The sequence below is a fragment of the Pseudophryne corroboree genome, chromosome 11 (genome assembly GCF_028390025.1).
Source record: "Pseudophryne corroboree isolate aPseCor3 chromosome 11, aPseCor3.hap2, whole genome shotgun sequence".
Lineage (NCBI taxonomy): Eukaryota > Metazoa > Chordata > Amphibia > Anura > Myobatrachidae > Pseudophryne > Pseudophryne corroboree.
The window spans coordinates 188,113,827-188,185,915 of NC_086454.1; the positions used below are offsets into that span (position 1 = coordinate 188,113,827).

At 44.5% G+C, this 72,089-nt stretch overlaps 1 long non-coding RNA gene across 2 annotated transcripts; it reads left to right on the forward strand.

Moving 5' to 3' along the window:
* The first annotated feature begins 26,284 nt into the window (after positions 1-26,284).
* Positions 26,285-54,987, forward strand: LOC134970093 (uncharacterized). Of its 2 annotated transcripts, none has more exons than XR_010189654.1 (3): positions 26,285-26,406; positions 43,971-44,097; positions 54,281-54,987. It is a non-coding gene; the product is annotated as an uncharacterized LOC134970093 (long non-coding RNA). The 2 variants fall into 2 exon arrangements; XR_010189655.1 differs by lacking the exon at positions 26,285-26,406 and adding an exon at positions 36,546-36,626.
* The last annotated feature ends 17,102 nt before the right edge of the window (positions 54,988-72,089 follow it).

Consider the following 72,089-nt stretch of genomic DNA (forward strand, 5'->3'; position numbering starts at 1 on the left):
TGGCCTCACTGCAATGGGCGTGTCCTTGCAGGAAAAGACAGTTACACCAACACTATAGTGCCCCTGTTACCATATTATGCCCCGGACACCATATTAAGCCCCACACAGTCATGCCCCTGGAACCATATTATGCCTCTCATAATAATGCCTTTTACAGTGATGCCCCACATAGTAATGTCCCTGGCATCATTTTATGCCTCTCATATTAATGCCCCTTACAGTAATGCTACACACAGTATTGCCCCTTACAATTATGCCCCACACACTGGCTGCTCATTGTCAGGGGTTTGGTGCTGCCACTGCTGCTGCGGTCCCGGCACTGCTATGCTGTTTCAGTTTAGGCAGCGCGGAAGGGAGGGCTTGGGTTAGGCACCCGCTAGGGTTAGGCACCACTGGGGAGCGTTAGGGTTAGGCACCCACAGGGAAGGGTTAGGGTAGGGGGCAGGGGACAGTTAGGGTACTTTCTGGGGGGCTGTTGGGATCCTGATGGACAGGATGATACCATCGGTATTCTGACCGTTGGCATCCCGTCCATCGGTATATCATACCGAATCCGCCCGTAGCAATATATACGTTTCTATCATTAAACAAGTGCTTTCTGTGAAATGATATCTAGAAACTAGTTGCTTTGGGCTGTTTTCTTTAGAGGGCTCCATACATCTCCGGCTAATTTTTAGAGCTATTAAAATAATATATATCACAAAAATGTTAACTAAAACATTTGTTTAATAATAAACATGTTATATATAAAATATATAATTTACATACAATACAATACAAATGCATTCGGCAGCTCCGCACGTGCAGGCCGGTGTCTGCACGTGCGCACTGCAATCAAGGATGGGGTTATTGCGGTCACATCACTTAACGATACAACATAAATAACCCCCTAAATTGTGTGTCTGTTGCTGATGAGGCCTTTGCACTGCATGAGCATGTTATGAAGCCGTATGGGCAAAGGGGGCTAAGGAGAAGCGTATCTTCAATGATCAGATTTCTAGGGCATGTGGAGAACGCATTTGGTAACCTCAGCAACTGCTTCAGGATATTCCACACATCCATAAACCTACGTGTGGACAAGATTTACAGTGGGTTCTCTTGGCATACTGTGCCCTACATAACATCCTGAGGTGGAAGAAGTTACAACAAATGCAAGCAATTTCAGCAGTGCCAGATGACGCAGACCCTACCGAGGACATAGATGGGTGGACTCAGGCCCGGCGCTACCCGCTCAGCATGGTCTGCAAAGCAGGAAGACTCCAGGCTGGAGAGGCACTCTCCCTGCTTTGCAGACCTTGTAAATGTGCGCTGTTGCTGACCTTTGCCGCTGCGCCTGTCACACAGAGGCATCCGCAGCTTGGAGAGCGGCTTCCTCTCCCTGCCTCCTCATCGCTGGAAGCGGCAGCTAGGGAGAAGGAGACGCTGCTGACCGCAGAGCCGGATTAACTTGAGGGGGGAGTATTCTGGTGTTATAGCCTATGGGGGAACCACACATGGTGAATTATCAGCCCCATACTTATATCTGCATCTGAATATTTATCTTTGTCCAAATGAGCTTTGTCCAATAAATTAATGTGTTGCTTTTCGATCAAAACATTCTGTTTTGGGGGCTTCTGTGTTTCTGTCAACAGGGACACTACATGAGGACATTGGAATTTCCAGTTGCTGATGCTGCTGCTAATGGAGAACAGGGATGCTTTACAATAATTGAACCCTTCATAAACATAAATCCCACAGTATGTGGCTGAAGCAATGATCTACTTAAGTGGCAAGTTGCTATTGTCTAATTTCTTTATTGATTTGACACAGGAGTTATTGCTAACCATTGGACAGTGTCAGCCATTATCACTAGCAAGATCAGCAGCATTGTCATCATCATTATTCCGGCTACAAAGTTACCACCTGAAAACAACTGAGCATAAGAATTCAGCAGTAAAACACTGCTCAGTCTCAAATGACAATATTACAGCCTATTTTACCCACTAACCCACCATCCCCAAAATATCACAGCCCTCAGCCACCACATTACACCAACACTGATGTCCATTTTCTTTCCATCCAACTTCCCCAGCCATATAAGGACTATAAACATTCTGTGCACCCGACGATAGAGCCCATTTCCTAAAGGCCAGCGTCAAATAGAGATTATATTCTAGTGGTCAGTGTATAATAGAGCAAATTCTTTGGTGCTCCGACAGATAATACAGACACCATTCCCAGGTGGTCTGAGAGTATTCACAACTCAGTTTCTTGTAACTGGCTTAATCTTAGCTAAATGTTTCTGATTTGGTTACATTTAAAAATCTTTAAAAGTTATTTGTTCTCAAATTATATTCTTATTAGAGCTAATCAAATAAACCAACTTGCATTTCCCAAAAGATCTGACATTTTATAAAGCAGTTTGACCTAAACAAGAGCAAGCCTTTAACAAAACAGATATGTCTCAGTTTTCAGTAGATAGAAGTCATGCAAACAAAAGAAAAGAAAAGATGTGCTGTTTGCAATGAGATGTGCAGATAACGGGCATTACTGTAGATACTGGATTTATGACACAACACAGACATATGCAACAGATCATGGCATCCACTCAGATCCCAGCTGCATCAAGTGAAGAGAACTGAGCAATTCACCAAAAACTACGATCAGAGCATTTCACAAATCACAGAAGGCAAGGCACTGAACCCCAGAGAGTGTGCATGAAGTTATAAGGGGTTGTAAGGGGCTCTACCTGGCGCAACGTGTATAAGGGGCTCTACCTGGCGCAACGTGTGTAAGGGGACCTACCTGGTGCAACATGTGTAAGGGGATCTACCTGGCACAACGTGTGTAAGGGGCTCTACCTGGCATAACATGCATAAAAGGGGCTCTACCTGGTGTATTGTGTATAAGGGACTCTGCTCTACTGTGATGTAATGTGTGTATGGGGCTCTAACATGGCATCATGTGTATAAGGGGTACTACTGTGTGGTGTAATGTGACTGGTGGACATTACTGTGCGGTGTAATATAAATTGGTACTATTATGTGGCCACACCCCTATATTTTTGATGTGCACCTTCTTTGCATTCCCAATATTGGTAAATCTGGCAGCATTTCACCCCCCCACAGAAACTTATGTCAGATGTGACTGCGGGATATAGCTACGGGCAGGAAAGGAGGGATCGTAGCTGGTATTGAAAATGCGATCCGTCCTTACCTTGCTTGTATACAATATATTTGTTGCTAGACTGTAAAAACAGGTAGCGTCATGTGAATAAGGGGCACTACTGTATGTCGTGATATGAATAAGGGACACTACTATGTGGTGTAATAAGAATAAGATTGTGCTACTGTGTGGCGTAATTTGAACTGTGGGTGCTATTGTATGGCCACACACTTCACTTGTGAGACCACACCCCATTTTTGAGGTGCGTGCCCTCAGTCCACACTGTCCCTTTGTAAGGGACAGTATGGAAGGGAGGCCACAAATTCATGGTTTGCAGGAGGGCACCGAACACCCTAGCACCCGCCCTGGGTGGACTTCTCTGTCTGCATCGCGGATTACTTAAATCTCTTCTGCTTGCGATAAACAGATCAGGTAGGAGTACCTGACCTATTTCAATGGAGAGGGGGCAGTGCCATGGCAGGAAGAATCTATAAACTAAAGTACTGTACTAAAATTGCACTGTACTGCATACTGATGATGATTTTGGCTCCTCTTCATGGATGTAGTGAATTTCAGAAAACTATATTAGTTTATTAATGTTTTCATGTAAAAAGTAATACATATTTTTTGTTAAAAAAATAAAAATAAAATGTGTATATAATAAAATATATTTTTGTATGGTATTTATTTACAGTGGTGTTCAATGCCCACTTTATTTTATTGTTACTCCCCATTCTGCTATTGCTGCCCCCTCCTCCCCCACCCCTATGTAATTAACATAAGGAGGCAGCAATAACAGAAGGGACACAGCACTACCATAATGGAACTCCCGGGGAGTGTTTGTGGAGTGGCTGGAATGACATATGCCGCATATCGGAGGTAATTCTGAGTTGATCGCAGCAGGAACTTTGTTAGCAATTGGGCAAAACCATGAAACCATGTGCACTGCAGGGGAGGCAGATATAACATGTGCAGAGAGAGTTAGATTTGGGTAGGTTATTTTGTTTCTGTGCAGGGTAAATACTGGCTGCTTTATTTTTACACTGCAATTTAGATTGTAGATTGAACACACCCCACCCAAATCTAACTCTCTCTGCACATGTTATAGCTGCCTCCCCTGCAGTGCACATGGTTTTGCCCAACTGCTAACAAAAATTCTGCTGCAATCAACTCAGAATTACCCCCATCGTTCATAGTTATTGTTCAGTAGTGTACACACTGTACGATATGCACCTTCTCATCAGCGATCTAGCAAAAATTGAGCTGCATGTACCGGCGACACAAGACCTAGCAAGCGACCTGGGGGAGCGTGCATTGCTAACGATATAGAGCGTACACATTTGGTGATATCGCCTGTGACATCGCTGAGAAGGATGAAAATGAGCAATTTCGGGCTAAATATCGCAGATTGTTTACGGGGCTTTAGAAGTAAGTTTCTGCTGCATGTTTAATTAAGAACATGAATTAGTGTAGTACTATAACATTGCATTAAAATAGATCTGCCTTGTTAGTAACTGAACCACATATATAATGTATATTTTATTAAAATAGCACACAAAAGGACCATCAGCATACAGATTTAATTAACATGAGGTCTCTAATGAATTAAAGATATGCTGTATTTTATTTAATTAAACCATAGGTTTAAAAAACATTGCATACAGTCAGTAATCATTTAAATTAATGTGTTTGATTAATTGAATAGCCCTACTTAATTGTACAGTTGTTAAAAACACAGATCACAAGAGAATGGAACTGAAGCATAATTATGTAGCAAAACAAATAATGTGTATGTCTACCTATTGTAATCCAATGGACATAATTATGTTTTTCTTCTTCCTTTCTCTTGCAATTATTATATAGATAACAATTACAATTTATCTTATAATGTCAAAGCCATAAATAAATGAGATGCGGTTAATTTACTGGCTGTCGGGATCCCATCGGTCAGGATACCAACGCCGGAATCCCGATAGCTGGGGAAATGCTGGTGGACCGAATCCTGACAGAAACCCACTATTCCCACTTGGGTGGAGGTTCACCACACCACCCGAGGGGGAATATAATAGTGTATAATAAATATTATGGGGTATATGCAATTAGCGCCGAATCGCGGCAATTTTTCGGCCGTTTTTCAATTCGACACAATTCGACAGTCTAATTTCGGCAAGTGGGTGCCGAAATTGACCATATGCAATAAAAAACGGATTCGACAGTCCCGCTGACAAAAAACGGCCGATTTGACGGATTTTGTTCCGTTTTTTTAAAAACGGGAAAAAACTCGGAAAAAAATGGCGTGGGGTCCCCCCTCCAAAGCATAACCAGCCTCGGGCTCTTCGAGCTGGTCCTGGTTCTAAAAATCCGGGGGGAAAATGGACAGGGGATCCCCCGTATTTTTAAAACCAGCACCGGGCTCTGCGCCTGGTGCTGGTGCAAAAAATACGGGGGACAAAAAGAGTAGGGGTCCCCCGTATTTTTTACATCAGCATCGGGCTCCACTAGCTGGACAGATAATGCCACAGCCGGGGGTCACTTTTATACAGTGCCCTGCGGCCGTGGCATTAAATATCCAACTAGTCACCCCTGGCCGGGGTACCCTGGGGGAGTGGGGACCCCTTCAATCAAGGGGTCCCCCCCCCAGCCACCCAAGGGCCAGGGGTGAAGCCCGAGGCTGTCCCCCCCATCCAAGGGCTGCGGATGGGAGGCTTATAGCCTTGAGAACATGTAAAGAATATTGTTTTTTCCTGTAGTACTACAAGTCCCAGCAAGCCTCACCCGCAAGCTGGTACTTGGAGAACCACAAGTACCAGCATGCGGGAGAAAAACGGGCCCGCTGGTACCTGTAGTAGTACTACTGGAAAAAAAATACCCAAAAAAAACAGGAGACACACACCTTGAGAGTAAAACTTTATTGCACACCTGCCGACACACACATACTTACCTATGTTGACCCGCCGACTGCCACGTCTCCTGATCCGACGATCCGGGGTACCTGTGAATCAAATTATACTCACCTCAATCCAGTGTCCAGAAATAAATCCTCGTACTTGGCAAAACAAATAAACGAACACCCGAACCAGCGGACTGAAAGGGATCCCATGTTTACACATGAGACCCCTTTCCCCGAATGCCGGGACCCCACGTGACTGCTGTCACCGAGGTCCCTTCAGCCAATCAGGAAGCGCTACTTCGTTGCACTCACCTGATTGGCTGTATGCGCGTGTGACCTCAGACAGCGCATCGCAAAGCCTCTCCATTACTTTCAATGGTGGGAACTTTGCGGGTAGCGGTGCGGTTACCCGCGGTCAGCCGCTGACCGCGGGTGACTTCACCGCTGACGCAAAGTTCCCACCATTGAGTATAATGGAGAGGCTTTGCGAGGCGCTGTCTGACAGCTCAGACGTGCAGCCAATCAGCAGAGTGCCAGGACGTTGCGCTCGCTGATTGGCTGAAGGGACCTCGGTGACAGCAGTCACGTGGGGTCCCGGCATTCGGGGAAAGGGGTCTCATGTGTAAACATGGGACCCCTTTCAGTCCGCTGGTTCGGGTGTTCGTTTATTTGTTTTGCCAAGTACGAGGATTTATTTCTGGACACTGGATTGAGGTGAGTATAATTTGATTCACAGGTACCCCGGATCGTCTGATCAGGAGACGTGGCAGTCGGCGGGTCAACATAGGTAAGTATGTGTGTGTCGGCAGGTGTGCAATAAAGTTTTACTCTCAAGGTGTGTGTCTCCTGTTTTTATTTGGGTATTTTTTTTCCAGTAGTACTACAGGTACCAGCGGGCCCGTTTTTCTCCCGCATGCTGGTACTTGTGGTTCTCCAAGTACCAGCTTGTGGGGGAGGCTTGCTGGGACTTGTAGTACTACAGGAAAAAACAATATTCTTGTCATTTTCTCAAGGCTATCAGCCCCCCATCCACAGCCCTTGGATGGGGGGGACAGCCTCGGGCTTCACCCCTGGCCCTTTGGTGGCTGGTGGGGGGACCCCTTGATTGAAGGGGTCCCCACTCCCCCAGGGTACCCCGGCCAGGGGCGACTAGTTGGATATTTAATGCCACGCCCGCAGGGCGCTGTATAAAAGTGACCCCCGGCTGTGGCATTATCTGTCCAGCTAGTGGAGCCCGATGCTGGTGTAAAAAATACGGGGGACCCCTACTCTTTTTGTCCCCCGTATTTTTTGCACCAGCTCCAAGCGCAGAGCCCGGTGCTGGTTTTAAAAATACTGGGGATCCCCAGTCCATTTTTCCCCCGGATTTTTTGAACCAGGACCGGCTCGAAGAGCCCGAGGCTGGTTATGCTTTGGAGGGGGGACCCCACGCCATTTTTTTCTGGGATTTTACCATTCCATCTAAAAATAAAAAAAATATATATATATATTTTTAAAAATATATAAATAATACTTGTGCCTCCCAAAAAGACAAACCAAGTACCTAATCCCTTCTAATATAAATAGATATGCTATTACCAATAAAAAAACACCCAAAAAAACATGTTTTAAATTTTTTTTATTAGATTCACCCACCAAAGTGTGGCGGATTGAAAATGACGAATTTACTGTCTAAAAGCACTGTTGTCGAATTTCCAAACTTCAATTGAATATACTTTTGTCGAATTGCCGCATTTGTACCATTGCAGAAAAGTCGAATTTGCCAAATGTCGAATTTCAAAAAGTCGCATTTTGAAAGTCTGTTTTTTTGACGAAAAGTACTGAATTGCATTGTCAATTTTTTTTTTGGTGAAAAAGTCCAGTTTTTCGACAATTTCGGGAATTCGACCGCAATTGCATATACCCCTATATATATATATATATATATATATATATATACACACAAGAGATTCCGGCAGCACTCCCAAACACAAAATATAACTGTCCAGTGCCCTCCTAAACCCGTATGGCAGCGGGTCATGTATAGCGTCCTGTCGGCGGCACTCCGGTATCACAAAGACACAACAGCAGGTTTGCAGAAATAACAACGTTTCGAAGCTTTAATCCAGCCGTGGCCAACCTGTGGCTCTTGAACCACATGCGGCTCTTTCTTTATTCAAATGTGGCTCCCAACACTCAGTCACCTGACCACAACAGATCCTGGAAACTGGTGCACTCCAACCACAGCAGCACCACGACGACTGAACACTGGGGAGCCAGATACTGGGCTGTAGTGACATATGAGGGTGGGCTGGAGTGACACAATGGGGAGTTGGCTGGAGTGACACAGAAGGATCCTGCCAGGAGAGACATAATGGGGGAGCTGACTGGAGTGATACAGGAGGGTGCTGGCTAGAGTGACACAGGAGGGTGCTGGCGGGAGTGACAAAGGAGAATCCTGGCAGGAGAGACACAATGGGGAGCTGACTGGTGTGACACAGGAGGGTGCTGGCTGGAGTGACACATTGACACATGGGGGACCTGGCTGGAGTGACACATGGAAGAGCTGAAGTGTATTATGTGAATATGGCTTTTTCAATATATTTTATGTGGATCTGGATTTTTTTTATTATTTTATGTGGAAGTGTCTTTTTCAATGTATTTCATGTTGATTCTGGCTTTAAAATGTATTTTATGTGAATCTGGCATTTTTATTGTATTTTATACCATAGGGTATGGCCTAGCAGGCACAAGGTCACACGCCATTTTTGCACACGCGATTCTTTGACGTACCTAACAAGATTTTTTGGCTCTTTGTCTCTGACTGGTTGGCCACTCCTGCTTTAATCACTCCGTCTTCAGGTTATACAAGTATTGAACAACACATACCTTTTATCCCCTCCCAATGTGCAAAGAGCCCCGGCGTGGACCCGGCGTTCCGACGCCCGCTAATGACGTCATCCCGCCGTCCCACCTGCCAAAGGCATCACTTTAATGAATGTGACTATAATAACATATAAAAACATCTACAAACAAATACATTACATACATAAAATTAAAAGCAAATGTAGCACAGACACAGATGCAGTGATTATATGTAGATAATCAAATTTCAAAGATAACATGTATATCTGAAATATCAAACATTATTTACCCAAACGCTGTAAATTCCTACCACAGAAACTCATCTGATTTACTTATAAAAAACAGTGTAGTCCCAGAGTCTCATTGAGACCCCTAGGTGCCAATGTTTGAAGCTCATAAATCCACTTAGATTCTCTTTGCAGTAACTGCAATGACCTATTCCCCCCTCTAATATTGGCCGGTACATGATCGATAATAATATATTTTAAACAAGCTACACTATGTCTTGCCAATGCAAAATGACGTGCCACCGGTTGATCGCTTGTGCCATTTAATATGGCCTTTCTAATGGCCAATTTGTGGTTGGCCATCCGTTCCCTCAATGTGCAGTCAGTTTTCCCGACATAGTGTAAGCCACAAGGGCAACTGATAAGGTAGATAATATACTTAGTCGTGCACGTCAATCTAAAATTGATAGTGTATTTCTTACCACTAAAGGGATGATTGAATGTACTCCCCGTTAAGAGTGATCTGCACGTGGTGCAATTCAAACACCTGAAACAACCCTTGCGTAAGGACTGAAACGTGTTCTGTTCGCTTTGTGTAGAAGATAACCCCGTGATGTCTGTTTTAACCACCCAGTCACGCAAGTTTCTACCTCTTGTGTATGTTGGCATAATAGTGGTCTCAGAGAGGTTCAAATCCTTGTCAGACTGGATCATGGGCCATAAAGATTTAGCGGCCTTGGAGATCGCCCCACTTTTAGTATTGAAGTGATTCATCCAAGGAAAACGGGAATTGATGGTTTTCTTTTGTTTCTGTGAGAGCAACAATTGCCTATCCATATTAAGTGCTTTCTGTTTTGCCACCAATAATTTCTCAAGAGGGTATCCCCTCTGTCTGAATTTGATGATCATATCATCAATCTGGGCTACAGCATCATCTTTGTCACTGCAAATTCTCACAGCTCGTAAGAACTGTGAGTATGGTAACCCATATTTTGATGAAAGGGGGTGAAAACTTGAGAAATGGAGTAAAGTGTTACGATCTGTGTTTTTGTAATAAAGATCAGTAGATATAATACCATTCTTACATTTCACCAATACGTCCAAAAACTTGACACTCTCCCTACTCATCTCACACGTAAATTTGATGGGGTGTCCTGATTGGTTGTGTAAGTTAATAACATCACTTAATTTCTCCTCAGCTCCTGCCCAGATGACAAAGAGGTCATCGATGTAACGTAAATACAAAATGATGGCTTCAGAGACAAAGGCCCTATCAAAAAAAAATTCTTGCTCCACCATAAACATATATGAGTTAGCATACGACGGGGCCACAGGGGACCCCATCGCACACCCGGAGGTTTGCAGAAAAAATCTGCCGTCAAATAAAAAATAATTATGCGTGAGGGTCATGGCTAGCAGATCTATTACAAAATCCACATCAGGCCCATTATATAGGGGATTACCCATGATTAGTTTGCGTACTGCTTGTAACCCCGCCTCATTGGGAATCACTGTATACAAGCTGGCAATGTCTATGCTGCATAACACACTGTCACCTGGAATATTCCCAAGATTTTGTAAATGCTTAATAAAAGAGGTCGTATCTAATAAGTATCTATCCCTGTTCACTATACATGGTTGCAACAAAGAGTCAAGGTAAGTAGCAACGTTCTGAAAAAGCCCATTCCGGGCAGCAATAATAGGGCGTCCCGGCGGATTATCCAGCCGTTTATGTATCTTCGGTAATGAATATAACAAAGGGACCATAGGATGTTCAACAATTAATGCTTTCATTAAGGAATTAGAGATAATCCCTGCATCGACAGCCCTCTGTAATTTATCATGCAAATTTTGGGCAAATGTGTCAGTGGGATCACCCTTCAAAACCCTGTATACTGTAGAATCGCTTAATTGACGATGTAATTCGTCTTTGTATGCATCCAAATCCTGTATCACAATACCCCCACCTTTGTCGGCGGGGCGTATTGTGATATCAGAATAAGATGCCAAATCTCTCAGTGCTTCAAATTCGATTTTACTTAAATTATTATAACACTTCATATCAATGTTAGAAACATTTTCAACAGATACATCATTATTTAACAACCGACTATAGGTCTTAATAGTGGCATTGTTAGAAACAGGGTCAAACTTACTGCGTCTTTGTAATTTAGCTAACTTGGGAGGTAATGGGTCCACCACATCTGATGCTAAAGTATTTTTAGCACCACGAAAGTGCTCATGTAGTTTTAATTGCCGGTTAAATTTGTACTTCTTCACTTCCCACTTAAAGGGGTCAAACTTAACAGTAGGAACGAACGAAAGTCCCTTTCTCAGTACCTGCAATTCCGTCGGAGTCAAGGTATGTGTGGACAAATTGAACACTATTTCTTGCGGTACAATGGAGGACGGCCCACTCTGCCACGGCCCCGTCCTTTTCCACTGACCACCTCGGCGCGTCCACAACCTTTGTCGGCGCCTGTATCCCGGATCCGTGCTCCCAAAGGGGACCTGGTGGAAGATGTGGTAGCATCAGAAATTATATCTGAATCGCTGTTGGTGTTCTTATCCGCCGATGAATCTGATTGCCAGAGTTGTTTGTAATTCCGTGGTCGAAAGTACCGTTGTCGGTCATTGCGTGTCCCGCAGGCCCATAGGTATACACGATTTTGTTCGTAATCGGCATTGACCTTGGCCAATTTATTACGTTTGAATTGGATTAATTCTTTCCGATATGCTGAGATTTGGTTTTCCAATTTCTCCAGCCAATTACAACGTGTATCACTTGTGATAGCTTCCTTATGTTTCTGTTCAAAAGCAGTTATCTTCTCTCTAGCAATCGTCAATTCACGTGTTGATTCCTCAATGACGAGTAAAAGAAGATCGAAACTGCACTTATTAAGGATTGCTATCCATCGTTTACAAAATGCAGTATTGTAACGCCCGATGGTCGGGGCATTACGAATTCTGAAACCACGTGGTATGCGTTTTTCCTTGTAGTAATCACTCAAGGTTATCCCGTGGTAGAGATAATCAATCTCCTTTTGTTTTAATTTAAGCCAGTCCCGATATAACATGTCTGCAGATTGTACATCAATATCATCGTTGAGCCCACGGTCACGTAGGATGGCTTCAGCCTCTGCTTCAGAGAAGGTAAGAGTCGTTCCCTGTGTAAGAAGTGCTAAGTTCACATGCTCAGCTGCATCTGTGCCTGCCGACACATTCGATTCAGCCATTGTAGGCTGACAGACAAATGAAGCACACTGAATTAATCCAATTCAAACGTAATAAATTGGCCAAGGTCAATCCGATTACGAACAAAATCGTGTATACCTATGGGCCTGCGGGACACGCAATGACCGACAACGGTACTTTCGACCACGGAATTACAAACAACTCTGGCAATTAGATTCATCGGCGGATAAGAACACCAACAGCGATTCAGATATCATTTCTGATGCTACCACATCTTCCACCAGGTCCCCTTTGGGAGCACGGATCTGGGATACAGGCGCCGACAAAGGCGGTGGACGCGCCGAGGTGGTCAGTGGAAAAGGACGGGGCCGTGGCAGAGTGGGCCGTCCTCCATTGTACCGCAAGAAATAGTGTTCAATTTGTCCACACATACCTTTACTCCGACGGAATTGCAGGTACTGAGAAAGGGACATTCGTTCGTTCCTACTGTTAAGTTTGACCCCTTTAAGTGGGAAGTGGAGAAGTACAAACTTAACCGGCAATTAAAACTACATGAGCACTTTCGTGGTGCTAAAAATACTTTAGCATCAGATGTGGTGGACCCATTACCTCCCAAGTTAGCTAAATTACAAAGACGCAGTAAGTTTGACCCTGTTTCTAACAATGCCACTATTAAGACCTATGGTCGGTTGTTAAATAATGATGTATCTGTTGAAAATGTTTCTAACATTGATATGAAGTGTTATAATAATTTAAGTAAAATCGAATTTGAAGCACTGAGAGATTTGGCATCTTATTCTGATATGACAATACGCCCCGCCGACAAAGGTGGGGGTATTGTGATACAGGATTTGGATGCATACAAAGACGAATTACATCGTCAATTAAGTGATTCTACAGTATACAGGGTTTTGAAGGGTGATCCCACTGACACATTTGCCCAAAATTTGCATGATAAATTACAGAGGGCTGTCGATGCAGGGATTATCTCTAATTCCTTAATGAAAGCATTAATTGTTGAACATCCTATGGTCCCTTTGTTATATTCATTACCGAAGATACATAAACGGCTGGATAATCCGCCGGGACGCCCTATTATTGCTGCCCGGAATGGGCTTTTTCAGAACGTTGCTACTTACCTTGACTCTTTGTTGCAACCATGTATAGTGAACAGGGATAGATACTTATTAGATACGACCTCTTTTATTAAGCATTTACAAAATCTTAGGAATATTCCAGGTGACAGTGTGTTATGCAGCATAGATATTGCCAGCTTGTATACAGTGATTCCCAATGAGGCGGGGTTACAAGCAGTACGCAAACTAATCATGGGTAATCCCCTATATAATGGGCCTGATGTGGATTTTGTAATAGATCTGCTAGCCATGACCCTCACGCATAATTATTTTTTATTTGACGGCAGATTTTTTCTGCAAACCTCCGGGTGTGCGATGGGGTCCCCTGTGGCCCCGTCGTACGCTAACTCATATATGTTTATGGTGGAGCAAGAATTTTTTTTTGATAGGGCCTTTGTCTCTGAAGCCATCATTTTGTATTTACGTTACATCGATGACCTCTTTGTCATCTGGGCAGGAGCTGAGGAGAAATTAAGTGATGTTATTAACTTACACAACCAATCAGGACACCCCATCAAATTTACGTGTGAGATGAGTAGGGAGAGTGTCAAGTTTTTGGACGTATTGGTGAAATGTAAGAATGGTATTATATCTACTGATCTTTATTACAAAAACACAGATCGTAACACTTTACTCCATTTCTCAAGTTTTCACCCCCTTTCATCAAAATATGGGTTACCATACTCACAGTTCTTACGAGCTGTGAGAATTTGCAGTGACAAAGATGATGCTGTAGCCCAGATTGATGATATGATCATCAAATTCAGACAGAGGGGATACCCTCTTGAGAACTTAATATGGATAGGCAATTGTTGCTCTCACAGAAACAAAAGAAAACCATCAATTCCCGTTTTCCTTGGGTGAATCACTTCAATACTAAAAGTGGGGCGATCTCCAAGGCCGCTAAATCTTTATGGCCCATGATCCAGTCTGACAAGGATTTGAACCTCTCTGAGACCTCTATTATGCCAACATACACAAGAGGTAGAAACTTGCGTGACTGGGTGGTTAAAACAGACATCACGGGGTTATCTTCTACACAAAGCGAACAGAACACGTTTCTGTCCTTACGCAAGGGTTGTTTCAGGTGTTTGAATTGCACCACGTGCAGATCACTCTTAACGGGGAGTACATTCAATCATCCCTTTAGTGGTAAGAAATACACTATCAATTTTAGATTGACGTGCACGACTAAGTATATTATCTACCTTATCAGTTGCCCTTGTGGCTTACACTATGTCGGGAAAACTGACTGCACATTGAGGGAACGGATGGCCAACCACAAATTGGCCATTAGAAAGGCCATATTAAATGGCACAAGCGATCAACCGGTGGCACGTCATTTTGCATTGGCAAGACATAGTGTAGCTTGTTTAAAATATATTATTATCGATCATGTACCGGCCAATATTAGAGGGGGGAATAGGTCATTGCAGTTACTGCAAAGAGAATCTAAGTGGATTTATGAGCTTCAAACATTGGCACCTAGGGGTCTCAATGAGACTCTGGGACTACACTGTTTTTTATAAGTAAATCAGATGAGTTTCTGTGGTAGGAATTTACAGCGTTTGGGTGAATAATGTTTGATATTTCAGATATACATGTTATCTTTGAAATTTGATTATCTACATATAATCACTGCATCTGTGTCTGTGCTACATTTGCTTTTAATTTTATGTATGTAATGTATTTGTTTGTAGATGTTTTTTATATGTTATTATAGTCACATTCATTAAAGTGATGCCTTTGGCAGGTGGGACGGCGGGATGACGTCATTAGCGGGCGTCGGAACGCCGGGTCCACGCCGGGGCTCTTTGCACATTGGGAGGGGATAAAAGGTATGTGTTGTTCAATACTTGTATAACCTGAAAACGGAGTGATTAAAGCTTCGAAACGTTGTTATTTCTGCAAACCTGCTGTTGTGTCTTTGTGATACCGGAGTGCCGCCGACAGGACGCTATATATATATATAATAATAAATATTATATATATATATATATATATATATATACACATATATAATAATGTATAGAATATCCGGGCCCGAAGCGTGGCGAGCGCAGCATTCCCATGAGGGGACTTTTGAATTCACTGTCGGGATTCCGGCTTTTGGGATTCCAGCATCGGTCTCCTGACCGCCGAGATCCTGACCGCAGGTATTTCATACCAAATCCAAATAAATGAGCTAAACTGTTTCTCACTTTAAATAGATAGGTGGAGATATTGTTTTCTTGCAGGAAACTTATTTACTTAATTATAATCACCCAGAACTCTGAACCAGAAGATATATCACTGATATCTATGCATGTAATCATGCACAAAGAGAAGTAGAATTAATGGGGTCTATATACTAAGCCTTAGAGAGAGATGGTATATATGTACTAAGCCTTGGAGAGAGTGAAAGTGCAGAGAGATGGGATCTATGTACTAAGCCTTGGAGAGAGATAAAGTACAAGCCAACCAGCTCCTAACTGCCATATCACTGGCTTTGTTTGAAAAATGACAGGAGCTGGTCGGTTGGTACTTTATCTCTCTCCACTTTATTTCTCTCCAAGACTTAGGACATAAACCACAATGTTTGCTACTCATCTCTAGTTTGAGCCTGATAGTATTGTTGCATATAAATATGGCAACTTAGAATCTGCCTCCCCATTTACTCCGCTTGCTCCAGACTCATTTATCCCCACTGCACCAGCAGACACTCAAACCTCGAACACATCTCCTCTCATACGTCTATCATACTCTCATGCATTCCTTGGAATGCCTGGTCAGTCTGCAACACGATGACCTACACCTATGAGCTTTTTCTTTCCAATTCCCTCAACCTTCTTGATATCACTAAAACTTTCCCCTCTGACACTGCTGTATGATGTGATTTATCAAGTTTTTACCTACTCTAATTTCTTTTCTTTTGTGGGTGCAGTATAGCTGCCTCTGACACTTCCCAAATGTTACTATCAACAATATATTCCTATTTCACTGCATGGCCAGAGTAGGACCAGTCCCAGAATCCAAGCTACATTAATTATTGCAAAGTTTGACAAATTTGCCACAAATGCTTTAATGTGTATATATATATATATATATATATATATAACTGCTGTACTCTCATCCTGCGTTCTTGAGTTTTTTGAATTTATAGGCCAACAAAGAATCAGACTTTAGAGTCATATCTCGGTTTTTGACCAGTGCATTTGATTTTTTAATCTTGATGTCCAATATTCTTAACTGGTTAAGGTCCCTCTTAGTGGCTACCGATACATCTCTTGTGGCAGACTCTGGGAAATATTTATCTTTCAATGTTGTCTCTTGGGATAGCTGGCTGTGATTAGATTCCCCTCATATCTGCCATATATCTCTTAAATGTAGATACAGAACCATCAACTGTGTTGTTGATACCAAAGTAAGTGGATAGCGCCTGATGAATTCACTCTACAATTGTTGGCTTACAGAGGAAATACTTGTCTGATCTCCACTTAAACTGTCAAGTTTCTCTATGGTCAATGGAGATTGATTTGAGAATTTGTAAGGCTTCACATTCTGACCTTGTGGTATTATTAAACTTTTGGTTTATTTACACATAATCAATGCACAGGACATATAATGCATGCTATAAGAACAGTGTAGGGGCCCCACACCACACACCGTGCACTCATAGACTATACTTACCTCTCCAGTGATGCCACAGAAATCATTTTATGCTACTGCTGCTGCACAGCTGTTACCTGGTGCACAGCCATGCATACAAATGTGCAAGGACTGAGACTCCAACTATCAGTGTCTATAGACCTTCAAATACCGCTTGGTGCTTCTGTAGATGCCACCATCGGTCACAACCAGCCCTAGGCTAGGTGGAGATTCTCAGCTTGAGTATGACCTCCAATGTGAGCGGTGAAGCATCTGTGTACACAACCTCTGTCAGCGACATGCCCGTGGCACTCCCATAAGTCGAGGCATCTCTGGGGCATCTGGCTAGTCACCTCCTGTGACTAAGACCCGTGCACAGTACAAAACACATTGCTCCACCGTGTTCAACTTACGCAGTGCTCAGATTTAGGCCCTACTGTAGATGTGATGTTAGTCCACAATTTCAGCCAATAGGCCTGTTGATGTTTTTACTTCTGCTTACTCCTTTGTGTTTTACCTAGCGGTATCACTTGACAATGGTGTAGATTTTAACATTAATACAGAGCAAACACTTCTCAGAAAGTGTTTGCACAAACCTATTTGCAGTATCAACACACATTTAAAAGCCTGTAATAACACAGATAAAGGGGGGGAATGGGGGTGCGGTGACTGGTGGTGTTCAACAGTTAATAAAATGATTTTAATTCACAAATAACACAAGATAGATAAGACCAATAGTAATATCTATATTGTGTTATTTATGAATTAAAATCATATTTTATATCATCTCCGGCTCTCTGCATCCTGCACTCTCTTAGAAAGTTTTATATATACCTGTATTTTTACATTTATTTACTGTTGAACACCACCAGTCGCTGCACCCCCGTCCCCCCCCTTTTTCTATGCACTCACTACAGTAGTATACGTATACTGTAATTTCTTAGGGGTTGGCTGACACCCTGATTTTGGGTTTGTGTGTTACAGGTTTTGTATAGTCATATTAATAATTTTAGAACTAGTTATATCTCACAAGTGGCGCTGCACTCTATTTTTTCTGTGATAACACACATTAACGTAATGCCAGTGTGTACAGAGCCTTACCGAATATTTATAGGATTATTTTCTTAATATTAATTCTACTGACAAAACAATATTACCAGTGGGCGAATAGACTGGACCTTTTCCTGCATTGAATATGAGATAACCGATTTTGTATATGTCTGTGATTCAGACACTTAGCTTCTAGATAGGACTGACTGTTGAACTATAAAAACAGCTGCTAGACCAGGACTGATCTATATTTAAATCCCCCAGCAATGGGGAGGAAGGAGCCATAGTTTGCATATGTGATGAGTTAGAAGAGAAACGGAATCTGGAAGTAAACTCAACTGGTTAGATTGGGTGACAGATCTGAAGGGTTTTTAAAGGGCAGAGAGTAGGACTGAGTTAAGAGAGGCTCTTTTAACAGATCATTCAGAATAATAATTGTTTGTGGCATTGAGGTTTCAAATTGGGTACAGTGCAAAGTATTAAACAAATCAATGGCTGGCCACATAAATCAAGATAAGCACATCTGATTTACTGTATTTATATGTATTTATTTATTGTCGCTAACAGGACATTTTTGGCCTAATACAGATATTTACGTTAATTCAATATTTCTGGAAATCTCTTTATGATTAGCAGTCTGTACATACACAGGAGCCGCACTGCAGGTGCGTAGGTCAGGTCCTGCGATGTGCAAAAGCTGCAGCTTGATTTACATGCTGCTGGCATTTGGGGACAGCGATGAGGAGCATTCCAAAACATGGAGGTGTGTCAGCCCCATTTTCTGGGTTTGGCAAAGCCAGTGACTGAGTCTTTGGACGCAGCACCTGACAGCGTGATTCTGTCAGACATCCACGCCCTGATAGCGGCACCACATGTCAGTCCTCACTTAAATTTCTTTATGTTGCGTTTACATATTCTATATCACTTTACAGAAAATGTTTGTCTATTCACATCAGTTGCTGTCCCAGTGGAGTTTACAATCTACAGATGGAGCCATGCTCATCTGAGGCGGCTCCATCACAGGCGTACACTCCTGGCGTGACTAGGCGATCCGTCCACCTAGTCACGCGGGGAGTGCACAGAGACGCTCCCATTCTCAGCATCTCCGGACGGAGACGCTCTCCATTCAAGTGAAAGGGGTGCGTCTCCGTAGCGGGAGCGCGCCTAGCATGGCTCCATCTGTAATATTCCCTATCACATGTTCCTACATATATACTAGAGTTATTTATTTTATCAGAATACAATTAACCTACTAGTATATTTTTGGATTGCAGAAGAAAACTGGTGTACCCATAAAAAAAACCCATGCCGGTCCTTAGGGAAAGTGAGACCTCAGTGTTGTGAGGTAGTACATCTAACCATTACACCAACCTACCATCATCTGTAGACAGTGATAAGAACAGTGCAGTATGCAGAATAGATAGGGCATTATCCAGAGATGCACGTAAAGTGGCTACAATTGTGCACACTCTCTGTGCCCACTGCCCAGACATAAATGTAAATATCTGCTGTTATTCAGAGTTGGCCACATCTATGCTGCCGCACTGTTCCCATCCATCTGCTCCACACACATTTGCACAAGCCCTAGCCTAAGCGCAAAATGTCTGTCTGAAATCGGATTAAGAAGCATTTAGATATAAAGTACACTTGGTAAAAAAATTATTGTTACAAGTATACAAAAATGCCACATGTATACAGGCATCCCAAATGTCCTATCATAGGGTTCATTCAGATCTGATCGCTGGGCTGCTAATTTTGCTGTCCTGCGTTTAGATAGTCGCCACCTACAGGGGAAGTGTATTTTCACCATGTAAGTGTGCGATGCTATGTGTATGTTGAGCTGCTAAAATCCAGTGTGTGCAGTCTGCAGACTCCTGCGACGTCACTTCCGGTATCGCTGATGCGCCCGGGGGAGTTTGGTAGAAGTGCAGGCGATGCGGCCAGCTGGGAACGCTGATGTGAGTGATCGTATGCTTTGGGGGGTTAAGTGATTCTTAGCCTATTTAAACACGTTTGTTAACCAATGTGTGGTATTCTGAAGAAGGGGAACAGGTCCCCGAAACGTTGATGCTGACTTTTGCACCATTACACTTTTGAAATTGAAGTCTCTGAGTGCCGCCTCGTTCATTGCCTTGTAATACAGTGGGGATTCCCTCTGCTGGGGGGGGGGGTGGGGGGGGGGCCTGAGCATCATCAATCCAGTCATGGATTTGTTAGAGTGCCGGAGCAGCTGTGTGTATATATATATATATATATATATATATATACACATAATATATAATTTCTATGTCATTATCTCAGTAGGGGACCCCAAAATGTGGGATTTTGAATTTTGGATAAGGGATACTCAACCTGTACCACCTTTCCACAAATCTAGGTTGGTCCGTGAAGTGTGCTATCGGTTTTATTAAACTAAACCATTGTGTTGTGTGCATCCAGTGCTCGTCATTAATATGTTTTATGTGGCTTTTTATGCTGAATAAAAATAAAATGTGATGTTTATTGTTTATTAATTCAAAATTATGTGGCTATTTGACCACCAGATGGCACTGTTCCATTTCCATTACCATGAGTACAGTACCTTTGAGTAAATGTACAGTAGATTTAAAAAACAATGAGATTAGATGATGTTCCAACCATTTACAAAAGCATAGCATGAGAAAGTATACAAACATTTAAAAAAACAAAATGATAGTAATGTAGGATGAGCAGTCCAACAATCCTGAAAAAGTTGTCAATTCTGAAAGTACTGTAGTACCTGGACACTAAATCAGGCAATCCCAACTTCTGTCCTCAAGGCACACTAACAGTGCAGGTTTTAGTGATATCCAGGCTGCAGCACAGATGGTTACATCAAAATAACTGAGGTACTAATTAAGCCACCTGTGCTCAAGCATGGATATCATTATATATATATATAATGTAATATATAAATATTACTTGCTGTAAACCGATGTCTCGGTTTATAGCTAAGTAACCAATTGTAACACGTTGTTACGTTATTCTAGTTATCACCCGCTCGCATTAAAATCTAGCCTACCCTATTCACAGATGCTATGGGTGGCCAGGATCATTAACGATGAGCCACAGTTACAGCTGGATGAAATGGTTACAAAATAATTATGGAGAGGATATCCAGAACAATTGTTGTTGCAACATAAGTACAAAGTACTTAATACCTCACGGGAGGACATGCTTACCTCGAAGACCAAAGAACAGGGCCAAAAGCACGATAAGAAAGATTGGTTGATCTTGACTACTAATTATTCCACCAGCAGCCATATTACACAGATGACTACTAAAGCACTGTGGCCGATTATCAATACGGATAAAGAATTAACAAGCTTTAAAGCTCAAACACCTATGGCTAGCTATAGGCGTGGAAGAAATATTAGCAATCTAGTAGTGAGTGACGTGCGGTGAGGACATTGGCTGGGGAGGCACTGGTTATGCGCGCGTCTCCAGAAAAGGGGGCATGGCCACTCAAATGGGGGCATGTCCTTCAGTGTAGTAGGACCCCTTATACTATACTGTGCCCCTTTCACCTTATACCACACAGTATGAGCAAAAATTCACATTACAGCACACTGTATGAGCCGAAATTCACATTATAGCACATGGTATGAGCCGAAATTCACATAACAGCACACGGTATCAGCCGAAATTCACATTACAGCACACGGTATGACCCGAAATTCACATTACAGCACACGGTATGACCCGAAATTCAGATTATAGCACACGGTATGAACCGAAATTCACATTACAGCACACGGTATCAGCCGAAATTCACATTAGAGCACACGGTATGACCCGAAATTCAGATTATAGCACACGGTATGATGTGAAATTCACATAACAGCACACGGTATCAGCCGACATTCACATTACAGCACACGGTATGACCCGAAATTCACATTATAGCACACGATATGAGGTGAAATTCACATAACAGCACATGGTATGTGCTGAAATTCAGATTACAGCACACGGTATGAGACGAAATTCACATTGCAGCAAACGGTATGAGACGAAATTCACATTACAGTACACGGTATGATACACATTTCAGGGACAGGGAGAGAGAGTGACCGCAGTGACAGAAGGGACAGGGAAAGTGACAGCAGAGGACATAGGGAAGCAGGGAAACATTACCTGATATGTGCAGCGGAGGTGTGGAAGGGACTGTCGGCGGCGGTGGAGCCCATGGTCTGCGGGGGATGCGGCGGTACTAAGCTGTCCTTTGTTGCAGCGGCGTTGATGTCCCTCTGACCACCGCCAGTTGTGGTCTGCGGTGGTCAGCTTTCAGTGGCGGTGCAGCGTACGGCAGTGAGCGTTGGTCAGCGGTGAGCGGCTGTGATATATACATATATATATATATATATATATATATTTTACATTTCTTTTATTTATTCCTCATTGTCCCTGCAGTCCAAGTGATCTGGGGGTGAACTGCAGTCCAAGTGATCTGGCCGAGATCACTTGGGCTGCAGCTCACCCCCAGATCACTTGGACTGCAGCTCACCCCCAGATCACTTGGACTACAGCTCACCCCCAGATCACTTGGACTGCAGCTCATCCCCTGATTATCTGAAGGTGAGTTGCAGTACAGGTGATCTGAGGGTGAGCTGCCCAGTCACTTCCCACCCAGTACAACTGCCCCCCCCCCCCTCCCCACCCAGTACAACTGCCCCCCCTCCCCACCCAGTACAACTGCCCCCCTTCCTCCCCACCCACCACACCCACCACCAACAACAACAACCCCACCACCTCGCCTGTGTGGTGATGGGCCCCGTTCCAGAGGGTGCAGGTGCTGCTGTGAGGAGAGCAGGGGACGATCAAAGTGAGCCGCAGTTACAGCGCTGCCCAGCGCCGCCGCACGGTCCCCAGCCCGCTGCCTCCGTAGCGCCTGCTTCGCTTCCCTGACATGCAGTGCAGCTCTATCATCGGGTCCCGCCGCCGCTTCACTTGCCCGGCGTGCTACTGTCCAGACGTTACATCACCACAGCAGCGCCGGGTCCCGCCGCCGCTTCAGCCCACCAGTGATTGGATCAGCGGATCCAGTACTGGATCCGCTGTCCAATCACATCTGCCTCGCTGACAGGGGCGGGTTTCCCCTGTCAACGAGGCACTTGCATAAGTGCCGCTTACCCCATTGATTTGCAATGGGCTTTTATGGCCCAGTCCTTGGCCCCGCCCCCCGTTTTAGCTTATTTCTATTGATGACGGGAGGCACTGATATCAGTGCCTCCCAAACTGATGAAAAGAGTAGATAAATGGGTAGCATAATATAAAGAAATAACTTATGACACAGAATGTGTGTCATAAGTATCTTCTTTATATTATTCTAATCATTTATGGCAGGGGAGGCACTGCCTCCCCTGCCTCCCCTGACTGCACGTCCCTGCTAGTAGTACGTCCTGATATAACAAGTGTTGAGCGAGATCCAATTGGTCTTACAACATGGAAGAAGGGCTGCTATTGGTGCATTCATTGTGCAATTTGCAGCCATATGGATAATGGGACATCCTTTTGGCATCCACATAGTGGTAAATACATACCAATTCGTCATGCAGTCACATGTACCACGCCTTATGTTAACTACATCATCCGTTGCCCATGTAGGTATTACTATGTGGGCACAACGATACGTCCATTTAAAGAGTGAGAAAAACAACACCGCTCTGCTATTAGGGCGGCTTTGACAAGTGGCGACAGTGATCAACCAGTCGCTAAGCATTATGCCGACAGGGGCCATAGTATGGCCAGCATGAAGTACATGATCATTGACCATCTGCCGGAAAATAGACAAGGAGGGGATCGGAATAAACAACTGTTAATCTTGGAAGCCAAGTGGATTGTCCGCCTTGACACAGTGTCGCCCAGGGGACTAAATGAAAAAATATGTTGGAATACTCTTATATAGACTGCATAAGCAGCTATTTTGATTATCGATTCAGTTTTCAGCTAGTATTTCTTCCTTTTCTAATATGTCTGCAGGGCCTCTTTTGTAGCACTTATGCCTTAGCTTAATAAAGCAAGTCACTATGCTGCATATAAGTATCAAATCCTTCTTTAGCAGAAGAAACATCACTAATGTTCAATAATGTGACACTCTCTTAGTTGCAGGTCTCTTAGTATGCTATGTTTTTATTGCACTTATTGGGTTTATATTATTTCTACAGATCCCCGTTGATGTACGGCTGTGCTGCCCCCGCTGTGTTTGCAGGTGACCGCGTGATGTCTAGGCGTCCTTGGTTACTTATGCATACAACGGTGGCCATGACAACGGGAGCACAACACTGAGTGATGTCTCTGGGCCGGCCAGGGATTCCATGGCAACGCTGTGACGTCACTCAAAGTGCCTCCTCTGAGTGGCGTCCTTTCTACATAAAGGGGGATACTCAAATGTTTGAAAAGTCAGTTGGGTGTCTATTTTTTCCTGTCTACTAGATATGAAAAAGCAGACACCAAACTGACTTTTCAAACAATTAAATACCGCCCATAGTATCTCTCTCTCTCTCTCTCTCTCTCTCTCTCTCTCTCTCTCTATATCATACTTGCCTACTTTTGAAAACTAGTTTCAGGGAGATTCCAAGGGGCAGCAGAATACGCCACACTTTCCGTTGAGGGGGTGTGTCATGCTTCGCCCAAAGGGCGTGTTTAGGTCCACCTAAGGGCATATTTATTGCCACTTAGGGGTGTGTCCTGCAATGGCAGGTGAAAACTATAGTACTAATAGCAGCACTTACACCATGGTAGACATTAACGCTTCAGCATGACCCGCAGCTCCACGTATCACCCTCTTCTGTGAGCTGCTCCGGGACCCACCACTCCACGTCTTCAGCAGCACCGCTGCCTGCTGTAAATACACCTCAGACAGCGCTGCAGCTGTCAACAACTATGCATACGGACAATAGGGGTAGTTACGGCCCTGCACACAGCACCATAATATATTACATTATGCACAGCCCACATCCCTCATATTGCACCCAGTATACACAGCACCATATCACATGACATTATACACAGCCTCCCCCATATTACACCCAGTACTACATTACATTACCTTTTACACAGCCCCCCTCCCCTCGTATTCCACCCAGTACCTATTACGTTGAATTATGCACAGCATATACCCTCCCATTTTACACCCAATAGCACATTGAATTACACTTTACATAGACCTCCCCCCCCCATATTACACCCAGTTGCACTTTACACTACATTATACACAGCTCCCCTACCGATATTACACCCAGTACCATATTATATTGCATTATGCACAGCATACACAGCTCCCCCATATTACACCCAATAGCACATTACATATTACACAGCCCCCCATATTACACAGCCTCCCCATATTACACCCAGTAGCATATTACACAGCCCCCCCTATTACACTGCCTCCTCCATATTACACCCAGTAGCATATTACACAGCCCCCCCCCCCATATTACACTGCCTCCTCCATATTACACCTAGTGCACATTACACTGCATATTACACAGCCCCCTCCCCATATTACACCCAGCAGCACACTACATATTACACCTCCCCTTCCCCCATATAACCCCCCCAGTATGTATAGCACCCACCTGGTTTGTTGCTCCCTCCTGTAAAGAGCAGGGAGTCCAGGGAAGCCACTTCCAGGAGCAGCAGGAGCAGGAAGGCCGGGCTGATACACACAGCCCACTGTGAGTGTGGTGGACGGGGCCAGCCAGAGTGAAGAAGCAGAGCCCTGGCTGCCGTGTTATGGGCTTCACTGTACGGGTGGCTGCGCTGCACACTATTCCCACGCCTGCTGCTGCGCAGACACCTCCCGGGTCACAGAAAGTCTGACGCCACCGCTACTCTCAACCCAGCTGTGGCCGACCGCAAGGACAAGCGACTGTTCCAGTGTAAGTCCCGCCCCCCGCATTTCCGGACTCGCGCATGCGCAGTCCGGATTTGCAAGGAGAAACTTAAAAACCGGGAAGGGCTGGCAATGTTTGCGGGGCAGCGGGAGGGTCAGTTAAAAATCGTGAGCCTCCCGCTAAATGCGGGAGGGTAGGCAAGCCTGCTCTCTATATATATATATATATATATATATATATTTATACTTCTCACTAGTCAAAACAGTTAACATTTATTACAAATCTTTCTATGTAGAGACCTGAAACCTGAGAAAATCCTGATGGCAGAGTCTGGTCATCTACAAATCGCTGACTTTGGTCTGGCGACAGAGAACATCTTTGGTGACCAGGCCACCACAGAATAGGCTGGGACCCCTGGATTTATAGCTCCAGAGGTAAGGGCTAAAATATATTATACTGTTTTCTGATCATATACTATATTTATAGCAATGTATTTTATAGATCTGAGAGTCATAACGTCGCTTTTCATTTTACATCAGCACTTAGTTCATACACAAGTGAACATATATTTCTTCTAAATTTCATGTAGAATTCCCTGTACATGTGTAATGATAACAAATAAGTAATGCTAGTGATTTACATCAACTGTGCAATCTCAGTCACTGCTGACCTTTCAGCTACTGTGGTATTAGGGTTACTCTATATAGTCAGGATTTCAGATCATCTGTCCTGTGTCAGTTATCCTGGATGGGCAGTGCCTGCTGCTGAGGTGACTGGCTCACCCTAGTCACGCCCGCAAACATTTACTATAATATACATTGTATCAGCACCATGGGATAGACTTTAAAAAAAATATCCAGTAAGAAAATCTTAAAATGATTGTGTAATAACCAGTTATTCTGAAAAGTACAGTATCTCCATTATTATTATACAACACAAACACAGAGTTACTCACAGAATGGGCACAATTTACACACAAGAAAACAATGAGCAGAAAATGTGAATATTCTTGTATGTGTGCTGAGCCATACAGCTCTGTGCCAGCAGCATGTGCATCTACTTTACGCCTGGCAAACATCACATCCATTTATATACACATTTTTAACTAATGTTTTTTTTACAATTTGCTTTGGTTGTGAAAATCTGCAATTGCTATTACTGTAGGTGTCATTAAAATGTAAAAAGTCTCAGACACCAGAAAACTCTTCATCAAATGTATGGAGATAAGAAATAGTTCCGAAACACAAAAAAAACATTATATGTCCTATCAGCATCAGCGCTGCCATCACAATCACCAAAGTAGTTTTCTAGTGCAGGCAATTATCATCATCATCATCATCATCATCATCATCATCATCAGTGAATCCAGTAGTTTTCTCGTAAGCACAATTCCCTATATCTATCTCCACCTCTCGCAGTAGGGCTCACCCATTCTATACCAGTGAGGGTTAAGATCACCAGCATGATATTCAACAAAATGTTTTGATATTCTATTCACACAGGAGTTTTTGAGGATATTCCTCCTGTGTTCTAGGAATCGTACTTTCAGACTTCTTGTCATTCTACATAGATAAGTCCACAGTTACACCTTAGAGCATATACTACAAACGTGGTTTTACAATTGATATAAGCTTTAATCTCAAACTGTTCTTCAACATTTGGAGAACTGAAGTGTTGTACGTTGTTACTAATAAATGAACACGTGATACATGATTTGGACCTGCACTTATAACAACCCCTGATCCTACATGGTAACCAGTTGGAGGGCACATCGATCGAGTGTAAATCATTTTGAACTTCATTTTTTGTTCTTTTATCTGAAAAGAAGCTGGGAGTCAGCCAGTGTTTAAGACTTTCTGATCTCTTAAATACTATCATGGGTTCAATGGGTATATTAGTATTAAGGAGGGGGTCGGTCTGCAGAATTAGATAATTATTCTTAATTATACTCTTAATTTCTCTAGATGAAGTATTAAATTTAGAAATGAAAGGAAGTGAATCCAATATTTTGATGCTATGATACAGTAGATTTGATGATTTTGTTGGTGGTTATACTCAGAGCCGGCCATAGGCATAGGCAAACTAGGCAATTGCCTAGGGCATTTGATATGCCTAGGGGCATAAGCAGCTTCTGCTGATTAAAATGATATGCGGCATGCCTATATTCTGTTTGTAGCATTTCTTATGCAGATACAGCCACAGTCTCACACAATATATAGGCATGCTGCATATCATTTTAATCAGCAGAATCTGCTTGTGCATCCTAGCCACATAGCAATGCAAATAAGATGCATTTACATAAAAAGGTGCCCGACGTTAGCAATGAGGCAAGATGTATGAGGACACATCTGTATCCAAGCAGAGGCAGAGGTCACAGTGTTAGTGGCAGTGTGAGTGCTGTGTGCATGTGAGTGGGTTGGTTGTGCAGTAGTGTTTGGAATATGTGTAAGTAGCATTATGTGTGTCATGTAAAAATGCATTAATAATGTGCAGCAAATGTGTAGGGGGCACTATGTGTGTCATTATGTGTATAAGGGCATTAATAATGTGCGGCATATATGTAAGGGACATTATGTGTAAAAGGGCATTAATAAAGGTTGTCATAATGTGTAAGGCGCATTATGTTTATAAGGACATTAATACTGTGTTAGGGGCATCATTGTGTGGAATTAAGTGTATAAATGCATTACTAATGTGTGGCATTATGTGTATAAGGTACTCTACTATGTCATTGCTTATAGAAAGGGCACTACTGTGTCGTCTAATATGAATAAAGAGCAATAGGGTGTGGTGTAATGTGAATAAGGAGCAATTCAGTGTGATGTAATGTGAATAAGGAGCTCTACTGTGATGAGTAATGTTTATAAGGTAAAGTGATACTACTGTGGGATGTAATATGAATTATGGATACTATCTCATGATCAAATGTGAATAAAGTTGCATTGCTGTGTGGCGTAATTGGAATTGGGGTTACAATTGTGTAGCCATGCCCCTTGCCAGCAAAAACACCCCCCTTTTTGCGCTGTGTGCCAAATGTGCGAACTGTTCTTATTTCAAATATAGGGTGTACAAACACCAAAATAAGGACTGCTATGGATGAGGGGTGATGGTGCTGGGAAAGAGGTGCAAGGTCAGAGGCGGAACCAACGGTGGTGAAAGGGGGCACCAGCCAAAATCTTGCCTAGGGCATCATATTGGTTAGGGCCGGCTCTGGTTATACTGATCTAGTCCAGAAAAAGCTATTTATAGAGATATGTGCCTGACGGTATTTTAGATAAGGGGTTTAGAGATTAAGAATGGACTGGAACTCCAGTAAACATTGTCAGATCTAAGATCAATGCTGACAGTCATTGGAGATTAAAATGTTGGTTTAAACAGGGTAGTATGAATATACGGCTATATATATTTATAGATGTGAAATCCATCAGTGAAACCAACATCTGAATCGCTGGATGGCTAATTTATATATGTATGTTTATTTATTTATAAGTATTTGTTAGGGTCTCCTGCCCTGTGCTGCCACGTCGTCATGGCAACCGGGAGACAAGTGCTAGCGGAGTAACCTGAGCGCAGCTGATACTCCGGTTCGGGTCTTTTGCTGTGCAGTGGTTACAGGCTCTGTGCACGGCAGGGGATCCGGTGCTGGTTTTTGTGCTCACAGTCTGTGAGGTCTGAGTGGGGCGTGGACAGCACCTGCTTTATAAGGCCTCTTCTCAGGTTAAGCAGATGCTGCTGAATCTTTGTTGGTTAGTCAGTTCCTGAAAGTTAGCCAGTACTGTGTAGCTTTGTATTTGTTGTTGCTTACTGCAAATAGGCCTGGGGATTTGGTACTACACTCTGCCAATCCAGACCTAGCAGTAAGACTGGAGTCAGTCGTTTAACCTGCTGGGGTTCTTTTGCTACTCTGTGAACTTAGCAGGTTTGCGGCTGTATTCTCAGACTGCCTGCCTAAATCCTGTCTCACTGTGCAAGGTGTTCAGGTATTCAGTTTAGTGGCAGTAAGCTGAACCTGTGCACTGCAAGTGAGGATTAGGATTGTGGAAACTCTCCTTGTGTCTATCATTCCATCTCTGACCAAGGAGTTTACTGCCACACCCGTTGGTAACCCTTTAGGGTTTTGCTGTTGCCCTTAGCAACAGCATTTCGGGTTCTCTACGTATTAAAACACAACATCTTGCTTTTTTCATCTGAGCATTCCTAATAATAGGGAGACACCCAGTTTCTTAGCCTCTGGGCTTCTCTGTTCACTTTGTGTTTATTTTGTTACCCTATCACCTTCTGTGTACGTAATGTCATATTCCCCAGTCTGTCTGTGAGTTCATTTGTTTTGCATCCCTATCAGTTCAGACACCAGTACATTCCTGCAGGCACTGGTGTGCATAACAGTTCAGACACCAGTACATTCCTGCAGGCACTGGTGTGCATAACATATTCAGCAGCCTAATACTCCTGTTGAAATTTTGTGGGAATATGGAGCATACCCCTCAAAATACGTTGCAACAGGTGGTCGATCAGGTGCAGGTCCTGACTCGACAATTTAATGATTTGTCCATTAAAATGCACACCTCCCAGGCCGCTGGCGGAACTCCCGCAGCAGCAGCACCTTCAGGGGTTAAGGAGCCGAAAGTAAATCTCCCGGATCGTTTTTCTGGAGATCGCTCGCAGTTCTTTTGTTTCAAGGAGAGCTGCAAGCTGTACTTCCGGCTTAGGCCTCAGTCTTCAGGGTCGGAGATTCAGCGGGTGGGCATAGTGATTTCCTTGCTACAAGGAGACCCACAGGTCTGGGCATATGGGTTGCAGCCTGACTGTCCGTCGCTTAAAAGTGTTGATGCTTTTTTTACGGCACTGGGCATGTTGTATGATGACCCTGACAAGACGGCCTCAGCCGAGGCTCAGATTTCGATCCTTAAGCAAGGGCGAAGGCCAGTTGAGGTTTACTGTACGGAGTTTCGGAGGTTGGCCCATGATACCCAGTGGAATGACCCAGCCCTGAGACACCAGTACCGAAGAGGTCTTTCTAACCAGATAAAAGACCAACTGGTACAATATCCCTTGCCTGATAGCTTGGATCAGCTCATGCAGTTATCCATCCGGGTGGATAGACGGCTGAGAGAGCGTAGGCTTGAAAGGAAGACCGAGGTTTCCTTCTTTCCCAAGGGAACCTCAGACTCTGAGGAATTTTCCGAGGAGCCTATGCAGATTGGGGCTACCCGCCTCTCCTCGCGTGAGAAGACGCGGAGGAGACAGCAGGGGTTGTGTTTGTACTGTGGGAATAAAGGTCATGTGGTAGTATCATGCCCAGAAAAGCCGGAAAACTTCAGGGCCTGAGGGTGATGGGAAATATCCTGTCAGGCCAGAAGTCAGAATTTCCCAAGAAGACTTTTATCATTCCGGTGACCTTGAAGATCCTCGGTCAAACTGTCAAGACTGAGGCCTTTGTGGACAGTGGGGCCGACGGGGTTTTTATGGACCGCCAATTCGCCCTGAAACACTCTGTTCCCTTAGTACCCTTGGCATCGGAAATTGAGATTTGTGGGTTAAACGGGGAACCATTATCCCAAGGTAAAATTACCTCTTGCACTAGCCAGATTTCTTTGTTTATTGGAGCCACACACTCTGAAAAATTGTCCTTTTATGTGACTGTCTGTACTTTTGCCCCATTGGTGTTGGGGTTACCCTGGTTAAGGGCCCACAATCCTCAATTTGACTGGGTCTCTGGGGAGATTCTTAGTTGGGGTACTGATTGTTTCAGGAGTTGCTTGAGCCTTCCAGTCAGGCTCTTGCAGCTAAGTTTGCCAGGATTGCCAGGGTGTTATGCAGATTTTGCGGACGTGTTCTCCAAAAAAGTTGCAGAGGTACTACCTCCCCATCGCCCCTATGACTGTGCCATTGATTTGTTGCCAAATGCTAAGCTTCCCAAGAGCAGGTTGTACTCCCTGTCACGTCCTGAGACTCAGGCTATGGCAGAGTACATTCAGGAGAACTTGGCTAAGGGATTTATCAGACCTTCACAGTCTCCAGTTGGGTCGGGGTTCTTCTTCGTGGGTAAAAAGGATGGTTCGTTGCGACCCTGCATCGACTTCAGGGAATTGAACCGTATCACGATTAAAAACTCATACCCACTGCCTCTCATTTCGGTCTTGTTTGACCAGCTTCGTACTGCCACCATTTTTTCTAAGATTGACCTACGCGGGGCGTACAATCTAATCCGAATAAGAGAGGGGGATGAATGGAAGACTGCCTTTAATACCCACTCAGGGCATTATGAATATTTGGTGATGCCTTTTGGGCTCTGTAATGCCCCGGCAGTCTTCCAGGATTTCATGAATGATGTACTCAGGGAATATTTGGATAGATTCTTAGTTGTATACTTAGATGACATCCTAATCTTCTCCCATTCCCTGGAGGAACATCGGAAGCATGTACGCTTAGTCCTCCAGAAACTCAGAGACCACCGGCTTGGGGCGAAGCTGGAGAAGTGCGAATTTGAAGTTCAGCAAATCGCATTTCTAGGATATATTATCTACCCAGAAGGTTTCCAAATGGAGGGTTCCAAGGTACAGGCAGTCCTGGATTGGGTGCAGCCCACTAGTTTGAAGGCGCTTCAGCGTTTCCTGGGCTTTGCGAATTTTTATAGACGATTTATCGCTGGATTTTCGTCTATAGTGGCGCCCTTGGTGGCACTCACTAAGAAAGGGGCGGATGTTGCTCACTGGTCTTGTGAGGCTAAAGCGGCTTTTGCCCGTCTCAAAAGGGCATTTGTCTCGGCCAAGGTGCTGCGACACCCAGATCCAGAGCGTCCTTTTGTGGTGGAGGTGGATGCCTCTGAGATGGGTATTGGGGCAGTGCTCTCTCAGATGGGAGTGTCTGATAATCGCCTTCATCCCTGTGCTTACTTTTCCCGTAAATTTTCGCCTGCCGAAATGAATTATGACGTGGGTAACCGGGAATTGTTGGCTATTAAGGATGCACTCGAGGAGTGGAGACACTGGCTTGAGGGGGCTAAGTTTGTGGTCTCAATTCTCACCGACCATAAGAATCTGGCATATTTAGAGTCAGCGAAGCGTCTCAATGCCAGGCAGGCACGATGGGCTTTGTTTTTTGCTCGCTTTCATTTTTTGATAACATATCGCCCTGGGTCAAAAAACATCAAGGCTGATGCGCTCTCGCGGAGTTTTGCTCCAATCCAGGAGACCACCGAGGAGCCGTTGCCCATTGTGTCCCCATCATGTATTAAAGTGGGCATTACCCAGGACCTCTTGTCATTAGTCCTTAGAGCACAGGAGCAGGCTCCTCCAGACCTTCCGGTAGGTCTTTTGTTTGTGCCTCCTAGGTTAAGACAGCGAGTGTTCCTGGAATTCCATGCCAAGAAGTCGGCAGGTCACCCGGGTATTGCCAGAACTCGGGAGTTGCTATCTAGGGCGGTGTGGTGGCCCTCGGTGGCTAAGGATGTGGATCAGTGGGTTCGGGCATGTGACATCTGTGCCCGAAATAAGACTCCTAGAGGGGTTCCTGTTGGCCCATTACATCCACTCTCTATCCCATCTAAGCCATGGACCCACATTTCAATGGATTTTGTGGTGGACTTGCCCAAATCCTCGGGGATGACAGCCATCTGGGTTGTTGTTGACAGGTTTTCGAAGATGGCGCACTTCGTTCCACTGGTTGGGCTGCCATCGGCCAGACGCCTGTCTGAATTATTTATGCTGCATGTTGTGCGTCTCCACGGGTTGCCACTTGATGTGGTCTCTGACCGCGGATCCCAGTTTGTGGCCAAATTCTGGAGGGCATTTTGTTCCGATCTCCAGATTTCTGTCAGCTTGTCGTCAGGCTACCATCCGCAGTCTAATGGGCAGACTGAAAGGGTGAACCAGTCCTTGGAGCAGTTCCTCAGGTGTTATGTCTCCAAGTGTCAGACTGACTGGGTTGCTCATCTGTCCATGGCGGAGTTTGCCTATAACAACGCGGCTCACTCTGCTACAGGGATCTCTCCCTTCCTTTGTGTGTATGGGCATCATCCTAAGGCCAATTCTTTTGACCCCCTGGACTCCACGCCTGGTGGTTCCTCTGTGGTTTCTGTCCTTAGAGGTATTTGGAGGAAAGTGAAGAAAGCCCTTGTGTCTGTGTCATTAGTGACCAAAAGGGTTTTTGATAAGCGGAAAAGACCCTGCAGCTTCAAATTAGGAGACTTCGTCTGGTTGTCTACCAAGAATTTGAAGTTGAGACAGCCATCTCATAAGTTAGGCCCCCGGTTCATCGGCCCTTATAAGATCACCAGGGTAATCAATCCGGTGGCATTTCAGTTAGACCTGCCCCGTTCTTTGGGTATCAATAAAACATTTCATTGTTCCCTTTTAAAACGGGCGATTAGTAATCCTTCTTCCAGTGGAAGACCTTCTCCTCTTCTGATACGTGGCCAGAAGGAGTTTGTTGTTGAAAGGATTCTTGACTCCAAGATGGTTCGGGGTCGGCTGTCATTTTTGGTGCACTGGAAGGGGTATGACCCGGAGGAGCGGTCGTGGGTGCGCAGTTGTGATCTTCATGCCCCCAGACTGATACGCTCTTTCTTCTCGCAGTTCCCCGATAAACCCGGTGGTAGGGGTTCTTTGACCCCTCGTCAGAGAGGGGGTACTGTTAGGGTCTCCTGCCCTGTGCTGCCACGTCGTCATGGCAACCGGGAGACAAGTGCTAGCGGAGTAACCTGAGCGCAGCTGATACTCCGGTTCTGGTCTTTTGCTGTGCAGTGGTTACAGGCTCTGTGCACGGCAGGGGATCCGGTGCTGGTTTTTGTGCTCACAGTCTGTGAGGTCTGAGTGGGGCATGGACAGCACCTGCTTTATAAGGCCTCTTCTCAGGTTAAGCAGATGCTGCTGAATCTTTGTTGGTTAGTCAGTTCCTGAAAGTTAGCCAGTACTGTGTAGCTTTGTATTTGTTGTTGCTTACTGCAAATAGGCCTGGGGATTTGGTACTACACTCTGCCAATCCAGACCTAGCAGTAAGACTGGAGTCAGTCGTTTAACCTGCTGGGGTTCTTTTGCTACTCTGTGAACTTAGCAGGTTTGCGGCTGTATTCTCAGACTGCCTGCCTAAATCCTGTCTCACTGTGCAAGGTGTTCAGGTATTCAGTTTAGTGGCAGTAAGCTGAACCTGTGCACTGCAAGTGAGGATTAGGATTGTGGAGACTCTCCTTGTGTCTATCATTCCATCTCTGACCAAGGAGTTTACTGCCACACCCGTTGGTAACCCTTTAGGGTTTTGCTGTTGCCCTTAGCAACAGCATTTCGGGTTCTCTACGTATTAAAACACAACATCTTGCTTTTTTCATCTGAGCATTCCTAATAATAGGGAGACACCGAGTTTCTTAGCCTCTGGGCTTCTCTGTTCACTTTGTGTTTATTTTGTTACCCTATCACCTTCTGTGTACGTAATGTCATATTCCCCAGTCTGTCTGTGAGTTCATTTGTTTTGCATCCCTATCAGTTCAGACACCAGTACATTCCTGCAGGCACTGGTGTGCATAACAGTTCAGACACCAGTACATTCCTGCAGGCACTGATGTGCATAACAGTATTTATGTATTTCTGTCCTACATATATATAGCCTTTCCTGTTTGGTTATATACTAGTCCGAGTAGAATTAAATATGAACAATTGTATTTGCTCAGAATATGGAGTGTAGTATATATGAAGTTATTTTTCTGGTATTTGTATTATTAAAAAAATCTTCTAAGTCAGCCATATGTCCTGTTTTAAATTGAATCTAATTAATTAAATAAAATATATTATCTTGGTTTAGATTTTGTATATCAGTTTTTTTTTTTATGTATAATGCCGGTGGTTCATAACAATCTTTTTTATAATAGGTATATATATAATTTTTAAGATGTATATGGTATATGTGTTTTCTTTTACTTACTTCATGGCAGCCATACGATGGGTTAATGACCCATTCCCCTAGCATAGACAGGAGGTTTTTTCTTCTAATACACGCCCACTTTGGCTATATGAGTGCGCCCCTCCCCCTATTCCCTGTCTTTATTCCTGTCTTCTAGTAGTATAGACAGAAGTAGATTTATTATTTTTGTAGTGCGGCGGTGCCGCTGTTTTGGGCTGCTAAATTAGTTTATAGGCCCTTTTTATAGTGAATATGGCAATTCGGAGTACTTACAAGCCTGTGGTATTCAGTTAAGTGAGCAGCGTCCGTGCTGGAAGCTCACTCTGGTGACGCGGCTTCTGGGAGTCGGCTGGCTTGTCCGGGAACCGCGCATTACAGATCCTCCAATAGCCGGGCGGAAGTGAGCGGCGTCAGGGTTGTATGCTCACGGGGGTGACGCGGCTTCCGGATGTTACATGGAAGGCTGCGTGTCACTCCCTTACTATGGCCGGGTGGAAGTGAGTGGCGTCAGGGCCGGGGGCTCACAGCAGCAGCGTGGCTCCCATGGATGGTCCTGGTAGTCAGCGCGGCACCGGTCTGCGCATGTGCGGGGACCGGGAGGAGGTAGTGAGCGGCGTCAGTGCCAAGAAAACTCACATGATTTCATCACATGTCAGTTTCAAGTGATTGCTTAGCTGGAGTTTCAGGAAGTGATTGCTCAGCTGGAGTTTCAGGAAGTGATTGCTCAGCTGGAGTCAGTGAGCTGCCTGTATGAAGCAAGGTAAGATTTTATGTTCCCTGACACTGTGGAAGTGCATGTCAGCAGTTTGCAGCATGGATGAGCCTGTGTCCCATAAGTCATGTGATAAGGTCCAGATGAGATAAGTCCTCATAGAGAACTACTTATGTATATTCTTGCTTTTAGATAGTTAGGTGATTAGGTATTTTTTTATTTTCTTTGAATATAATCTCTGCAGTGTGTCTCAGCCAGCTAAAAAGAAATTACGCAAGAAAAAGAATGTGGCCAGAAAATGTCCTGCATGTGATCAGTTCTTTTCTGGGAATCAGTAGGATGCTATATGTAGTAATTGCATGGAGGAAACTGCGCCCAGTGTACCAGTGAAAGCTTCTGATCAGCTCACTGAACTGATGGCGTAGATGAAAAAATCCTTTGTTACCAAGGAAGAATTTATGCACGGGCCTAAATGGTCTAGGTCGCAGTCTAGTCTAGATTTTGATGAAGAGTCCCCAAATTTATCCCTGCAAGATGACTGGGATAAGGATTCCAATGTAGAATCTGGACAGGTTCAGGATGATGACAGGTCATTTAATACCGAGTTGGTGGATGTCATGCTTAAAAACATCTACAAGACAATGAAATATAAGGAATCTGTTCAGGAAGGTGAACAAGATCCTTTATTTGAGGATAGGACAAAGAAAGCGAGGTCCTTTCCTGTGCACAAGGTGGTGAAGGACATCATTCGTAAGGAATGGCTGCAGCTGGATAAAAGGGTTGGCAGTGTATCCAATTGGGGATGAGTTGATGCGCCGGTGGCGGAGGTAACAACTAGAGCCACGATACCCCTTGAAGATGGCGCAGTGTTGAAAGATTCTATGGATAAGAGGATGGAAAATGCTCTGAAAAGGTTGCATGTTTCTACATCTGTGTCCTTAAAATCTGGTGTGGCCATAGCCTCTGTGTCCAGAGCCTTGAGGTTATGGTGTTCTACGATGCAGACAGATGTACAAGATGATGCGTCTAGAAATTGTCTTTCAAAAAATTTGAGTATTATACAGAGATCAGTGGAGTATATCTGTGAGGCGTCGCTTGATGTTCTGGAATTTTCCACAAAATCAATGACCTCAGGTATTATGGCCAAGAGCGCGCTGTGGTTGCGATCTTGGGCAGCGGATGTCCATTCTAAAAATAGGTTAGTTAGGCTTCCTTAGGGATCATTGTTGTTCGGAAACAAGCTGGAGACTATGATTCAGAGGATGTCAGGTGGAAAGTCAGTGAGATTGCCACAGGATAAGCGTGGCAGGTATCCAGCTTCGGCTTCAAGGCAGCAATTTAGGCAAGCAAGATCATACAGATCTGGCCGTCCTTATGCAGATCGATTCGTACATCAGTATGAGGACAGATATAATTCAGGTGTGACGCGTCAGTCCTTTCGTAGAGGATATAGAAGAAGTGGTCAGAGGCAATGATGGTGTATGTCCCCTTACATCAACACCAGTAGGGGGCAGAATCTCAGAATTCACTGCCCAGTGGCAGGCAAATATTTCCGACAGATGGGTTCTGGATATTGTTTCAGAAGGATACCGTCTCGAGTTCATGGCAATCCCAAAAAGGGACAAAATTGTAAAGACAAGAACACCATCTTTAGTTCTGGAGTTCTTAGAAGAAAGTCTCCAATCACTATGCTCCTCAAAAGCGGTGGAGGAGGTTCCAGTCGTAGAGAGAAAGAGAGGATTCTATTCTCATCTTTTCCTAGTGAAGAAGTCCTCAGGTGGCTTCAGAACAATTCTAGATTTGAGGGATCTCAATCAAAGAATACAGAAAAGAAAATTTCATATCGAGATGCTAAAGTCAGTCCTATTGGGAATAAGGAAGGGAGAATTTTTGGCATCAATAGATCTCAAGGATGCATATTTCCATATTCCAGTCAGTAGAGAAGACAGAAAGTTGCTAAGGTTTTGCATAAGAGGAAGACATTTCCAGTTCACGTGTCTGTCATTCGGCCTCACGTCGTCGCCGAGGGTGTTTACAAAGGTATTGGTAACCCTGATAGCCTGCCTCAGAGAAAAAGGGATAACTATTTGGGCATACCTCAACGATCTTCTTTTAGCGGCGAGTTCAAGAGGAGATGTACAGCAAATGTTAGATCAAGCCTTGGCCTTTCTGCAAATTCACGGTTGGCTAGTGAATTGGAACAAGAGTCGTTTGGAACCGACACAAGTTCTTAAATTTCTGGGTGTCCTTATAGATACGCGGCAGTATGTGGTCCTTCTTTCAGAGGACAGGCGTACGAAGATACAGGAACTCTGTATGAAAGACAGGACAAGGTTCCTTTTCACATAGCATTGCGTCTATTAGGGATGATGTATTCCACGATAGGCACTGTGCAGTGGGCAAGGTAGAGAATGAGAGTGTTGCAATGGGACACGCTGAAATATTCAAGGAGCAAAACTCCTTTGCATCATCGAATAAGACTAACAAAGGAGGCCAAAGATTTACTGTCCTGGTGGAAGACCAGTCAAACTTTACGAGCAAGGTGTGTCACTTATGGAGCCCCAGTATGTAGTTTTAACTACGGACGCAAGTCTAACAGGTTGGGGTGCTCATCTGCAGAGACAAAGTTGTCAAGGAGAATGGTCCCTGACAGAGGCAGGTTATTCCTCAAATCAGCGCGAGATGAGAGCGGTGTGGTTGGCCATATGCAAATTCCAGGATCAACTTGTAGGGAAACATCTAAGAGTCTTCTCAGACAATGCAGCAGTAGTGGCTTATTTTAATCACCAAGGTGGGACAAGGAGTCGAGCAATCATGTTGGAAGTCTCGTACATAATGCAGTGGGCACAAAAACATCTAAAGTCCCTGACGGCTCTACATGTTCCAGGCATAGACAACATGTTGGCAGATTATCTAAGTCGAAATCAAGTTCAGTCCGGGGAGTGGGAGTTAAATACTCAAGTATTCAAAAGTATAGTAGACAGGTTAGGGCAACCGGATATAGATTTCATGGCTACCGACCTCAACACAAAGCTGCCTCGATTCTTCTCGAGGTATTACCTTCCAATGTCAGAAGGAGTGGATGCCCTGTCTCTAGCGTGGGAGTTCAGACTGGGGTATGTCTTTCCTCCTTTTCCTCTCATAGCCAGAACACTGAAGAAGATCAGAGAAGAGAGAGCGGAAGTAATTGTAGTAGTCCCTTATTGGCCGAGTAGGACTTGGTTTCCGACAGTACAGAGGATGTCGGTGGAAAAAATGTGTAGGTTACCGGTAGTCCGGAGGCTGTTGCATCAAGGCCCTCTAGAATACCCAAACCCGCAGAGTCTTCAGCTTACGGCTTGGAAATTGAACGGAGTTTACTAAAAAGCAAGGGTCTGTCCGAATCGGTTGTTCAGTTGTTTTTAAAGGCCAGGAAGAAGGTCTCTTCAGACGCTTATTATAGAATATGGAGAGCTTTTATTGTCTGGTCGGAAGATAAGTTTGATGTGTTGAAAGCTGAAACCGCACAAGTTCTGCAGTTTCTTCATGACGGATTTGTCAAAGGTTTGTCAGTTTCAGCTCTCAAGGTGCATATATCGGCTCTGAGTGTTCTGTTGGACTGAAAATTATTTCAGGGTGAGTTAATTAAGAAGTTCTGTCAAGCCATGAAAAGAATAATACCAAGAGTTAGGTCGATAGTGCCGCCCTGGGATCTAAATTTAATTTTAAATGCTTTGACGCAGCATCCGTTCGAGCCGTTACAAGAGGTTGGTGTGAAGTTTCTCACTTGGAAGGTAGTTTTCTTTACAGCCGTTACTTCAGCAAGGAGAGTTGGAGAATTGCAAGCGTTGTGGGCAGAAGAGCCATATCTAAGAATATTATCTGATAAGGTTGTGTTGAGAACAAACCCATCTTTCTTGCCAAAAGTCCTGTCAACCTTTCATATCAATCAGGAAATCATCTTACCAGTTTTTTTTTTTCCCCCTCAACCAAAGAATGATGAGGAATGCAGGTTGCATACTTTAGATCTGGTTAGGGCAATAACCATTTATCTGAACAGAGTAAAATCCCTCAGGAAAGAGAAGAGTTTGTTCCTAGTATCTGTTGGGTCGCCCAAAGGGTGTATGCCGACAAAGCAAACCATTGCGAGATGGATAAGAGAGCTGATCACGTTCGTATATCAAGAAGATGGTCGTGAAGTTACGGAGAATATCAAGGCACACTTGACTAGGGCAGTTTCTGTCTCATGGGCTAGGAATGTGCAGGTGGCGATTGAAGAGATATGTGCAGCAGCTACGTGATCATCTGTACACACCTTCTCTAGGCATTATGCTTTGGATATTGTTAAAGCTTTATTTCGTAACCAGGTCCTACAACAGGCCTTGGTCTAATTAAATATTAAGCATCAAATGTTTTGTTTTCTGTGAGTCCCTCCCGTAATTCAGCTTTGGTGTATCCCATCGTATGGCTGCCATGAAGTAAGTAAAAGAAAGCAGCGAATTATACTTACAATAATTCCATTTCTTTGAAGTACTTCATGGCAGCCCATGAATTACCCACCCTGTGGGAGTGTTTTTTCTTCTAGACATATCGGAGACACTTAAAAGACAGGGAATAGGGGGAGGGGTGCACTCATATAGCCAAAGTGGGTGTGTATTAGAAGAAAAAAACTCCTGTCTATGCTAGGGGAATGGGTCTTTAACCCATCGTATGGCTTCCATGAAGTACTTCAAACAAATGGAATTATCGTAAGTATAATTCGCTGCTTTATGCGCTATTAGCATTGTAATTGAGTACTGGATATAAGATTAATCACAGCTGTGCACAGTATACCATATAAATAAGGATCTGTTGGAGCAGGGAATAAACTGCCTATCGAGAAAGTCACAGGAAGTGACTAAACGCGTCTAGGACTCCCTGTATGAGCTGGAGAACTGGACACTATAACGATTAGCCGCTAATCCTGCACCGCTCGAGTCACGGTTCCCGCACCTTTCATAAACTGAAGCCATCTTCTGCTCCTTGTGCGGCTGCGAATCGGCCGGAGCTAACTGCTGCAACTATAGACGGCTGCCGCATACAGGTACACCTCCTGAGGATGCTCGGGAACCACCGATCTCTCACACCCGTAAAGGGTCCCGGACAGCAGGGATATAGTGAGTAGCGGCTCCCAGCAGCAATCTTTATTACCAAGTGCGGTTTCCGTGCTAAAGATTCTTTAGTGAACTTACAATATACAGCCCACATTTGACTTTCATTTCACTTTACAGCAGTAACACGGATCGGAGCGGCTAATTAATATTGCAATATAAAAGGTTACTTTTACTGGTCTCCTGCCACTGTTTCTGGATTACAAATCCATCTGAGAGGAAAAGCTACATGTGTCCATTTAGTTGCAAGTTATACTACAGATCTAGTTACTATTGCAACTTGTTATACTGATACTTGTATCCATTACTGCTTTTTTATCTATACTATAGGAATCAGTGTTTTACTGTTATACTTGTGTAAAATAAATATGATTTAATTTGAACCACCGGCAACTTATATATTTTATATTGTATATGCTATTGACTCTATAGCGCAGCCTCTTTCTCTTTTTATCGTCCTAGACTGTTCATCAAAGCAGGAACTGAGGCTAATTACATTGTTAAACACGGAAATAAATAAGGCTTCTGAATCTTTACTATAGCACTCTGCTATACAATACACACATCCGAATAGACATCGGCAGTACAGTGGCAGCATTGGGGGTCATTCCGACCCGATCGCACACTGCAGTTGTTCGCAGCGCAGCGATCGGGTCGGAACTTCGCATGCGCCGGCACATGCCAGACGGCTGAAGGCCGTCATTACCTAGCGATCACCTCTGCCTGATTGACAGGCAGAGGCGTTCTCTGGGCGGGAGGGGGCGGCACAGTGGCATTTAGCCGCCATTTTCGGGGCGCAGTCCGGCCAACGCAGGCGTGGCCAGACCGTGCGGGGGGGCCACACCACACGCAGCCACTGCGACCTGGTGCAGCAATGAGTAACTCCCGGCCAGCCGCAGGAGCTGCGCTGGACGGTAGTTGCTCTTCAAGTACAAAAGCATTGCCGCTGTGCGATGCTGTTGTACTTGTGCAGGGGGGGGGGGCAGACTGACATGCGGGGCGGACTAGCCCTATGCTGGGCGTCCCCCCGCATGTCTGGGAAGATGATCATAGCTGTGCCAAATTTAGCACAGCTTCGATCAACTCGGAATGACCCCCATTATGTGTCACTGCATATTGCAGCAGAGCTTGATGTAGTTGTACCTGTAAAATATTCTTCTATTCAAGAGGGGTGTGGTATTGAAAGTCGACAATAACTAGGTCGACAATGTCTAGGTCGACCACTATTGGTCGACAGTAACTAGGTCGACAGGGTCAAAAGGTCGACAGGGCCAAAAGGTCGACATGTTCTAGGTCAACAGGTCAAAAGGTCGACATGAATTTTTAATGTTATTTTGGTGTCATTTTCTTCGTAGAGTGACCGGGAACCCCAATTAGTGCACCGCGTCCCCTCGCATGGCTCGCTTCGCTCACCATGCTTCGGGCATGGTGCCTTCGCTCCGCTGCCGCTTCGCTCGGCACAGATTACCGTTCCAATCTTAGTCCCCGTGGATCGTTAAGTATGAAAAGGTACAAAAAAAGAAAAAAATTGTGAAAAACTCATGTCGACCTTTTGACCTGTCGACATAGAACATGTCGACCTTTTGACCCTGTCGACCTTTTGACCCTGTCGACCTAGTTACTGTCGACCAATAGTGGTCGACCTAGACATTGTCGACCTAGTTACTGTCGACTTTCAATCCGGATCCCATTCAGGAGAAGCCTCAGTGAAATCCTGACTACTATATGATGGCTTTCTCCATCTCACAGCAGCCTAATGCTGTTCCGGTGGGCCCTTCACCAGCACAAGCATTCAGCTAGAGGGGATCGACAGCAACATCCTAAGATGACGTTACCTAACTTGTTACCTTAAGTTAAACCATTGTCCCCATAGAAGTCTACAGAAACAGCGGAAAGCAGTAGAGATACTGCAGGAGAAAGCAATGATTTTTCTGCGGTATCACTCTTGTTAAATAGGATGAAGTAAAAAATAGTTATCAGCACCACTGTCATAAATAGGCATCCTGATACACTCTGTACATGCAGAATTTTAAAATATGATTATTTGGATATTCCACACCCCATAGAGTGTTCTTTAACCCACAGTTATGATAGCCCATACATGGAAGAGTTCCAGTTGTTCTGCCAAACACTATTTTGTCAGGATATTGTATCTATTTACTATCACCTTCTGGCCTGTGTGACATGTCCATAATTACATTGCCAGGCACCACACACCTTATACCCACAAACATACCTTATTACGTTTTCTATTTTATTCCAGCTCCTGTGTTGATCCCTCTAGGCGATTAGGAGTCAACGGCAACATCCGCCAGCATCAGTTGTTCCAGTGTATAGATTGGGTCTCGCTGGAAGCCCTGAGAGTAACACCACCACATGTCCCTGATCCAGTAAGTATAAGAAAAAACTGTTTTGGCCAGTTAATGAAATAAAAAAATAAGGGTCATTTACTAATGTGGAATGATAAAGGTCTCCAAAACCATTGTCATTGTGTCATGAGTGAACATGTCTTAGCCTATCCACATGGTGATCACTTTGGGGGTGTAAAATCTTACTTTTATTGGTAAGAAATGCTGGTGACTTGGGTTTTAGTTTAGGTACAGTAGTAGAAGAATTGTACCACACAATGCACCAATATGTAAAAACAGGGCCGTCTTAACAGCAGTGTAGGCCCCTGGGCACCGCAATGCATTGGGACCCCTACCCATCCTCCACCGGTAGGGGTGAAGGGTGCTATCAGCGGCAGCTTTGATGTCCCGCGGGTGGTAGGAGGTGTTTTATCTTCTGCTCAGCATGTAGGACCTGGAGCAGTAATCTCTGCTTGTTACTTCTTTACTGCACAGATGGGGCTAAACTGTAGAAGGGGGCATTGGGCTGAATGAAGAAGCCCTGGTACATGACTTCCAGGGGGTGTTTAATACGTAGTTGAGGGGTGGATAGTGGAGTGGGCTTAATATTTATAATTTTCCGGTGGGGGGCAGAATGCTTGACTGCAGTTATCTCAAATCTAAAACTGCATACCAGGCATGTGGAGCTGGAGCAGGGACCAGCTGCTTGAAGGCTGTTATCTCTGGTTCTGGGCATAGTAGAGACAAGCTGCCAATGTCCACCAAAAGTGGAGAGTCACAGCTTTTGGAGTAAACCCTCTGAAAAACTTTAAGTCAGACAGAACTCGAGATACCTGGCTGGGAAGAGCAATTAACAGGCTTGGATGGGGACCACTGCTTTCAAGTCGGATATCTCCGGTTCCCCAGGGCTGATTTTAAAAAATCTGGTACCCCTGGAAAGAGGAGACCCTCAGCTATCAGCCTATGGCCCTTATACTCCTGGGGCCCTTGGGCAAGAGCCCATTGAGCCCATACGAAAAGACATCCCTGTGTAAAAAGAGTTCACAAATCCTTTAAGAGATGGAAATTGCACCGTTAGGGTGGCCACACATGAAGCAATGCATGCGGCCAATGCAACGGAGCGTCCGAGTGCTGATATCAGTGCCGTAACTAGACATTTTAGCGCTGTGTGCAAGAAACGGCATTGGCACCCCCCCTTGTAAAATAGGGGCATGGCTTCATGGGGAAGGGGTGTGGCCACTAAATAATACCAATTCATATTATGGTGCACAGTAGTCTCCATTATTCAAATTATGCCAAACAGTAGCGCCACTAACACACATTACTCCAGGTAGAGCCTCTGTCACACATTACGCCAGGTAGCGCCTTCTTTTACATATTACGGCATGTATAGTCCCCCTTTTTACACAATAGGCAGCAGAGTCCCCCTTTTTACACAATATGGCCATGTACACTGGCACACACCTATACCCCTGTCAGACCACCTGCTTCTAACACAGGTTATTGCACATGAGCGTGCATAACTCATGTTGCTGTGTGGTCTAAAAGGTGCCAGTGGAAATTTCCCAGGTCGAGCGACCTGGTATTTTAACCCTGGTATGGACCAGGGTTGAATATGGTTTCAACCCTGGTCACTGTGCGGTGTGAACGGGTTGCCGGGTCGATGCAACTCGTTTCCCGTTCACACTGAATGGATGGGTGCCACTTGGAGATCATCAAGCGTCGCTCCCGCACACGTCACTACTGATGTCACTAGCCCGGCAATATGCCAGGCTGGAGACGCCAGTGTAAAGGGGCTTGAGGCAGTTAACACCCGGAAAACACCTGTGTACGGTTCCCGGGTGCGACCCACCATGTGTGGTGTGAAAGGGGTACTAGTTACGGCCCTGTGTGTGAGTACAGTGTAGTGCATGTGTGTGAACAAGGTGTAGTGTGTTAGTGTGTGTGTGTGTTATATGCTTCCACACACTTTTAACTTACCTTTCCTGGCAGGATGTGGCTAGGGGAGGAACCTGGGGCTGCTGGGGTCATGAAGGTAAAAATAGCTGGATCAGCCGAAGCCAGGCACCGCTAGCAGAGCATGCATCACAGCGGATGCCCGGCAAATTGGCCTCCGGCGGTGGCAGCAGCTGCTAATCTTGGTGGGTGGTCTTGCAGCTTCCCCCCCCCCCCTGCAGCCCGCCCCCTCTCCTTTACAGACAGCGTGGCCGCTGTTAGATTTGAGCCGCGCTGTTTGACACACAGCAGGCACAGCCCAGCCCCAGTGTTCACCTGCTCAAGTGCTGCTGCCGACTGCCTCTCCCACCAGCTGACCCCGCAGACGGATGTGCACATGCCCGCAGTGGAACACAACATACTTCTCCTGCACAGCGGCGGACTCGCCAGTGCTGCCACTATGGAACACAACAGGGAAGCCAATTGGGGGGTCAGCGCACAATGCGCCTCCATCACTAGTGCGCTGTGTGCAATGCCCACTCTGCACACACGGAATTACGGTCCTGGCTGATATATCAGGTGTTCCCAACACACGGGGTGATCCGGTGCCCGATCGCCCCCTATGCCGGCCCTCCTCCACATAGCGCTGCATGAGATTGTCCACCTGCATCACTAATCTTTTGAACATGCAGAAAGATCAGTGATGCAGGTGGACGACCCCACGGGTGCGTGCAATGGACGACAACCAACCCACACACGGAACGATATAGCTGCTATATTGTTCCAATTCGTCGGATTCGCAGCTATATCGTTCCGTGTGTGGGCACCTTTTGAAGCATTGTCAGTGTTGATGAAGGCCGTTTTGTTCCCACATCCACTTCAGTAAATAACTGAAGTTTGCATAATCTTCAGAAGCGGCATGTTGGGCTAGATGTAATAGGATGCGATTTTTCGGGACTCCAAAAAATCCAAAAAATCACATCAAATCGCACGTTTGTAACATGTGACTTTTAGCTAAAAATCACAAATGCAAGAGGACAGCAGCTGGGTGGAGGGCGGCAGAGGATTGGCTGAGCTCCGGCCATGGCGGCGGTGAGCACAATGGTGCACAGTGAGGTGAGCAGATCATGCATGTGCCGGTGGCGCCCCCTCCTTTGGGTCTGCCATGGTGCCTAGGACACGTGCCCTGCTCGCCCCGTGCTAGTTACGCCTCTGCTGATACCCCTGTTGGTAAGTAACCAGGGGGAGTCAAATGGGTACCACACAGAGTCCCTCCGAGTTAGGTGGTGAACATGAGAAGCAGATATATACTGTCAATAAAGATAACCCCTAGTAGCAGAAAATTCACACAGTTTAAATAATAGGGGTTTGTAAACAGTAAGCGCTGGTATCTCACAAGTGTGTTACCAAGACACACCCTAATATAGCCATCATCTGCATATAAGACAGATCAGCATACATTAAAAAAACAATATATATATATATATATATATATATATATAAAATTATTATTTAAAAAAAAAATGTATGATACTCATCCAGTTGCCAATGTTCCTGGAGTCAGGTCCTGTGCATAAGGTCCTAGTCCCCCAAAAAGAGGGACACGTGTTTCAACTGATGAGGCTTGTTCTCCCCGGATGAGTATCATACATTTTTTTATTAAAACTAATATATATATATATATATATTTATGTATGCTGTTCTGTCTTATATGCAGATGAGGCAAAAGACAATATTCTATTTTTACACCCTATGGTTATCAGCCCACCATCCACAGGCCCCGGATAGCGGGGACAGCCTCAGGCTTCATCCATGGCCCTTGGGTGGTCTTTATTTTATGGATCCACACTCCCACTGGAAACCCTGGCCGGGGTGACTAGTTGGGGGGTTGTGATGCTTTGGCCGCAGGGACCTATATATTAAAGTGTCCCCCGGCTGCGACATCACCTCCCTGGCTAGTGGAGCCCGGTGCTGGTTTAAAATATACGGGGGACCCCTACTTCTTTTGACCCCCATATTTTTGGAACCAGGACCGGTCTAAGAGTGCGGTGCAGGTTGTTTAAATACGGGGAGTCCCAGTCAATCCCCCCCGCCCCCGATATTTTTGCAACCAGGACTGGCTCAAAGAGCCCGGGGCTGGTTCTGCTTTTGGGGGGGCCTGCATGTCATTTTTTTTTACATTTTTAACTGTTTCTTTACTGTTCCAGACAGAAGCATGCACGGATCTCACTGATCTGTGCATGCTTCTGTCAATCTCGCCAGCTAGAAGCTGGTCTATTTATGTGTTTTAGGTGCGACTTTTAAACTCGCATCCTATTACATTGCCCGAGTTGTATGTTTGCAATGGCAAAACATCTGGATGCTATTTTTGCCATTGCGATTTTTTAGACTGCTGGAGACATGCGATTTTGCATGTTTCCACATCCCATTACATTTTTGATTTTCGGAAAACATGCAATTTGTCGGGGGGAAAATTGCATCCTATTACATCTAGCCCCAAAACCATATACATACTTATTGTCTTTGTAATTTAGAGGGTTTGTTATTAAAGGGTTAGGGTTATTATAATTAAAGTTACACATATGCATCAATAAACATTGACTTATCTCTACAAATTAACATTATTGTACAATTTTTTTTATAAGTTCCTTATTGAGCTCATGCCCCTGTTCTGTTCTGACATGAACGGGTAATGGTGCATGTGTGCAACTGAAATTTTACTTATTACATAATTATCAGCCAATTATGCAGCTGAAATGATAAAAGCATGCTGACATGATTAAGAGGTTCAGTTGTTGTTCAAACACCAGATTGGTAAAGAAATGTGATATATCGACTATGAGCATGGATTAATTGCTGGTTTGGGTAATTGGAGTATCTCAGAAACTGATCTACTGGTATTTTCATATATAACAGTCTATAGATTTTATAGAGATTGGTGCACTAAAAAATATCCCATGAATAGCAGTTCTGTGGGTGAAAATGCCTTCTTATTTACAGAAGTTGGAGGAGACTTGCTAGACTGATTGAATCACGCAAAACACTGAGTATTGTTGCTGATATTGTAAATCCTTTTATGCTCATAGTTTACCCATCTTCTAATGACTACTTCCATCAGGACAAATCATTATATCTAGGCTTACCATACTATCCCTTTAAACCGTGACACTAATGAACAGGGCCGTAACTACGTGTGTGCCAAGTGGGCTTGGCACACAGCGCAGTTGCCCTGAGGGCGCACGGCCAGCGGCATGTAATGAGTCAAATTGACTCATTACATGCCGCCTCTGAAGTCTCTGCGCCGTGCGCCGCAGCCGCGCTGGAGGAGAGAACAGCGCCGGGCAGGTGAGAAGGAGGAGGAGGGAGGGGGAGCAGGGAGCCGCAGCAGAGCTATTTCATTGGTAGTAAGTGCCGCTGCAGCATCCCCCTCTCCTTCCGTATAGGCTGCCCGGCGCTGCTGTGGATGCTGGGATGCGGTTCCTCCATCCCAGCATCCACAGCAGCGCCGGGCAGCCTGTACGGAGGGAGAGGGGGATGCTGCAGCGGCGCTTACTACCAATGACATAGCGCTGCTGCGGCTCCCTGCTCCCCCTCCCTCCTCCTCCTTCTCAACTGCCTGCACAGAGAGGGAGATACCAGCACGAGGAGCCTGTCAGCGGGGAGAAGGTAAGTATCTCTCTCTCTCTCTCTCTCTCTCTCTCTCTGGGACACCATCTGCCATAATGTGTAAAAAGGGGGCCTGGCTGCCGCAATGTGTAAAAAGGGGTCCTGGCTGCCGCAATGTGTAAAAAGGGTCCTGGCTGCCGCAATGTGTAAAAAGGGGGCCTGGCTGCCGCAATGTGTAAAAAGGGGTGCCTGGCTGCCGCAATGTGTAAAAAGGGGTCCTGGCTGCCGCAATGTGTAAAAAGGGGGACTGGCTGCCGCAATGTGTAAAAAGGGGTCCTGGCTGCCGCAATGTGTAAAAAGGGGTCCTGGCTGCCGCAATGTGTAAAAAGGGGGACTGTCTGCTGTAATGTGTAAAAAGGGGGACGCTGTCTGCTGTAATGTATAAAAGGGGCTCTACCTGGTGTAGTGGCGCTGCTGTGCAGCGTAATTTGAATAATGGAGACTACTGTGCACCGTAGTATGAATTGCTATTATTTTGTGACCACGCCCCTTCCCCATGAAGCCACGCCCCTATATATTTTTCGCGCGCCTGCGGCGCGCACTGCCCCTATCTTGCATGGGGGGGGGGGCGCCAATGTCGTTTCTTGCACACATCGCTAAAATGCCTAGTTACGGCACTGCTAATGAATTACACCGTTTCTGTTGCTGAGTAAAACCAGGTGAAATGCTGGCTTGAAGTGAGTCAGCCACAGAACCTGTGTAATTCATGAGTGTCCCAGTTTAAAGGGATAGAATCAGGGTCGGGCCGAGTATAATTTTTTTGGTAAGCAAATATAGATTTTGGCGCCCCTTGATGGGATAAATTTTATAAAGGGACAGCAAAAAGGGTGTGTGGTCTCACAATAAAGGGGCGTAGCCACACAATAGTACCCACAATTCAAATGTATACATCTTGCAGATTTAGCCAAATACAGTCTGATCTTCATTATTAGGCCATAGAGAGTGAGGACCAAAGTACAGATCTGATAATTTGATGATTGGGCCCAATAGAGATAATTAGCCAAGGCATGATAAACATATCACTGACATAAAAAATACTACGAGTGCAACTGTTTACTTTCTTCACAAAACAAAGGTTGCAGACACTTAAATTAAAAACACAATGCCAACATAAGCACAAACTGAATATACATATACTGTAAAAGAATAATTTCTCATAGCACAGTAGTTTTCTCCCCTTACCATATAGCGAAACACCTCTCTTCCCTCACCTCACAGCACAGAAGCTCTATTCTCTCACATCGTAGCACCTCTCTCACCTCACAGCAGAGTAGCTCTCTTCCCTCACCTCATAGCACCTATCTCCCCTCATAGCACAGCACCTCTCTTCCCTCACCTTGTAGCTCCTCTCTCCCCTCACCTCACAGCAGAGTAACTCTCTTCCCTCACCTCGTAGAACCTCTCTCCCCTCACCTCACAGCAGAGTAACTCTCTTCCCTCACCTCATAGAACCTCTCCCCAAGCCTCACAGCAGAGTAACTCTCTTCCCTCACCTCGTAGAACCTATTTCCCCTCACCTCACAGCAGAGTAACTCTCTTCCCTCACCTCGTAGAACCTCTCTCCCCTCACCTCACAGCACAGAACCTCTCTTCCCTCACCTCGTAGCACCACTCTCCCCTAACCTCACAGCACAGTAGCTCTCTTCTCTTATCTCGTAGCACCTCTCTTACCTCACAGCACAGTAGCTCTCTTCTCTTATCTCGTAGCACCTCTCTTACCTCACAGCACAGTAGCTCTCTTCTCTCACCTCACAGCAGAGTAGCTATATTCCCTAAACCTTATAGCACCTCTCTCCACTCATAGCACTGCACCTCTCTTCTCTCACCTCGTTGCACCTTTCTCCGGTCACCTCACAGCACATAATGTCTCTCGCCAGACCTTGTAGAACCACTCTCCACTCACCTCACAACACAGTAGTTCTCTTCTCTCACCTTGTAGCACAGCTCTCCCCTCACCTCACAGCAGGGTAGCTCTACTCACACCTCGTAGCTCCTCTCTCCCCTCACAGCAGAGTAGCTCTCTTCCTTCACCTCGTAGCATCGGGAGGCGAGCGGGCAGAGTCAGGTCTGAAGTCATTTTCGACTATCAGCTTGAGCAGCAGCAGGAGACAGCTTCATCTACTTGGCGCTCTACATGGCTGCATACACAGCATAATGTGCACAGTGTCATTATAAAGCATACACTCAAGCTGGGGTCACACATCATGTGTAGCTGGTGGCCTCAGCGCATACCCTGCTAGACTAAGACCAGTCATAATCAATATCTAAATATAGTCTATATTGTAAATTATACAATATTACAGGTTAATCTTATAAAAACAAGACGTGTAACTAATGTACATAACATTGGCAATTGTCTAATTGTGCAAAAGTGGTCAAATCTAAAAAAAAATCCTCAACATGTGAGGAAACCTATGGCAGTGTGTACCTAATACCAGTATACAGACAGGACCATGACATCATGAAAAAAAAAATTCAAAACATAGGTAGGGTAAGAACAAGTGAATATGATAGTCTGTTCTGTATAAAGGTTCTTGATTCCACTTGTGAAGTCACCAATAGATCAAACTAGATAACAGTTGATATGCCTTAGCATTTCAGTCAGCTTTTCTATATGGGTGTAATTAATCACAAATTCATATATTTAATGTTAAGTGCTTTCACATCTATAACTGGCTGTACTCCTTCATAGCAAAACCAAGAGTAATCTTTAATTCTGTGTGCAGGCTCCGGGCAGCGTATATGTAAAAAGGCACCCTGTGCTGGTATCAATCACAGCACCGCCCTCCCCCACCCTTCAGTCACCCTCATCCATGTCTGAAAAGCCAGACACACATACTGTGCAATGTGCATGGCAGCTACAGGCGGCTCTGATACAATGGGCACAGCACTCACCTTATAGCCGTTCACCCACTCTCCCGAGTCCAGCCGCCGCTGCCGCATCCAGGTGTCCGAGTCGGAGACTAGGCATGGCTCGGGGAGGAGACTCAGTTGGGACCCATAGACCATGAGAATAGGGGGCGGGGACACCGGTGTCTGATTGGCTGCGGCTGGCGCCACATTTGAAAGTCCACTGGCGTTGTCTCTCTCTGTGACTACCCAGCGCCCTCCTAACTGTGGCGCCTTACTCAGCCGCATAGTCAGCGTAATGGGCAGGCCAGCCCAGGATAGAATGGTAAGCCTAGCTATATAACAAAGCACATGTCATCTCACCCTGATGCCGTGAATATGACCAGGGGTTCAGCAGGGCCAGTTCTAGACCTTGTGGCGCCCAGGGTGAAAGTTTCCTTTGGCAACCCCCCCCCCCCCCACCAGACAGGCAAAACAATTGCGTGTTAAAATTGGGGGTGTGGCTTCATAGAGAAGTGGCGTGGCCACAGTTATGCCCCAAGTAGTTGTGCCCCCTGTAGTTATGCTGCCAGTAGTTATTCCCCCTGTAGTTGTGCCCCCTCTAGTTTTGCCCCCTGTAGATTTGCCCCCTGTAGATTTGCCCCCTGTGTAGTTGTGCCCACTGTAGATTTGCGCCCAGTAGATTTGCCCCTGTAGTTGTGCACCTAGTAGTTGTGCCCCCAGTAGATTTGCCCCCAGCAGATTTGCCCCCTGTAGTTTTTCCCCTGTAGTTGTGCCCCCTGTAGTTGTGTCCCTTGTAGTTATTCCCCCTAGTAGCGCTGCTTACAAACACTAAAAAAAAAATAATACTCAGCAGCCCCGCTCCTGCTTCCCGACCACTGCTGTCTCTGGCCGCCCGCTCCTCGGCCCCATAGCGCCGCACAGACACTAAGAGGTCAATTAGGACCTCTAGTGTCTGCAGCCGCTCCCACAATGCCGTGCGGTGCACGATGATGTCAGGTGCACCGCATGGCAGCATGGGAAAGTGGGAGGGTCAGCGCTGACTATGCTGAGCTGCATTTATATTAAACATAATGTAAGCAGGCGGTGCAGCTGCGGCAGCACCCTTACAGCTGCAGCACCCCGGGCAAAAGCCCTGCTTGCCCGCGGCAAGAGCCGCTCCTGGGGATCAGTGTACTCCAATAGTTTCCACAGTCACCAAATCTGCAGCAACTTTGTGATATTATATCAGACAGAGCAGAATCTCGAAAGGGCTGTTTCTGCCAATTTGCCAAATCACTGGCACAAAGACTTTAGGCTGTTCTGTGGGCAGAGGAGGTTGTAGCAAGTAAGAGAAAGTTTTACCTATGAAAACAGACTTTTAAAGATTTTATTAAAGATACAATATGTCTACTAATTACTGTTGTGTGTGTGTGTGTGTGTGTGTGTGTGTGTGTGTGTGTGTGTGTGTGTGTGTGTGTGGTGTGTGTGTGTGTGGTGGATGTGCAGTATAACATAATACAAGCAAACCAAGTATCTGGTAACTAGGCAAATAGATATCTCCATCTATCTCTTCTCACTATTTTTATTCTTACTCAGCTGCATCTCATGGCTCATTACACTGCAATAGCTGAAAACATGTCACTATTACAATGCAGCTGAACCACGCTGCACACTAGTCTATGGTATCAGAGCATCCATAGATACATACACTGTTCTTTAACTTCCTTTAGCTTTTGTGAATTTGCAATGAGGTTTCAGTACAAGGATGATCATTTGTTTCTTCTCCCTGTAGCTCGCCATAACACACGGCTCCTGAGGGTTTAACATCAGGAGGATAGAAGCAGCACTGGCACAGAAAACACTAGAAGGAGAAATTGACCAGGAGCTCTTGAGAGGCTTGTTATATGTGGGCTCCATCTTGAGGACCTTGCACTGATCACCACTTCCAGCACAAGGAGATGGAATCATAGGGGGTAATTCAGAGTTGATCGCAGATGCGCATGGCAGGCCCTACCCCCCTTTCCCGCACAGGTACAAAAGCATTGCATGGTGGCAATGCTTCTGTACCTGGTGGGAGCTACCCACCAAATTCTGGGTCATGCAACCGCCGCAGGCCCACCGCGGGGCCCCCCCCCAACGGTCTGGACACGCCTCCGATGTCCGGACCGCGCCCCGCCAATGGCGTTCTAATGCCGTTGGCACGCACCCTCCTGCCCCGCCACCGCCTCTGCCTGTCAATCAGGCAGAGGTGATCTCAGCCAGTGAGATGCTGATAGCATCTCACTTGGCTCCCGGCGCGCACATACATCAAGACATACAAACAAAACAAACTGGACAGTTCTGACAGTGTCTTATGTTCCTTTACTGTATGCATATCCTATCATAATATTTAAATAGAAAAAAAAAGGAGTGTATTCATATGTGTGCTTCCATTTATTATATTTATCTCCATGTCTATCAATTTATAGTGAACAAATGTCTAAAATAGATTAATGTTAATATGTGACTAGTTCTTATCTAATTTATATATCATTAATAAACAATTACGTGTTTTTGTGATTTAATTATATCTAATCATATTGTATCATGTTTATTTTTAAAGTCTCTCAAGCATTATCATCCCAATATTATTTAATTCATCATACCCAGGCCTTGTCAAAACATGCATTTCCCCATTATCTTATACCTTCCTATTTTGTCTAGGCTGTCGTAACACATACTATTCCATACTGTCAGAACTTAACACTTATATATTCTATTAATTGCGCTGAAACTTATTCTAGAATAGCAAAGCTAACACTTGAGATGACACCTCAGTAAGCTGTTCCAAATATGCTCATGTATGTATTATAATCAGATAAAAGCAATTTGAGGGATCTGGTTATACAAGTGGAGCTTGTATATGGAGCTATCCAAGTCTGTAATTGTGGGGCTTCCTTATCAAGCCATAATCAAGCTTTGCATACCTTAGCTAACACACATGTATTGACTACGTAGCGTCTACTAAAGACATCCAATATATCATTCTTAACCGCTGACAGAACACATACAGCCGGGGTGAAGACCGATGTTGGAATATTAGAATTCCAGTTATTGTCAGTATATTAATCACCCCACTCCAAAAAACTGCTACCATAGGAGATAACCAGACTAAATGCCAGAAATTGGCATCTTCACTCCAACATTTAGGGCATTTCGCAGAGTGTGTACTTCCAAACCGAGACATTCTCACCGGCGTCATATACACTCTATGAATTATAAACAATTGAATTTGTTGATATCTAATAGCAGTAGTAGAAATAACAGAAGAGCTTAAAGACCATTTCCACGTCTCGTCCGTTATTGGTCCCATTTATTTCTAAGATTAATCATGGGGTTCGAGTAGTACGTTTGTATTATAGTTGTATATATACCAGATACGAGATGCTCATTGACGCATTGACTGAGTCCGCCATTACAACCATCTCTGCCAGTGTATTCCATATTCGTATTGGCCAAAATTTCCTCTCCTCAAGCCTTAGTGGGTGTCCGCGCATTTTGTGTAGAGGTCTCTTAGTAAACAACTCACAAGATAGCTCCGCATATTACCCCTTTATATATTTGTAAATATTAATCATATCTCCTCTTAGTCGTCTCATTTCTAGTGTAAATATATCTAATCTTGAAAGCCTCTCCTCATAGTCCAGTGTCTCCAACCCCTTAATCAATTTGGTAACACGCCTCTGAACCTTTTCAAGTTCTAATATGTTAGGTTGCATATTTATTCTTAGTCCCAAAGTGCATAACTTTACATTTTTCCACATTAAACCTCATATACCATTTCATTGCCCAAACTTCCATTTTAAATAAATCACTCTGGAGAGACTCAATATCCACATCTGACTTGATTACCCTACATATTTTAGCATCGTCTGCAAAAATTGACACTGTGCTTTCTAGTCCTTCTCCTAAATCATTAATAAATATATTAAATAATAGTGGCCCCAGCACAGAACCCTGCGGTTTTCTACTAATTACTTTAGCCCAGATGGAAAACATCCCATTAATCACCACTCGCTGTTCTCTGTTATCAAGCCAATTACTCACCCATGTACAAATAGTGTCTGCTATACCGAGCTCCCTTAATTTGAAAACCAGCCTTCTATGAGGTACTGTGTTGAAACTTTTAGAAAAATCCAGATAAACCACATCTATTGCGTTAACCTGGTCGAGATTGTCACTTACTAATTAGTTTGGCATGACCTATTTCTCACAAAACCATGCTGGTTCTTAGTAATAGCATGGGAGTTCTCCAAGTAGTCCTGTATGCTGTGTCGAAGTCGAAAAATATTGCAGTACACAAGTCACGTACAAACTACACACAGATGGCCTCCGTGCGCGTACTTGTTCTGCCGTGCGTGCGCATATTCGCAATTTGCGTATGGTCGCTCCCGCATCCTGCGTATTAGCGCGTGGTATGAGTAATTACGGTAGTATTTGTAATCTCATGGAAAAGCCATAAAAGCACATTACATATTTAATCCAAATAGTGCACAATGTACACATGGTCGCCCCGCACCACACCAGCGAGTTACACTTGTTTAAATGCTATAAGAACAAAAGGATTCACCTTTACAGGATAGGAGGGGACAGAACTAGGTTAAAAGGTGGTGTTTGGTATCCAGCTGTAGGGTATTTTAAGAGCAATATTAGTTTGCAGAAGATCACACGCTCCTGAGAATAGTTTGCGCAGAAGATCGCACTCCTGAGAATAGTTATGCGCAGGAGCAGAATATAAATATTAACTGTATGTACTGAACACTTGATATGCGTCGGGAACCCAGAGGATAACATCTGCAACTGCACCTGGACCAGACATCGCCCACCTATTCAAACTGACCTATGACCTCTCCTGTACTGTAAATGACCATCCCTGTGTCCAATGGACAAAGATATTACAGTTTCCATTGTGTTAGGTTTTGGACAAATGTATAAATAGCCAGCTGCAGGCCAGGTCACTCTCTCAATCTCTGAAGGTCATCTACCTTGATGACTGAGGACCGGACCGGAAAGCGCAGGCGAAATCAAACGTATGTACCATTGACTGTAGCCATTTTCTTATTGTATTGTTATTATTGTAACCCCCTGCTAGTAAAGAACCGTTGGTGGGTCAGATCCCAACATAGTCTTTGAAATACAAATTGGTGTCATGTCTCTCTTTCCCTGCTAGTGTTATATAAGTGTAATCTAGTCACATGTGTAGCTGCAAGGGTTCACGGCGTGTCTTTGGGTGTGTACGCACCGCGTGTACTTTGTACAACCATCGCGGCATTTGTACGCAAACTGGGTAAAAACTATGTAGGCTAAGGATTGATTACAGTGGCCGCAGCAGCTCCATCTAAAGTGTGTTGAATGTATTTTTAAAGTGTCGCTTTTAGTCCTGTAAGTAAATCAACGTTTACAATTGGGGGCTCAATACGGTTTTCACATGCTCACAGGCTAGCAGGTCATAGCAGACTTTTATCTATCAGAAAAGGGTGGAAAGATATCTACGTTAAACCTTTTCCTGGTTGGTGGATGTTCTAAAAACCCTATTTGTGTGCTGTTAGATTGCGTCTGCTCTGTCTGGTCTGCAGAGGTGCTGATAGAACCCGTAGGTAAACAGGAAAAAAGCTATTTCAAAATCTGTGTAATTTTTTTTGGCGCCAAAAGCGTAACAAAGCGTACCAATATTTTGCATACTACCCCCACATAGTGTTGCCATAGGTTATTAGTTATTTCTAAACCTGTGTGTATACATTTAATACAATAGCACATAACTATCCGATTTCTAAAACAGGTTACTCTAAAATTGTTTAAAAACTGTAAGTACCTCTGGAAAAAAGCTACTGACCTAAAGGGAGTAAAAATTTTCTGTACAGAAAAGAAAAACAAGGTGTATTTGAGTAAGTGAAAGTGGAGTGAGAGGATTTAAACCCCGGAAATTTGGGTCCCGTGGGTACACCAAGTGAGTGGAGACTTGGTGGCGTGAGGCGGCTGACTCACGTTAATAAAGGTAGAGATAATACGCAAATCGTGAGGTGATTTGTAGAGGAGCGTGATATAGAATTGTGCATTGTGCAGAAGTATATAAATTGTGAATTGAAGTTTAAAGGTTTTGTATTACGCTCCGGCTGAGGTTTCGCAGCTTGTGATTCAATTCCAGTGGTCGTAGGGTGGATAGGTAACAAGTACCTATACGCTGTGCGATTGGACCGCATGTTTGTTGGTGCGATACATAGCGCAACTTGATACCCCTTTTACGAGCTTTTGCATAAAATCGCTGTATCATTAGCGCTGTGTAGAGCATACACAAGCGTGATTTGCGTAAGTCAAAAAGGGAAGTTTTCGCTGGTCTCTCTCAGGAAAATCTTCAACGGCGGATATTCGCTGGAAAAGGTAAGTTACTCCTAAAACTTACAGTGAATAGAAGCTAGTTAGGGCCTCACTGGGTACGCGGTGGTCACTATTGGAGTGAGTCGTGGTACGTCAGCGGAGAAGGAGCGAGTGAAAGCGCTAGGTGTCTTTCACCATCTATTTGCGGTGTGCATTGGGGATTGCGTTAATTGGCAAAAAGTCCGCGATGGGATCCAATTGCACAAGCAGTGGGCGTTTGGTAGCTAGCGTTCAGGCAGAAGAGTTGGGATCGAGAAGGTCAGAATTGCGTCCGAAAGGGTCAGCAAGGTTTATTATGTGTGAAAAATATGGTTCACACACGGAGGCTTTTTGCAATGAGAGGGTACGTATGACTGCGGAAGATAGGGCCCAATTCCCAAAGGTTGGCAGCTTTGAATCAGAGGTGTTACAGAACATAAGGATTAAAGTATGTCTGATTAAGAACCCTTGTGGCACCATATAAATAAAGGATAATAATTAAATCCAGTAAACAAAGGGTCAGACATACAAATTGTTTAAACCTGTGGCAGCAAGACGGGGAGATGCAGAAGGAACTGGCTTGCACAGCAAGTACCAAATCTAGCGGGAAAGCGATTGCGAGTGCACCACCACCACCATATATTGATGGGGAGAAGTTGGCTACATGCTATCGAAGTCAAAAATATTACATAAAGAGAACATACAAACTACACACATTATGAGTCGCTATACTTGCAAATACGCGCAGCGAGCACAGACATATATGGTAACACACGCATTTACACGGACATGCCACAGAGATGGATTCGACACTTATTTCATACAGTACATAATTATAATAATATCAAGCGCCAGACATCATGATGATTTAAAATGATATCTAATGAATTAATGTCATGAATGTGTATTATTTGAACGAAGCAAGATAGACCTGTCATATTTACTATTAAAACAACCAGCTTAATGTGTAGATTAATTTTATACTTGTTATTAAGTTGTAGGACATTGTGACAGATAGTTATGATCAAATGTATAAAAGCTAAAATCACTTTTTAGAACAATGGATGTTCCGAATAGGACAGTGGACAGGAAGCTCAGGCCAGCCCCTTTGGACGTCCCCAGGGCTGAGCCTGTTCAGCACATACAAAGGAACTGGTGACTCATTGTGAATCCCTCCCCCAGAAACTAGATAACACACTGATCACACAGGAAGGTAGTTCCTGTTTTGGTCTCAGAGTTGCTGTAAGGTCTCAGAGGAAGATGGAGTCCCAGCATTACATTACAGAGAGAGAGAGTGATATGGAAAGACGAATTTATATAATTTAAGGATAATGGTATTGTATCGCTGGCATGTAACTGAAACTGTATGTAATTGTATGTTTTAACTGCTTACTGTGTGAGTTGTGATCATGTAACTATAGATATACTGTACTTTGTAATTTATATTGAATCCATATCCTTTTTAATAACAAATATATACATCAATGAGCTTTGGAACTCAGATAATGTGTGGGTGTATTGTTTTCTCTTATGGGATGCAGTGTTTTGCGATGTATAGCACACATTCATGGGATATGGTAATAAGAGGTGCAGGCGTTTACAATATATATCAGAGCGGGCATTTTAAATATTTGTGAGAAATCAATTTGGCATTCTTAGATGGGAGCTCGTCCGGGATATCACGTTCTTAATGATGCACTGTACATTACAAACGCGGCTGTAATTGACCGACTCCGATGGACGCATCGAGAAGCTGAAAATAACATCTACGTTAATATATTGTTGTGTTATCAGTAAGCCGCTGATATGAAATTCAAGGGACCGATGTGACCAAGCGACTTGTGAAACGTACGTCATCATCACTAGCGGGACGTGGACGTGTAGATCACACGGAGGTGCGGGAATCACACCTGACCCGGCGTTCAGCTCCCGCAGCAGTTTCCAGCAAATTGATTACCAGCGGGGCCTTGGCGTGTAGAGCTTACGGAGTGCGGGAATTATACCCGACCCAGCACCCGGCTCCCGCGAGCGGCTACTCGCTAATCGATGGAGATCTGACTCTGCTAAGTGACACGACAGACACAGAACCTACCAGGTACTCAGAGCCACCCTCTCATCCATGGCTAGACATTTACGCCCCCCCCCTGCAATGTGTTCTCACAACAGGGGAGGGGGGATGTAGAGCGTGGACAGCAGAAGCGCCTCGCACTGCTCTGTCCTTTCTGTTTCCAGGTGGACGGCCTTTCCCCGCTCTCATTGTCTCCATTCACTGCCCAGGTATTAACCTCTGCACATGGGACAACAGTAGAAAGGGAAACCGTCACTATACACCTGGGACTCTTTATCTCTCAGCCATTATATCTGAAAATAATTAAGAAATCCTTTCACATGATTTGATATCAGCACATCTCAATAGCTGTTATAATTGACACTAAGTACCACTACATAATATATTAATCTGTGAAAAATCACCAAGTTTTTCTGTAGCAAAGAGATAAATGTATATATGACAGGTTATGTGTCTTAAAAGAACTCCGGTGTGTTCAATATCAACCATGGAACAGTCTCAATACTAGAGACAGCTTAAAGATTTGTGTCACAGAATTGGGTATTAACCATGGAACAGTCTCAATACTAGAGACAGCTTAAGAATTTGTGGTACAGAATTGATCCAATCAAATAGAGAGTGCCACCATATCTTCTTGCGCAGGTTTTTATTATGTGCGCCCGGTGGGATGAGGTCTTTTTCATGAATTCATTCTAACCATTTGATATGATCACTACTGAAGTATGTGCTCTCTGATTGTGACGCATACTTTCCTATGTAAATCTGAAATTGTATTACTATGGAAAGAATCATTGAATGCTTTTAGTGATCAGTTTGATGCATACCCCACAGACCTGTCCACGCTTTCTTTTTGGGAGAACAGGGACTACTTACCTATACTATTTACAATTTTGTTATAGTGTCCCTGTATATAGTCAACAGTCTATACGAAAGTTTTGAGACAGTTTATCTATCATCTGCTCTCGTGCATAAATTGCTCCTTTTGGCTACAATTGTATCTCACCGTTATGGATACAAAATAACATATCAAATTACATATGTACGACCACTGCAGTCTGGACAATAGACTGGTAGATAGAGTGTACACATGTTACAATTCATATTTATACTACCCTTGTATGAATCCACAAGGATGAGGAGTAACCTGGGAGATCTACGCAGGGGTTCTCTTTGAGGTAACTATTAAACTTACCTCTGTGATTGGTATCAACTATTGTAACCTTAGAGCACAGAAAGCTTCTCTATGTAAACAGTTATTTATTCTTTTTAAAGAGCAGTTAATGTCAGACCCACGTCAGAGACTTGAGACTAATTTAGTCTTGCTAATAGGCGATATGGATAGCCATTACAGCACAATAAATTCTCAATAATATATCACTCAGCTTGACAACATATAATTTATTTTGCCCCCACTATATTGGTAAATCAACCATTATTCAAATATTTGGAATTTGGGGCAATGATTTTATAAAGGTTTCACTCTCAGGCTATTAAATATACCCACACGCCTGGATATAGAGATTTATTTTAAATGATGAAATAAAAGTTATGTTTTACTAATTAATAATCATTTCAAAAGAGTGCGTCACACACTAAGCTCCTTTTTTAGTGTAGTACCCACTAGTAGTCCACACTGATTTCTCTAGAAATATGAAATTCAAGGGACAATGCGTTTCTCATAATATTTAAGATGCTAAAATGTATTTTTATTGCTGCAAAACAAGGTTCAAACAAGTCATATTGTGTTTGATTCAGATTGGATTGTTTATCTGTTTAAGTAGGTTTAAAAGTATATTTAAAAGTTGCTGCATAGCCTTAATATAGTTTTTATTTTTAACTCAGGCCTAAAATAACTTCTGGTGCTTGTATGGTGTGTGATGTCTTTGTGACAAAGGAAGCCGCATGGTCTGTCCTCCATTTTGGACTGACCACATGGCCTGTCCACCATTTTGTGTAACCCTCATGGATGTGGAAGGGGGAGGAGCAGCGGCCATTTTGGGAAGGTCATTTTTTAAATGGCTGATTTTCACTGCTCAGAATAATAAGCTTTCCTTGGGCACATCAAACACCATTTATGAGTTACCAATGCATTTATTTAACCCATGCCATAGTCAATTACAAATAGTTTCAGCTGGGCCTAGTGAGAGTTAAGAGATGAATACTTGATGTAAGAATTACACACAGATAAAAAAGAAAAAGTTTTTTTTTCTTTTACCTCTAGGATTTAGTTAAAATCTGCTTGCTAGTTTAGGATAGCCATTGAAATGTTAATTAACCTGTCCCACTACCCTCTTGAACAGGCATATGAACCTCTGTTGAAATGCAAATTAGAAGCACTGAATGGGTAAATGAGTCTCAGGAGACCAGTGAATGGTACATATATGTAATTATTATAATTGCATGTATATTTATATCAGTGTATGTTCTGCAGGATAGCTATCCAATCTGAATCATATCATTTAAATTATTGATTATTGCTAGTCATTATTAGTGATGTGCACCTAAAATTTTTCGGGTTTTGTGTTTTGGTTTTGGGTTTGGTTCCGTGGCTGTGTTTTGGGTTCGAACGCGTTTTGGCAAAACCTCACCGAATTTTTTTTGTCGGATTCGGGTGTGTTTTGGATTCGGGTGTTTTCTAAAAAAAACCCTAAAAAACAGCTTAAATCATAGAATTTGGGGGTCATTTTGATCCCATAGTATTATTAACCTCAATAACCATAATTTCCACTCATTTTCAGTCTATTCTGAACACCTCACACCTCACAATATTATTTTTAGTCCTAAAATTTGCACCGAGGTCGCTGGATGGCTAAGCTAAGCGACCCAAGTGGCCGACACAAACACCTGGCCCATCTAGGAGTGGCACTGCAGTGTCAGGCAGGATGGCCCTTCCAAAAAATACTCCCCAAACAGCACATGACGCAAAGAAGAAAAAAAAGAGGCGCAATGAGGTAGCTGTGTGAGTAAGCTAAGCGACCCTAGTGGCCGACACAAACACCTGGCCCATCTAGGAGTGGCACTGCAGTGTCACGCAGGATGGCCCTTCCAAAAAATACTCCCCAAACAGCACATGACGCAGAGAAGAAAAAAAAGAGGCGCAATGAGGTAGCTGTGTGAGTAAGCTAAGCGACCCTAGTGGCCGACACAAACACCTGGCCCATCTAGGAGTGGCACTGCAGTGTCACGCAGGATGGCCCTTCCAAAAAATACTCCCCAAACAGCACATGACGCAAAGAAGAAAAAAAAGAGGCGCAATGAGGTAGCTGTGTGAGTAAGCTAAGCGACCCTAGTGGCCGACACAAACACCTGGCCCATCTAGGAGTGGCACTGCAGTGTCACGCAGGATGGCCCTTCCAAAAAATACTCCCCAAACAGCACATGACGCAAAGAAGAAAAAAAAGAGGCGCAATGAGGTAGCTGTGTGAGTAAGCTAAGCGACCCTCGTGGCCGACACAAACACCTGGCCCATCTAGGAGTGGCACTGCAGTGTCAGGCAGGATGGCCCTTCCAAAAATTACTCCCCAAACAGCACATGACGCAAAGAAGAAAAAAAGAAAAAAGAGGTGCAAGATGGAATTGTCCTTGGGCCCTCCCACCCACCCTTATGTTGTATAAACAGGACATGCACACTTTAACCAACCCATCATTTCAGCGACAGGGTCTGCCACACGACTGTGACTGAAATGACTGGTTGGTTTGGGCCCCCACCAAAAAAGAAGCAATCAATCTCTCCTTGCACAAACTGGCTCTACAGAGGCAAGATGTCCACCTCATCATCATCGTCCGATTCATCACCCCTTTCACTGTGTACATCCCCCTCCTCACAGATTATTAATTCGTCCCCACTGGAATCCACCATCTCAGATCCCCGTGTACTTTTTGGAGGCAATTGCTGCTGGTGAATGTCTCCATGGAGTAATTGATTATAATTCATTTTAATGAACATCATCTTCTCCACATTTTCTGGAAGTAACCTCGTACGCCGATTGCTGACAAGGTGAGCGGCGGCACTAAACACTCTTTCGGAGTACACACTGGAGGGAGGGAAACTTAGGTAGAATAAAGCCAGTTTGTGCAAGGGCCTCCAAATTGCCTCTTTTCCCTGCCAGTATACGTACGGACTGTCTGACGTGCCTACTTGGATGCGGTCACTCATATAATCCTCCACCATTCTTTCAATGGTGAGAGAATCATATGCAGTGACAGTAGACGACATGTCAGTAATCGTTGGCAGGTCCTTCAGTCCGGACCAGATGTCAGCATCAGCAGTCGCTCCAGACTGCCCTACATCACCGCCAGCAGGTGGGCTCGGAATTCGTAGCCTTTTCCTCGCACCCCCAGTTGCGGGAGAATGTGAAGGAGGAGATGTTGACAGGTCGCGTTCCGCTTGACTTGACAATTTTCTCACCAGCAGGTCTTTGAACCCCTGCAGACTTGTGTCTGCCGGAAAGAGAGATCCAACGTAGGTTTTAAATCTAGGATCGAGCACGGTGGCCAAAATGTAGTGCTCTGATTTCAACAGATTGACCACACGTGAATCCTGGTTAAGCGAATGAAGGGCTCCATCCACAAGTCCCACATTCCTAGCGGAATCGCTCTGTTTTAGCTCCTCCTTCAATGCCTCCAGCTTCTTCTGCAAAAGCCTGATGAGGGGAATGACCTGACTCAGGCTGGCAGTGTCTGAACTGACTTCATGTGTGGCAAGTTCAAAGGGCAGCAGAACCTTGCACAACGTTGAAATCATTCTCCACTGCGCTTGAGACAGGTGCATTCCACCTCCTTTGCCTATATCGTGGGCAGATGTATAGGCTTGAATGGCCTTTTGCTGCTCCTCCATCCTCTGAAGCATATAGAGGGTTGAATTCTACCTCGTTACCACCTCTTGCTTCAGATGATGGCAGGGCAGGTTCAGGTTTTTTTGGTGGTGCTCCAGTCTTCTGTACGCGGTGCCTGCACGCCGAAAGTGGCCCGCAATTCTTCTGGCCACCGACAGCATCTCTTGCATGCCCCTTTCGTTTTTTAAATAATTCTGCACCACCAAATTCAAGGTATGTGCAAAACATGGGACGTGCTGGAATTTGCCCAGATGTAATGCACGCACAATATTGCTGGCGTTGTCCGATGCCACAAATCCCCAGGAGAGTCCAATTGGGGTAAGCCATTCTGCGATGATCTTCCTCAGTTGCCGTAAGAGGTTTTCAGCTGTGTGCGTATTCTGGAAAGCGGTGATACAAAGCGTAGCCTGCCTAGGAACGAGTTGGCGTTTGCGAGATGCTGCTACTGGTGCCGCCGCTGCTGTTCTTGCAGCGGGAGGCAATACATCTGCCCAGTGGGCTGTCACAGTCATGTAGTCCTGAGTCTGCCCTGCTCCACTTGTCCACATGTCCGTGGTTAAGTGGACATTGGATACAACTGCATTTTTTAGGACACTGTGGAGTCTTTTTCTGACGTCCGTGTACATTCTCGGTATCGCCTGCCTAGAGAAGTGGAACCTAGATGGTATTTGGTAACGGGGGCACACTACCTCAAGAAATTGTCTAGTTCCCTGTGAACTAACGGCGGATACCGGACGCACGTCTAACACCAACATAGTTGTCAAGGCCTCAGTTATCCGCTTTGCAACAGGATGACTGCTGTGATATTTAATCTTCCTCGCAAAGGACTGTTGGACAGTCAATTGCTTACTGGAAGTAGTACAAGTGGTCTTCCGACTTCCCCTCTGGGATGACGATCGACTCCCAGCAGCAACAACAGCAGCGCCAGCAGCAGTAGGCGTTACACTCAAGGATGCATCGGAGGAATCCCAGGCAGGAGAGGACTCGTCAGACTTGCCAGTGACATGGCCTGCAGGACTATTGGCTTTCCTGGGTAAGGAGGAAATTGACACTGAGGGAGTTGGTGGTGTGGTTTGCGCGAGCTTGGTTAAAAGAGGAAAGGATTTACTGGTCAGTGGACTGCTTCCGCTGTGGCCCAAAGTTTTTGAACTTGTCACTGACTTATTATGAATGCGCTGCAGGTGACATATAAGGGAGGATGTTCCGAGGTGGTTAACGTCCTTACCCCTACTTATTACAGCTTGACAAAGGCAGCACACGCCTTGACACCTGTTGTCCGCATTTCTGTTGAAATACTTCCACACTGTAGAGCTGATTTTTTTGGTATTTTCACCAGGCATGTCAATGGCCATATTCCTCCCACGGACAACAGGTGTCTCCCCGGGTGCCTGACTTAAACAAACCACCTCACCATCAGAATCCTCCTTGTCAATTTCCTCCCCAGCGCCAGCAACACCCATATCCTCATCCTGGTGTACTTCAACACTGACATCTTCAATTTCACTATCAGGAACTGGACTGCGGGTGCTCCTTTCAACACTTGCAGGGGGCGTGCAAATGGTGGAAGGTGCAAGCTCTTCCCGTCCAGTGTTGGGAAGGTCAGGCATCGCAACCGACACAATTGGACTCTCCTTTGGGATTTGTGATTTCGAAGAACGCACAGTTCTTTGCTGTGCTTTTGCCGCAAGTCTTTTCTTTTTTCTAGCGAGAGGATGAGTGCTTCCATCCTCATGTGAAGCTGAACTACTAGCCATGAACATAGGCCAGGGCCTCAGCCGTTCCTTGCCACTCCGTGTCGTAAATGGCATATTGGCTAGTTTACGCTTCTCCTCAGACGCTTTTAATTTTGATTTTTGGGTCATTTTTTTACTGATCTTTTGTGTTTTGGATTTTACATGCTCTGTACTATGACATTGGGCATCGGCCTTGGCAGACGACGTTGATGGCATATAAGTATAAAGACACAAACGCAGGTCTGCATAAAAGTTTATACAGAACAAGTTGTGTCTAGTGGGCAATAGTATTTAGTATTGTTCACATTTCTACTTAGAGCTGTGTGATTTGTTTTATTGCGGACGCAGAGTTTTGTACACATGTCTCGGACAAAGTAAAGGACTGCGCAGGCAGCGTAAGGGACACGCACGGTCGCATGTTTGCGCAAAGTGCGTAAGAATGTGGGCGCTAAGTACAAATTATACAATAGTGTCGTTTAGTTCAAAGGTGGGATAGTAGACATTTAATACAATAGCACATAACTATCAGATTTCAAAAGCAGGTTACTCTAAATGTAGTTTCAAAACTGTATTGCCTCTGGGGTAAAGCTGCTTATCTGAATGAATCCAAATTTTCTGTACAGAAAAGACAAAGTGTACTTGAGCGAGCGAACGTAGGAGTGAGTGTAACTGAACCCCGGAAGTCGGGTCCCGTGGTACATCAAGTAAGAGGAGGCTTGGTGGCGTGAAGTGGCTGACTCACGTTAATATAGATAGAAATACGCAAATCGTGAGGTGATTTGTAGAGGAGCGTGATAGTGCATTGTATTGTGAAGTATTGAAGTAAAAAGGTTTTTTTGGTATTACGCTCCGGACTGAGGGTCCCAGTTTGTACAACGACCCGTGGTTGTACGGTAGATAGGTAACAAGTACCTATATGCTGTGCGATTGGACCGCGCATTTGTGGGTGCGATATATATAGCGCAACTGGATACCCCTTTACGATCTTTTGCGTAAAATCCCAGTATCATTAGCGCTGTAAAGAGCATACGCAAGTGTGATTTGTGTATAGGTGTATAGGGAGTTTTGGCTGGTCTCTCTCAGGAAATTCTCCAGCGGCAGATATTCACTGGAATAGGTAAGTCACTCCTAACACTTCCAGTGAATAGAAACCAGTTAGGGCCTCGCTGGGTACGCGGTGGTCACTATTGGAGTGAGTTGTGGTACTCAGTGGAGAAGGAGCGAGTGAAAGCGTTAGGTGTCTTTCACTGTCTATCTGCGGTGTGCATTGGGGATTGCGTTTATTGGCAAAAAGTCCGCGATGGGATCCAATTGCACAAGCAGTGGGCGTTTAGAAACTAGGGTTCAGGTTGAGGTGCCGCGGCCCAGGGGGTCAGCGAGGTTTATTATGTGTGAAAAATATTGGTCACACACGGAGGCTTTTTGCAATGAATGGGTATGTATGACTGACAAAGATAGGGTACCATTCCCTAAAGTGGGCTGCTTTGAACCAGAGGTATTGCAGAACTTAAGGATAAGAATATGTCTGATAAAATCCCAAAAACAAAGGGTCAGACATACAAATTGTTTAAACCTGTGACAGCAAGAGGGGTTGGTGAGTTTGATCCTAAGGTATTGCAGGTGGTATGTCTAACCAAAGTCATATAAGACAAGAATGGAAATATAAGAACTGTTTGAACTTGTAGCAACAATAAACAAGTAGGAAGAAAAAAGAGAATGCAAGTACACCGCCTTATGTAGATGTGGAAGCAGTACAAACTATAGAAAATAACAAAAATATGAAAAATATGACTGTAACCTATATATGTACTAATGAATGTTGAAGTTTTATTTAGGAGGAGAAGGTGACCTGATTGTTGTCAGCCATTTATCATGCACCCAGAGGAGTATCCAACCGGTAAAAGAAGAGCAGTAGCATATGGGGGAAGTGGCTGAGACCAGTGGAACAGGTAAGTATGGTATCATTCGTGTACATATATAGTAAAAAAAAAAATCAAGAAAGTAACGTCAGAAATGGAGAAAAATCTGTCCGCACATTAGTATTTGCCAGTAGGAAAGCGGACAGAGACAAGGTAACCCCAGGGTATTTCTTTCAGTTACCATATAAGAAGTATTCATAACTAGTAATGCTCCTAGTAAAGATGAGCTTGGAAATGTTTGTTGGACCATGTACAAACCCTTAATACGGGATGAGAAGGATTGAATGAAATACTTTGCATGACCTAGAAGCTTGTTAAACTTTTTTTTTGTTTTTGTCTCTTGCAGTAATAGAAAACTCTCCATCTGGATAAGACCACCGGTAAACACTAATTCGCAAATGGGAGGTGGCTGTCTCTGTGCAAATGGACGGGCTCAATAAGGCATTGAGTGTCAGGGTGCAGACTTCTTTGCAAAATTGGAAAGGTCACAGTAGCTAATCTTAGATAGTGTGCTATTGAACATCACAAGAATAGTGTTAGGCGCAGAGACCAACAGGTGGAGAGGTTGAGGACGGTAAGTATACTGGCACATACAGGAAAGACCCATCAGTCCAAACCCCAGATCCCTAATGGTCAATAATATGTTACACTTGTGGGAAGGAAGGGCATTTTGCCAGAGATTGTAGGAGTAGTAGGACACATAGGCCCTCATTCCGAGTTGTTCGCTCGCAAGCTGTTTTTAGCAGATTTACTCACGCTAAGCCGCCGCCTACTGGGAGTGAATCTTAGCATCTTAAAATTGCGAACGAAAGATTCGCAATATTGTGAAAAGACATCTCTGTGCAGTTTCTGAGTAGCTCGAGACTTACTCTGCCAGTGCGATCAGTTCAGTGCTTGTCGTTCCTGGTTTGACGTCACAAACACACCCAGCGTTCGCCCAGACACTCCTCCGTTTCTCCAGCCACTCCCGCGTTTTTCCCAGAAACGGTAGCGTTTTTTCCCACACGCCCCTAAAACGGCCTGTTTCCGCCCAGAAACACCCACTTCCTGTCAATCACATTACGATCAACAGAACGATGAAAAAACCGTGAGTAATATTCCTAACTGCATAGCAAATTTACTTGGCGCAGTCGCAGTGCGAACATTGCGCATGCGCATTAAGCGGAAACTCGCTGCGATGCGAAGAAAATTACAGAGCGAACAACTTGGAATGACCACCATAGTCAATATAGATCCCCTAGACAGAAAACACAAGCCACATTATTAAACACATAGATGGGACCAAGGGACATATAGTAAGGAATCATAAGCCATATAGAAAACACAGATTCGGCTAATGGGAAGAACAAAATAAATGCAACATTACCCTTTGACAAAACTTGAAGACTAATGTCGCATTCTGCTGTTCTAGATGCATGTCCATCACAGGTAGAGGAAATTATATCACAGATACCGGGTTCCCTATGAGCTTAGGATGGACAGGACACTGGATTGATGGCTGGGATAGTCCCGGTAGAGATAAGACACACAGAATTTTTTTTTAAGGGGAGTAGACCAAGTAGAGAATCACTTCCCCGTAGTGCCCAATCCAGTTGTCAAATTTTTATAAAATCTTCTCCACCTCTACAAACTCATCTGTCACCAACCTCTATTCTGTTTCTCTACAGTTTCCTCTTCATCTTTTGCGTTCACACAGGATGGTACAATACATGGACCCATGTACAGTTCAAACTCCACATGCCTAGGTCCTTCAGAGTTCTGCCCGAACCCAGTATATCTCAACAGCACGATGACACCAGTATTACTGCAGTGTGCCTTGTCATGCACAAAGGGTGGAGAATGGGAATACTGGTGAAGGGAAATTTTGTATAGACACTGATATGTCTGTTGGTGAATGGCAAACCTGACATTTTCTTTTTCATTTTCTACTTCTTTCTCTCCTCTAGAGATGTTTCTTTTTTCTTTTTCTTTTTTTGAGTTATGCTCATGGTACTCTACATTGCAAATACACGATAGTTAAATTAAGATACAAAAATGTGTGTTCCCTGCAGGAAGAGGCAGTCTGGAGGAGAAAGCGGTATGGCCAGGAATCCTCAGGACTGTGGGCAGGTGGACACGGTAATCCAGTAGCCCCCAGAGCATACCATCCAAGTCTAGCTGAGGTAGCACACGGTCTGACTTATCTAGGCAAAGAGGGTAGGTGCAGGCTGATGAGAGCCTACTGGTGTGCGCCAGGATTCTATTCTCATGCAGGTAAAGAGAGCAATGACCTGTCTTACTTGCTTGAGGAAGAATATTGGTAAAGCAATACCAACAGAGCCATCCCATATCCCTCCTGCAGACGGATCTTTTCAGGAAATACAAATCGACTTCGTACAGTTAACACCCTTTAGGAATTATTGTTATGTATTGGTGTGCACTGATGTTTTCTCAAACTGGATAGAGGCATTTCCTGCCGCCACGGATGCTGCTGTGTTTACCACAAAGAAAAATTGCGCAGAAATTTGTGTGTAGATAATGGTAGCCCTAGAAGTAGGAGCAAAGTTTGAAATTGTACTATTGTGATCATAGATACTGCCACTAGTATTATGTAGCTTCGGAACCACTCCCAGATCTTCACTCGACGAATCACCCTCTTCGAAATTTGTTTTTG